The 70,039-nt window shown below is 48.9% G+C and overlaps 1 protein-coding gene across 10 annotated transcripts; it reads left to right on the top strand.

The window, feature by feature from the left end:
* Positions 1-11,255: 11,255 nt before the first annotated feature.
* LOC140691477 (uncharacterized) lies at positions 11,256-69,664 on the top strand. 10 transcript variants are annotated; one of them, XR_012067120.1, is made up of 33 exons: positions 11,256-11,425; positions 19,713-19,837; positions 20,435-20,519; positions 20,988-21,121; positions 37,218-37,349; positions 38,712-38,733; positions 40,249-40,337; positions 40,812-40,886; positions 40,975-41,079; positions 42,743-42,815; positions 44,896-45,034; positions 46,409-46,507; positions 47,193-47,253; positions 47,366-47,401; positions 47,477-47,607; positions 47,725-47,819; positions 49,004-49,074; positions 49,444-49,597; positions 50,574-50,632; positions 51,509-51,641; positions 51,927-52,000; positions 53,663-53,816; positions 54,793-54,851; positions 55,732-55,864; positions 56,150-56,223; positions 57,886-58,039; positions 59,015-59,073; positions 59,954-60,086; positions 61,991-62,153; positions 64,373-64,554; positions 66,520-66,632; positions 67,677-67,807; positions 68,431-69,664. XR_012067120.1 is itself a non-coding variant. In XM_072955112.1 (28 exons), the coding sequence occupies exons 1-28, from the start codon at positions 32,874-32,876 to the stop codon at positions 67,682-67,684; spliced, it is 2,730 nt and encodes a 909-aa protein (XP_072811213.1). In that variant the 5' UTR covers positions 32,839-32,873; the 3' UTR covers positions 67,685-67,808. The 10 variants fall into 10 exon arrangements, 5 of the variants coding, with proteins under 5 accessions (XP_072811213.1, XP_072811212.1, XP_072811211.1 ...); XR_012067119.1 differs by having other exon boundaries at positions 19,708-19,837; XR_012067122.1 differs by lacking the exons at positions 11,256-11,425; positions 19,713-19,837; positions 20,435-20,519; positions 20,988-21,121; positions 66,520-66,632 and adding an exon at positions 32,839-32,936.
* Positions 69,665-70,039: the final 375 nt, after the last annotated feature.

Below are 70,039 nucleotides of genomic sequence, written 5' to 3'. Positions count from 1 at the left end.
TTCCAAACACATTCAAAAGAAAAAAAGTACAGCACAGACACAACCATAATAAAACTCTTAATCGGGAAACAAGATGGCAGACAAACAGCAAACACTGTGAAGGCTCTGACCCTGGGAGTGGGGGAGATGTTTTATTAATCCATAGTTCTGCTCTCTAGGAACATTTTTGTCCATAGTTTTCCTAAGCTCCTAGATTCTCTTCTGGAATGTTTTTTTTTTCCCTTTCCATTATTTTACTTGACTTCATCCGAAAGTGAGAGTTTGGGAAATAGACAATTTTCTATTTTCAGCTTGAAAAAGATTAAATCTTGAGGGTTGCTTTAAGTGACTAATAGATAGATTTAGCAAGAAAGTCACTTGTACACAGAGGAAGTGAAAAGCTCATGTACCTCCTTCATCTCACTCTTTCTCTGCTGTGGTGAATTCAGAGCTGTCATACTCCAGAATGCATAACTCTAAGATGGACTCACATAATGACTCACATTAGATCATGAGGCAAGAAAGAGAAAAAAACCTTTTTTATTTTAAGCTACCAAAATTTTACGGTTTATTTGTTCTTGCAGTGCAGCCTATCCTATCCTTGCTAACTTAAAGTCTGCCCTATTTTTTTTTTTTAAGTGCGTGGCGGAGGAGGGAGAGGGCGGAGGTGGGCTGCAGGTGCCTGTTCTGCTCTGTGCAAGTCGAGTGCAGTGAGGTGCTAGGGGTGTCAGGGAGCTGACAGAGAGGAACCATGGGTGTATGAGCATGAAGCATCTCTGTACTGTACAGTGTTGCACCACCATTGCCTGCATTCCCCAAGTCATGGGCCTTGTGACTGATTCGGGTGTGAGAGAAACACTTAACAAGAATGATCAAGTATGGTCTTCCCTCCCTTGAAACAAATTTCAGTGTTGATTCTGAAAAAGCCTTTAGGTATTTGACTCTATTCATTACTTTTATATTCTTTTTTTTATTTTATTGATTTATAATCATTTTACAATGTTGTGTCAAATTCCAGTGTAGAGCACAATTTTTCAGTTATACATGAACATATATATATATTCATTGTCACATTTTTACTTTTATATTCTTGAGAGCATATAATGTACAATTTTATACTCTGCTTTTATTCACTTTAATATAACATCGTGTTTTAACCGAATTCTGCAAGGCTCAGTGATGTGGCTTTATCAGCATGAACCTGAGTGATCAAGCAGCAGGAATTTTAAATCCTGCCTCAAGTTGCCCTTCCTTTGAGCAGAACTGGGCTAGAAGCCCAAGTGGAATCTCTTCTTGACCCATGCGATGTCTGGCTCTTGATGAAGATGCCTGCCTGCAGGATGGATATTCTGGGAGGGCTAGCAAGTCAGTAGTTAACTAGTTCTCTGTTGAGTAGGTGTAGCCATCAGTTTTGGATGGAACTGCAACATCTTCTGCTTCAGGGAAGGCAGATCTGCAGCAGTGGTGCCCTGGCCCCTTACAGACATTTAATTGCATATTGTGGCTTCACCAGATCCAGATCTAAAAGCAAAGCTGTCAGGTCTCCAGCCACCAGTTGAAGGGAGAGCACCTGAGGCCAATGCAAACTCAGATCATCTTTTAAGTAACTGGTTATGGTTCATATGCACAGACAGACAAATACATCTTTTCATTCTTCCTTGAAAGTCCTACTAATGGTAGCCTGGCATCTGTCTGTGTGCTTTGGGGACAAAATAAGGATTAATATCTAATCAACAGGCATTTCACAGGGTTTCTCAAAATTCTGCAGTAGTGCTGAATGGCTTTTTGTTGGCCTCCCAGTTTCATTTCTCTCTCCTTTAGCTGATTTGAGTAAACTGCAGGAGTGCCATGTAGAAAGACAATCTTCACGTGACCCCAGACTTAATTTTGTTTCCACCAACTATCTTGTTTTGGTAAGGCACCAACAGGGCCCAGTTTAAAACACAGTCACTCTGTCCTCAGCTGCCGTCTGAGTCCTTTATGCAACCTGCATATTTAGATGTTGAGGTGATGAGGATGTCTTACCCAACTGTTCGTGACAAGGTTAATAACGTCTAGTTAGGGCATATTTAAAGAAAAAATGGATTAAATTCCTGAATAAAGTAATGTAAAAATGATATGCATGTGCTAAATCATGGGATTTATGTACTTAATGATCGACACGGAAGGGGAATGCCAATCCACAGCGGCACGTGGGGGGAGCCCGTGTGAAAGGAGCAGCAGGCCTGCGGAGCTTCATGGGGAATCTGGAAGCAGGGCTGCTCTTACTTCCCAGCGGGTGCTTCTAAAGCTGGAGAGCTGGAGGGACTGCTCCGGCAGGAGCGTGGGGCGGCAGGATAGCAAGTGGACCTGAGTTACGGTAGCTCTGCTGCACACACTAACGTGAGCGCCACGTGACTTAAATTGGATAAAGTATTTGCCAAACAGTAGGTGACAACATAAAGGAAAAGCTTGACAAATTTACATTTGATACTGGATGCACAAAGTGAAACAGAAAACATATCAAGAAGTCTTTGCATCAAGTGTAAGAGTTAATACTATGAAATATTTTTAAAATTCATCCAGATTTTAGGGGAAATGTCAAAACACGAGCAAATACATAGGCCAAGGAAATGAGAAACAGTTCATACAAGGAAGAAGGAATATAAACCATCTGATGGAAAATTGTTCTTCATTAAGATATTCTTAAGGACTTACAGAGAACATTTAAAAAATCATACTATCCATTATTTGGTTATTTGGATGGTAATTTAAATGAATCTTTTAGAGTGCCATGAGTACTCCTCATTCTTCAGAGCTGAGCTGGAGAGGCGATGCTGGAAAATGCGAGGGCAGGTGTTGACTGAAGCCTCCCCTGGGAGGGCGGGAAGCCAGGGTGCTGCGGACGCAGGCTGGCAAGCCCCACCTGTCAGCGCCAGGAGGCTGAGCCGGGCCGGCGGTGGGGTTCACGGCTGTGCGCTGTGTGCCAGGTGTGGCATGAGCTCTTACACACATTTTCTCGTTGGACCTTTACTGCAACACTAGGATGTAGGTTCTACCAGTATTCTTGCTTTTCAGGTAAGAAAACCAAGGCTTGGGGATCGGAGTAGAGTCAGCTACCAGCCCGCACATCAGTAAGGAAGTGTGCGGCATTCAGACACGATTGTCAAGGCTCTGTGGAAGTGCAAGGACACGCATAGCGCCCAGTGGGAACAGCGAAAAACCAAGTGTGTGCAGCAGGGTAGTGTTATCTGTGGAAATACGTGTCATTGTGGAGGATCACGTGCAAACAGCAAGGGCGGTCGCGGCCTGATGTGTGTCAGAGACGGCCCTGGGTGAGGTGTGTGCCTCCCACATAAGTCAGAGGAGGAGCGTCAGCTACTTACTAAAACACGTTTTTTTATCAATGACCCTAAGTTTTGTTCCAGTGGCACTGTCAGTGGTTAATCCCTCTTGCTTTGTCGCTCAAGGTGGAGCTGGTATTCCCCAACAATGACCCCGCAGCCTCCATGGTGGCTTTCTATGGCTGCCTGCTGGCTGAAGTTGTTCCCTTGCCCATCGAAGTGCCCCTCACGTGAAAGGTAAAGAACTGGATGTCAGCTCGGCTGTGCCGGAACGTTCTGTTGTGGGGTCAGACACCTAGGGTGTCTCACTGGTTCTCAGCAGAGGGGCAGCACTGACACCATGGCGTAGCTCAGCTGCCAGGCGAGCAGAGGTGGGCCTTCCTTGCCTGAGCTAAGTGATCCGCCAGTGAGCAGTTTCCAGGATCTCGTTCCTCCATGTCACTCCATTGAAACCTGGGTAAACGAGGGATTTTTCACTTACTTTTATTTCAGGGGTCATGGTTGTTGCATTTGTTCAGGTGTTCGGACATTGTCAAGTCCCAGGCTCACCTATGATTTGTCAGATCTTATTCTGTAACTAGAATAAATCACTAATCTTGCTGTTACAGAGTAGGCCAGTGTCAGGAATGAACTTTGTGCACATCCTGCACAACAGTGTTTGTGTCTTTGTCCTTGTGAACAGCACGTCTCCCACTGCCACTTTCCTGTAGAAAATGGTTGTGGAATGGCTGCTGTATCAGTTTCTTGGGTACAAAATCTGCACATTCCCTGCTTGGCCTTCTGGGCGTGTGCAAGTATCAAGCGGGGCTGCGGGTGGCCCTGAAGGGGGGAGAGTGAGCCCTGCAGCCCTGGACCCCAGAACCCCTCCAGTGCCCTGAGGAGGAAGCACTGGTATCTGCGAGGTTTGCCTCCAGCACCTCACCTGCCTGGCGTCCTGGGGGCAGGCCCAGTGTGTCTCACCGGCACTTCCTAGTCTTCTGAGACTTGCCTGCCAGCCGTCTCTGGCATCCCAGGCTGTGACTTGCCAGCTGGCTCTGTCTCATTCTCCTCCCACGTCCACTCACACCTTCATTGTGTCACTCTGGACCTCAGGACCGAAAAACCCCTCTTGGAAGAAACAGTGGTTCCCCCCCGGCCCCCTCTCCCTAACGTTGTGCTGGGACAGAGCAAGAGGCGCCAGATTCTCATGGAGCTGGAAGCTGTGCATTGGGCCTCGGTCTGTGACATCAGAGATGACATTCATTCTTAGAAATCTTCATATTTTTAAATAAAAGAATCCGTGGTGTGGGTGCCGTTCAGCCTGGGCCAAGGTGTGCATGTGAGCATAGGTGATGAAGTTTATGGCTCCTCTGTCCACCTGTCCTGTGCCCAGCAGGCCTGTCTCAAAATAAAGGACCTAAAGATAACCAAATTTTCCAAATCCTAACTGTTGCTTAATGACCCTCACCGAAGTCTCCAGCCCCATGTACGTGTATTTCTTCCCTGTTCTGATTCTTGGGGTGAGAGGAGAGGAGTTCATAGCAGGAGAAGTCAGGGTTCCTCCAACAGTTGAGCCGTGTAGTGGACAGGCTGAGAGAGGCACCTGCAGATGTCTGTGCCGTGATGGGCAGATCTGGACAGGGCTGGCCAGTCCTCTTGAGCTGGCCAAGCAGATTTCCCTCTGCCCTCACCCCGCTCCGGGGAGAAGCAAGGCCATCAGGGGCTGCGGTTGTGCGTATTCTGAGTGCAGTAGGACCGTAGACACAGGGGACCCTGAGGCCACAGTTGACCAGCCGGGCAGGGCCTGGCCCTTCAGCACCGGCCTCTGTGTAGCTGGAGCAGCAGGACGCCTCTGCTCGGGGGAGTCTCCTGTGAGAGGCACCACCTCCGGGAGGCTCACCGTCCTGCACCGATGGAGAACATCTTCCCTAGATTCTAGCACATGGCCCACTTGTTTGCTTTAATAAGGGTTTCACATATCCTGTTAGAGTGGAACATCTCTGGAGGGAGGAACAGTGATGTCTTGTCCCATACTTACAACCTTACGAGAAGCAGCCCATGAGCCCTCCCCCAGGAGCGCGTTTTCCTACAGGAAATCAGAGGGAGTTGGTGGGGAGGGAAGGAAACAGGGCAGCCAGAGGGGAAGGTCCACCCAGCTGATGCGTTTGTGGGATCTGTCTTAGAATTCTCCGGTCTGCATGTGTGCCTGTGTTTAGGGTAAGAGAGGAGACCAGATGTGCCAGATGTTGATCACTGTTGAAGCCAATGATGGGTACATAGGATTCTTTCTCCTTTTCTCTACCTTTGTGTGTGCTTGGAAATTTCTATTATAAATAAAAAGTTCAAAATTAATTGGCAAAAAATACATTAATGACATATTTGTGTTGGTATTGATAAGAAAAATTCCTGGTGTCAGATTTCTTTGATCCACTTGGTTATGTGACTGTAATAATCTTCAGACTGACTGGTCTCCAGCCCGCCCTGTGCGGACCCTGCAGAGCAGTGCGTCTAGAGTTCAGCACTCCGTTTCGTCTCTGTCTTGCTGTCTTCCCCCATCCCCTGAGGCTGCCAGCTGATAGGTCAGGGATTTGGGTGGACAGGTGTCAAAACTGAGCGAGCACCAGTTGGTCGTTGTGGGGCCACAAGTTCTTGACTGAGACTTTCCGTGAACTCACCTCACATTTATTAGGGAGAGAATCCTTTTCAGGGTAGGATTGATGCTTTCTGTCTGGGAGACTGAGACGGAGCCGGGGGCAGGGGTGACAATGGAGTGCCCCAGAAGTTACCTGCAGAGCCTGCGGGTGCAGAGAGACTGCCTGGCGAGGGACCTAAAGATGCAGCTCCTGTACTGGAGAAAGATTGGAAGAGAAAGAAGGCTTTTAATTCAGGTGTGGTCCAGCTCTTTGTGATTAACAAAAGAGTCCTTTGTGAGAACTTGTGGTCCTTGACGGCTCAGCTCTTCAGAGGAAGGGCCGGCCCCCAGCCCAGGCCAGAAACAAGCCATTCCCGGGAAAGGCGCACAGGAAACGCAGGGGGAAGTGTCAGGGCCTGAGAGTTCCAGCCGGGAGGGGCGGTTCCTGTTCTTCCCAAGAGGGAGTCTTTCCGACGGTGGCATGGGCCCTCACGTATCGTGGCTCAGGACCCTGTCCCCAGGTCCCTTTTGGGACAGGGGGCTGTGCTCCAGGTTCTGGGGTCAAGCTGGGTTGAATTTCAGGGACCCCAGCACAGGCAGGAGATGCTCCAGCCACTCTGAGAGCCGGTGCGGGATCTCATCTCAGCCTGACAGGGTGGGTGCGTGGGGCTGTTTCTGCAAAGCTGGTGACTGACTGGGGCTCCAAGTGGGAGTTTCCAGACCAAGAGGACGGGGAGGAGCAGGCGTGGAAGATGAGGTTCCCAGAACCTGCGGATCTGGGTGCCGCTGCTCTCATCCCTTCCTCTGTAATTGAGGGTCTTTGGGGCAGACATTAGGAAGACAGGCCAGGGGACAGCAGGCCTCCACGTGAGCCCTGGCAGCCGCCCCTGTGCTCCCTCTCCTGAGCCACTCCGAGTGGTCTCTCCTTGACTGTCCGGAAATTCACACTCACGGAGGAGCGCCCTCCTGCCGCTGACCCTGGCTTCAGAACTTGTCTCCCTGCCCCTTTTTGAGGTCATGGTGTTTGGCGATGTGATTTCCAAATTCACGCTGAAGTGACTGAAAAAGCACTGCTTGAAGGAAAAGTGCTCCAGGGGCCCCGGAAGTGGCACAGTCCCCGCCCGCCGAGTGCCAGGGCTGCAAGGGTGTGGGGGGCTGGCTGTGATAATTCCACGTGGAGAGACGTGGCTTTTAAATGGTCGGTGAGACTGGTGTGAAGCTGCCCCTTGGACGAGCGGTTGTTGAGGCTGCCGGTTTCACGCAGGTGAGAACCACCGTCTCACGTGAGAGGGAAGACGGTGTCAGCTCAGAGTCCTGATGCCTCTGTTCTAGGAGTGCTGGCTGCTTCCTGCTTCATCTTATTCTCTGACTCGTAGCCGCTGGGAGTGCTGGGAGCGAGGAGAGTGCGTTGAGCTGGCTTGTGGGCGGCTGGGCTCCTTCAGCCCCAGCACACTTGGTTCCCACAGCACCCGCCCCAAGCCATGCTGGCCACGCAGAGGCCCCAGGGCTCGTGCCCCAGAGCCCTCACTCCACAGGATGGGTATGCTCTTCATGTCTGTGGTCCACGTGGGTGTCCAGCCCACCAGGCCAGACGTGGTCAAAGACCTTCTGGGGTGCAGAGGTGTGTTCTTGGACCCTCTCTGTCCCACAGTCATAGTCTCGCACAGATGGAGGGAGCACCAGCCCGTACTGTGCACCTTGTGGGCTCTCCTGGCGTGTCCCTCCCAGCAGGCTCAGGAGATGGCTGTGCTTTACCCTCACGGCACAGACGAGGAGCCAGGGCCAAGCTAGTGCTCTGTTCATGCAGGTCACACAGCTGGCAGGCGTGTCCCTGTCGTCAGGGAGGTTTGTGTCATCCCAGGGCCCAAGAGCAAGCCAGGTTTGCTGGGAGAGCTTGTGGGGTGAAGGTAGCCTTGATGAATGACGCCTGCCACAAAAGGCTGCCAAAAAGCCCGACCGGGGAGATCCCACAGTTCAAAGGTGAGCCTCAGCCCTGCGCCCCCTGCCCCTGCACCCGCACGAGTTCTCTGCCCGCATCCTGCGTGCGTTCAACCCGAGCCCTGTGATCCCGCTGCTGGGGCTGCGGCCCGTGGGCATGGTCTTAGACTCAGTGGAAACCCCGGGGGTCAGCCTGGCTATGCATTGTAAAGCGGGCAGCCAGCAGGAAGTTGGTGGTCACACCTGTCTTCTGGAGATGCTTGTCTAAAAGGAGATTGTCCTTTATTCTCAAGGTTGGCCAAAGCTCTTATGGTTTGTCACAGAGTCAAAACATCCCTCTAAACCGCCTCGAGATTGGTTCCCGCACATTAAGGATGCAAATAATGACACTGCACATATAAAGGTGAATCGCTGGGTCTGGATGAGGTCTGTCACGTCCAGGGGAGGGGTCGCCCTGCCCACTGAGGAAGTGGGGATGACCTTGTCGAAGGGTCCTGACACAGAATGGGTGACTGACGCCAGCTTCCCCTCCTGGGTTCCCAGGGAAGGAGGATTGGTTAAATCGCAACGCAAACACCCTGGGAGAGGGAGGGCAGCTGGCAGCGACCGATCTGAGTCACCAGGACCATCTCCAGGCGCTGGGAGTGCGCCCACTGCTGGGAGGGGCACTCCCTCGTCTCACCCCAGTGGAAAGGACTGCGGGCCATCAGGGTCTGCAGTGCGGCCCCCTGAGGAGACTTTAGGGCAGCTCTAGGAGGTCCAGTGCCGGGCAGGCCTTAGGCCGCGTTAGAAGGATTTTCTCACTGCCTCAGCCCCTGGAAGGAGGGAGTTCCCTGTCACTGGGGGAATTCAAGCATGGTTTAATCCCTATGTGATAAAGAAGGAGATGTGTAGCCCCCATAGTGTTCTGATTCCATGATTCTCAGATGCTGAGAGTCTGTGCTCTCAGTCTAGGGTTCCCTTCCTCGTGGGGGCTAGGCCCAGACACTGAGGCCTCCTTAGACAGCCTGGGTCAAGCTGCAGGGACGGGAGGCCCTTGGCCTGGTGCCATGGGGCTGGATGGGGGCTGCTCTCAGAAGAAGGGGGAGCCCGGGGGTGGGCAGCCCACAGCCAGGAGGCCCCAGCCCCAGCTGTCTCCCTCTGTGCCTCCCTTCCCCTTCTGACCCCAGCTGGGCTCTGGCCTCAGGGTCCCTGTGGGTCTGTCCCATTGAGGCTGGTGGGTTTTGACTCAAGTGCCCCCTGAGGGGTGCCCCTTGTCCTCTCCAGGTGTGGGAAGGCAGCCAGAGGCTCCTGGGAACTCAGCGGCCCCTAGCTGACCACCAGGCCTAGGTGCTTCTCCCCAGAGGCCCGGCCTCCGCCTGCAGTAACCGTGTGAGCAGGAAGGATGAATGGCAGTCCAGCCGAGGGCCGGAAGGCTTGTGGCGGGGCCTGTTTGGCCACTGCCCACTGTCCAGGCAGCCTGGCATCAGGCAGAACCGCTGATCAAACAGCCCCTGCCTGCCTGGGCACCCACGGAGCCTGGCCCCAAACCCAGGTCTCAGCAGAGGGGCCACCAGGCAGGCTTTTGGAGCCTTCCAGGCTCTTTGGATACATTAGAATAAATACCATGTTTTCCCTTCATACAAATGTCCCTTCAGGAAGGAACGAGCCTGTGATGCGAGGTGGGGGCTTGAGGCCTGGCCGGCAGGCCCCCCCCCCACCCAACCCGTGGCCCTCACTCCCTCGCTCAGAAGCTCTGCGTGGGGCTGGCTCCCGGTCGCACCCTGTCCAATCCTCTGCTCCTTTTCACCTCGACAGGTATGACCCCGACAAACCTCTCCCGCCAACCCCACCTCACAAGGACCTTTCTGGTTGAGGGTCAAGTCAGGTCCATTCCACAAATACGCATTGAGTACCAACTGCATGCCCAGCCCTGTGCTGGGCTCTGATTGTGTTCTAGGGTCCACCTCCTCACCCACCAGTTGGCTGAAGGGGGCTCACCTTGATGGAGTCCCCATTCCCTGGGGTTGAGGGCTGGGGAGGGTCTTGGCGACCATCCTGTGTCACCCTACTAGGAGTCTGAGGCCCAGAGAGGGACAGCATGCTGCCTAAGGTCACACAGCAGCCCAGAAGTGGGGGAGCCCAGGCCTGACATTCTGAAATGATTGACGTGAGATCATAGGTCTGGGGGCCACACACAGTCCCAGAGATGGGGCTCAGAGACTGAGACCAAGTCAAGTCCAGACTCTAAAACTGGCCAGTGGGGTGACCTTGGACCAGTCAAGGGGACTTTCCGTGTCTCAGTGTCCCCACTTTGCAAAATGAGGATAATTGCTCTGATATGGCCATGCTCCTGGGAGGCAGGCCTGGCCCCAGTACACGGGGTCGCTGAACTGTGCTTTACGCCCACATGTGTGACACACACCACACACAGGCTCTTTGCGGGTGTACGCAGGTTTGGTCATCCATGAGTCCCTATGCCTGTGTCCCTGGGCATGTACCTGGACTTATGTAGAAATGCGGTTCCCATGAGTGTGAGCATGTGTGTGCACCTCTGTGTGTGTCCGGACTTGTGGCTAACGCAGCTCATGCTTTCAAACCTGCCTCTCTACCAACCTGGACTTGCCCCTCTTTTAAAAAATACAGTTTTTCCTACAATTCATCAGTAAAAATTAAAATTGGGCAGAGGATCTGTACAGACGTTTCTCTGAAGAAGGTATAAAAATGGCCCCTGAGCACACCAAAAGATGCTCAACATCACTGACCCCCAAGAAAACGCAGATCAAAACCACGATGAGACAGCACTTCATTCCCACTAAAATGGTGGCTAAACTAAAAACGGACAATAGCAAGTAAACTGTTTCATAAAGTTCTTTAGGACAAAATGTCTAAATGTGTTAGAAGAGAAGGGAGAGAAGAACTAGGTGTTTCAGCCATTAATCTGTGCTCTGCCCTCTGCTACAGCACTCTATTTCATTCAGAGGAGATTTCAAATCCCCTCTTTTCAGCTGCATCCTCCAGGCCTCAAGTTCCTCGCTGTCTCCGCGCGTGATCCGCCGCTCCCCGAGCAACAGTTAGTGGGCCGGCAGGTGCGCGCGCTGCCCGAGTCGTGCCTGCCGAGCTGGGTGGACTGCCAAGGTCAAGGAGCCAGCCCGGGGTCGCGGATCCGAGGCCCAGTGCTCCCCTAGGCGCCAGCCCCGCCTCTCTCCAGCTGCCCCAACGCACTAGCCTCCCCCACTGTGCACGGTTCGCGGCGCCTCCCCGGGCGCGCAGTGCGCAGGCGCCTCCCCAGGCGCGCAGTGCGCAGGCGCGTCACCGGGAGCCCAGTGCGCAGGCGCCTTCCCCACGGGAGCCCAGTGCGCAGGCGCCTTCCCCACGGGAGCCCAGTGCGCAGGCGCCTTCCCCCCCTGGAGCCCAGTGCGCAGGCGCCAGCCATAAAGTCTGCGGTTGCAAGCGGTCAGAACTGGTTTTCGGAGCTGTGGCAGCGGCGAGGAACCCTGGGCTGAAGGAGTGAGTCGCGGACTGAGGAGCGGACGGACCAAGTCACCGGGTGTCTGCTGAACTGGAGGGCCGAAGGATGCCTGCAGTGAAGAAGGTGCGAGCCGCCGGGGCCAGAGCCACGCGGGGACCCGGCGCGGGGCGCGGGAGCCCTTGGGGGCTGGGGGCGCGAGGGCTGCGCGGCGGGACGGACAGCTGGGGCCCGCGAGGGCGGCTGGGTGGGGGGCGGGGACGCCGGGGCAGCCTCGCGCGGGGTCCCGGCACCCGGGGCTGCCGGCGGGTGGGGAGCGAGCGGGTCTTCGCGGGGAGGTGAGATTCTCTGCTCGGCCATGCAAGCTGGGGACCCGAGAAGAGCCGGCAGGTGATTCGGGCCGGCGAGGAGCTGCCCGCCGCGCTCAGGCTAGTTACCGCGAGGGGATGGAGGCGGCAGCAGACCGCCCCCCTCCCCCCAGCTTGGTCAGCGGGCTGGGACGCCGACCGACCTTAGGAATGGATGGAAGGCGCCGGGAGTCTGGGCTGCGCACGGGTGATGCGGGGTGCACGGAGGTGGGGGAGGCGCGGCTGGGAGGCGGGAGCAGTCGCTCTTGCTGGGCGTGGCTTCCGCGGCGACCAGGGGGCTGGCGGACCGCACCGTGAGGGTGGCCAGGGGCTTTCCAAGTGGAAGAGGAGCGCGGAGGCTTTTTAGGGGCGGTTGCTGTTGCTGAGGGAGGCTCAGGATTCTGTAAGGAGCCTCCCCAGGCAGCAGCGACTGTTGCCGTTCTGGTGTCGCTGGCTTAGAGTAGCAGGAAGGTGTAGTTACTGCGGTCTTCCCAGCGACGTGTGGGGGTGGCAGGCATGGTGGGTGCCTGCCGGGCCAGGTGGGTGCTCGGTCCCCTCCCGCCGGTCGCCGGTGGCGCGTGCTGCGCGGAGAGACGTAGGGCGGAGTGCAGGCGATCCGGCGGGGTCCAGGGAGAGAATCGGGTGAAGACGGGCGGCAGGGCGCAGAGCCCCGGGCCCGCGGGTTTTAAGGGGGAGAGCGTCCAGAACCGGAGGTGGGGTGGGGGGCGGGCGCCACCTGCGTCGGAAACTCAAGAGCGGCTCCCCTGGCGCTCGCTCTCCTCCGGAAAGTTTTCCTGCAGCCTGCGTGTCGCTTTCCCCATGAATGGCGACTAGGCCGGTCTCAGGATTTGAAATTTGGGATTTATCGGTGCCACTGCCCCCCCCCCCGCCTTCAGTTTTATTATACAGAATTATTATAGTTTGCGCATACACAGTATATTGCGGTAAATACATATATATAGTTCATTGCACATTTTTTTAGTTTACATATATGTGCTAATTATTGTTTCTAAGAACAGACTAGATCTTTAGCTTTTTAAACTTACATAGTTAGCAAAGGAATAAAACCAACTGTAAAATAAGAATCAACAGACTGCGGTCATCAGTCATAAAGGACGGTCAACTGTGCTTACATGTATTCCAGAAATCAAAATAATTAGTTCATTTGTGTCCTTTTTATTGCTATTCTTTTTGAGATTCTTCATATAAGTGATGTCCTATGGCATTTTTCTGTCTCTTTCCAGTCCACTTTACTTAGACTGACAATCTTCAGGTCCATCCATATTGCTGCAAATGGCATTATTTAATTATTTTGTATGGCTTGAGTAGTGTTCCACTGTACATATGTATCCTATCTACTTTATCCAGTCATCTGTTGATGGATATTTGGGTTATTTCCATGTCTTGGCCGTTATAAATAGTGTTCTGTAAACATTGGGGTGCATGTATCTTTTTGAATTTTATTTTTCTCCGGATATATGCCCAGGAGTGGAATTGCTGGATCACCTGGTAAGTCTATTTTCAGTTTTTTAAGGAACTTCTATACTGTCCTCTGTAGTGACTGCACCAATTTACACTCCCACCAACAGTGTAGGAGAGTTCCCTTTTCTCCACACCCTCTCCAGCATCTGTGTGTTTGTAGACTCTTCAGTGATGGCCATTCTGGTTGGTGTGAGGTGATACGTCACTGTAGTTTTGATCTGCATTTCTCTGACAATTAGGGATGCTGAGCATTTTTTGATGTGCCTGTTGGCCATTTGTATGTCTTCATTGGAGAATTGCTTGTTTAGGTCTTCTGCCCAGTTTTGGATTGGATTGCTTGTTTCTTTGATACTAAGGTGTGTGAGCTGTTTGTATATTTTGGAAGTTAGTCCCCTGTCAGTCACATGATTTGCAAATATTTTCTCCCATTCTGTAGGTTGTCTTTTCATTTTGTTGATGGTATCATTAGCTGTGCAAAAGCTTTTAAGTTTAATTAGATCCCATTTATTTATTTTTGCTTTTATTTCTAATAGTCCCGGAGCTGGTTTAAGAAATACGCTGCTGTAATGTACGTCCACGAGTGTTCTGCCTATGTTTTCTCCTAGGAGTCTTAAGGTATCTGTTACGTTTAGGTCTTTAACCCAGTTTGAATTTATTTTTGTATATGGTGTTACAGAATGTTCCAATTTCATTCTTTTACATGTAGTTGTCCAGTTTTCCCAGCACCACTTATTGAAGAGACTGTCTTTTCTCCCTTGTGCATTCTTGCCTCGTTTGTCATAGATTAATTGGCCATAGGTGTCATACGGTGCCACTGGCTTTTATGGAGCAATAATAAAGTGATGGGCACTGATTCCTTCCTGTGATGAATCCTGCCAGCGGAGACTGTGGGTGGTTTTGAAGCCGGAAATGTAAAGCTCACTTGTTTCTCTAGTGCTGAGTTGTAAAAGGTGCTCTCATGGTAGACTTAGTGTAAAAGGCTCTGTTTACGTAACATACATCAGTTGTAGAAATACAGTTTTTTTTTGTGGTTGTATGTTACAGCCGACTTGAAAGAAAACCAAAAGCGAAACGTGTGTAGACAGCCCACGAGAAGGTATAATGACCTTTTCCTCGTACTTCGGGGATGTCTGCAGGACCAGATGGGAAACTGTGTTCAGGAGCCAGTCTTTGGACTCTGGCTCCCCCCCAGTCTCCTTCAGCTTAGTGTTTGTGTGTGTCCAGTGGACAACTCGAATTTCTGGGTCTTGTGTTCCTTCTTATTTCCCACGGTGCTTTCAGAGAGGTGCCCTGGAACGTGTCTCAGCCGGAGACGGGGCCTCTTGTCCTGAGTGTGACTGTTGTCCCCCCGCTGCTGCTTCCTCCCAGTCCCCCCACCCCACACCTTCGGGAGGGCGGTCCCGGTCCCCGCTCCCCTGCGATGGTGCCTGGCTGCTGTGAGCCCTTTGCCTGTCTTCCCCTTCAGGAAGGATGGTTGGAGGCAGGGTGCCTGACTGTGTCATCCCTGGGACTCCCTAACCGTCCTTGGCTGAGAAGGAACCGTGAGCCAGGGAAAGGTGGGCTCCTCCATGTGGGCTCCACGTCCCACACTGACCACTGTCTCTCCTCGCTGGTCCCTGCTGCCCCTGCCCGGTGGGAAGACTCCCTGTGTCCTGATTCGGACATGCATTGGCGGGACCCTGTGCGTTCACTCACTTGTCACCATTTCTCTTTTCTGTGTTTTCCCTCCCAGACCTGGTTGAAGGGCAAGTTCCCTGTGGCATGAGAATGGATGCTTCAGCTTGGTCACCCCGGGGTCCTTTGTGCCTCTGAAGGACACTTTTGGGGAGATCCTGCTCCTGCTCTTTCCATGGAGAAACAGGGAACCGGACAGACTTGCCAACCTCCCCCCCCCCCCCGTTTCCCCCAGAGTGTTTTTAGATCCTATCACTGGATAGTGTTTGAGTGAATAAGCAAATCCCAAACCAGCTGACCCTCCACCCCCCTCCAGAGGTTCCTCAGCCACATGCCTTTCCTTTTGCTTCTCTGACTTGTGTGAGTCTCAGCGAGATAGGAGACCAAGGAGCACACGAATGGATTTGCCTGTTTTATGAAGCTTTGGGCTCTTTAAGGATAATTTCTATTTTCTTGTGTACTTTGTAATATTTTCACAGTTTCTGAACAACTTTCTAATACCTGTTTGTTGATTCTATGAAAAACTTAATATAGAACGTAAGTTACAGCTAATGTAGAAATTTCCATAAGTAGCCAAGTGGTGTACCTTGGAACTTCTGTTGTGGCCCCTGTATCGCATTCCTGAGTCTCTTGCTTAATTGTCTAGAAATTTGCATGGTTAGGCTTGAAGTTTTATTCTGGCTGTGAAAGGTGGGTCTGCAGCTCTTTAAAGCAGCTGAACAGCTCATCTAAGTCTTCAGTTCATCTGCTTGCTTGTTTCTCTAATGCTGTTTTATTAAGAGTCATGACAGGCACTCAATTTGAAAAAAAAATGCCGTCTTCTTTTGTATATAACCAGTCCCAGCGATTTCACTCCTGGAAATGTATCCTAAGGAAATTATCATGAATTTACAGGAAGTTAGCTAAGCAGATGTTCACTCCAGCTTTATTTTAGAGTAAACTGTTGGAAACCAGCAGTAACTGAAGATTGGATAAATTCGTTATGATAGAGCAGTTTGTAAAAGAAATACACATCCATTAAATTCTTTATGATACAACAGTTTGTAAAAAAAATAACATCTGTTAGAAAGATGATAGTTGAATATTTAATGCTATAGAAAGGTGTTCCTATTATGTCAGATGGAGGGAGCAGGTTGTAAGACAGGACCCACAGTGTGGTCCTTGTTCCCTGAAGCTGCTGAGCAGAGGGCAGTCTGGAAAGACCCTGAGCAGCCAGGGAGGAACAGGCTGTTCACCCAGCGGCATCTGTACCTCACTGGGGCAGGGGGGAGCCTCTTTTTAGGGGCTCCCTCTGGGCCGTTCCCTGAGCTGCCTCCTTGAAGGCCCGGTGTCAGGGCCTTTGTTCGGGCCTTGCCGGGTCCACGGACATCGAGGGTCACTCCCCACGCAGCACTTCCTCAGTGACTGGGCTCCATCACTCCCCTACCGCCCTACCTTCCTGTTGCCAGATAGTGTATCACAGGGTTTACTCCTTACATGTGGGTGTCTGGCCCCTACTTGTGCTGGCGTGACTGGCATTTCCTGGGGTCTTACTCTGTGCCGTATGGCCTGCGGAGTGTGGTATGTATGCTGGCTTGTTCATGGCACCAGCCCTGTGAGGCCAGCCCCTTGGAAGAGGGGCCAGACTAGCAGGAGGGTCAGTCCTGCGTGGGGTCTGGCCGAGCCGGGTGTGTCCCCGCTGCCCCTAGGGCCTCTGGCTGCAGAGTGGTGTGTCTGGGTCAGGGCAGTGCGGGCCCGGGAACCCGGGTGCAGTGTTTGCTGAGCTAGAGGAGGTGATGAGAGTGCTAACACTCTTACCTGGGGATGCTAAGCCTGGAGGTGGTTTTGGTTTCTTTTTCCTTTTTTTTCTGTTTGCATCAGAAAGTGGTCTTAGGTCATGGAAAGTCTTGCACAGAGTGGGTTAAGGAAGACTGTTGGCTCTTAGTGAGGCTGGGGCAGAGCTTGCCAGGAACCCTGGTTCTGCTCACCTTCCTGCTCTGTGTCCTTTGTTGTGGTGGCTTGACCCCCCATGTTACAGAGGGACGTCACCATTCAGGACCACCACTGTCAGGTGTGACATAGCCTATGGAATAGGGGGACTTGTCCCTCCCTGAGGTCCCCGAGCTGCCATATCCAAGACCCTCTGCAGCTCATGTGCGGAAACAGGGCACAAGTTTTTCTCGAGCTCAGGTGAAGTCGGGAGGTTTTCTTGGTCCCCCGAGTGGTGGTTCTGTAAGCAGGCTCTTCCTGCCTTGTGTCTTCGCCACTGTCACCCTCATCCACCCGGAGGGGAACCAGCTGGGGGCCACGTGGGCTCTTCTGCTCCAGCTCCCTTGGCGTCTGTCAGGTGCTCGCTGGCCTCAAGGCCTCAAGAGGCGGGCAAGAAGCGGAAGGGGGTTGTGATCAGCTGTTTCTGTGAAGCCTTCCTGGTTTCATATTTGGAGTGATGATACTTCTTGGAAGTTCTTCAGAAGGCTTTCCCTCCTGTCCCATCATGCCGGACCAGGTGTAGCAGAAAGGACGGGACACTTGTTGGGGTTTAGATTACTTGTAAGGCACCTTTGGGCTGAGCTGTGCCTGGTGCCCCCAGGCCACGCAGAGGAGGCCCAGCCGGGGGCCAAGCCCACTCCTCTTAGAAATCAGGAGTGGGTGGCTGTTTGGTTTTTTACCAACAGCGTCTAGTACGCAGCTGTTCTGGTTTTATAAATTGCCTAGTGCATGTAACACTTGTGTAATTGGATGTCTTGAAGGAACCTTTATGCATCCGTCTCAAGAAGACTTCAAAGATACTGTAAAGTGAATAGGGCAGAGAAACACTTTCTGAGGACCCACTGAACCCAGGGTTGGGAGTCCCCCTTTGATCCGTCAGTCACAAGGTCGTCGTCCGATGGATAGACGTTCACGTATGTGTCCGTCAGGGTTCTTCATTCACAAGTCCCAGAAAGTCTGGCTAATGCTAGCACCACGGATCCACAAAATCCACTGGAAGGAGCTGGACCAGCCTCCTTCCTGAGGGAAGGTGGGAGCCCTGTGGCAGGTCCTGCGTGAGCCTCTCCACACTCAGTCCCAGCTTTGTTCTGCCAGGTCGAGCATCCACGGGCTGCTCGTTTCTACCCTGAGGTGTGCAGGGCACCTGGGTTGGGGTGGCGCTGGGCCAAGCAGACCTACCCAGTCTTGTTCTGTGGGTCCCGGGGTCAACCCATACCTGGCCTTGCCCCAGGAGAACACTGGTGTGCAGCCTGGGGGGAGGGCGAGAGTCACCACATCTACAGCGTGTCTCATTCTGTTAAGATAGATGCCACCTAGGCAGGCAGGTGAGACCAGGGTCTGTGGTGCTGAAGTGCAGCGGTGTCCCCAGAAACCACTCGGATTGTGACTGTGGGTGTGCACACGACGTTCTCGGGTGCTTCCTTTCAGCCGCTGTCCCTCCTTCACAGTTTTCCTCTGTTCTGGGTTAGGGTGTGCATTGCAGAGTATTCAGTGTTTTCCCAGGGAGCCAGAATAGGCAGAACTCAGAGGTCAGTGTTTTATTGTGGGGCTTGCTAAGGCATTTCCTTGGCTCTCAGATCTCCTCTTTGTCATGTTTATCCCACTTTCGGAAGCTCGTTACTATGTTGGAGGTATTAGCAGAGGTGGATGCTGGCAGTGGTTACAGGTCTCTGTGCTGCACAGTAAGTGCGTTTAGCTCAATCAGTGACCCTTCTGTCCCCAGTGTGACTTGTGAGTTGCCCTGTTGCGTGTCCCATAGAAGTAGACTTAGGTAGTGTGATATACTTGGATTGAGAATTTGTCTTGTAGGTTATCAGTAATAAACTAATTGCCAACAGTGATCAACTCACTTTTATATAAGGGAAGATGGATTTGATGGATTGATATTTTTATGACAGAAACAGAACTTTGGCCTGTGTCAGGCCAGGTTTAGACAAAGCCTGTCCTCAGCATCTCTGTTGCTGGTGATACTGAGCCTCCACCTGCTGTCCTGAGTCCCTCTTACTGTCTCTGAGATGTTTAACATAATTAAAAGGCGTCTCATAAACTTACTGCATGTGGCACGTTAGCTGATACTCCCTTAAGATTTGTTATTCTTCGGCATAGTTGCATTTTAATGCTAGTCCAAGGAATAAAGTGACTCCCTGTTGGTGGGATGATTTTGGAGAGTGGGATGGGAGAAGTAGGCACACACCCTTCTGCTTCCTTGTGAAGCTGGTTCTACAGACTGGATGGTCTCAGATGTACTAAATTTACTTTCAGCAGGATAGCCTTAAGGATGGCCAACAGGATGGCCTTAAGCAGTGAACTGAAAAAGCACCTTCAAACTCTGTAACCGGAGGGTATTGAAGGTGCTTCACACCAGCAGGCTGGAGTCAGGGAGAGGACTGGGAAGCCCTGCCTGAGTGCGGCCTGGCAGGGGGTCCCGCCACACAGTCTGCACAGCTAATGTTGGTCCTGGGGCAGTTTTGGAGGGGGGAACCAAAAAGCTTTAGATCCTTTGCTGAATCATTTTAATGTGCTTCTAAAGCAAGTAGAAACCATCTGTGAAAAGGTGAGAATAATGCTGAGTGGCCTGTACTGTTATGCAGTTCTTTGGTGTCTTCAGGTTCCTTGGCAGCTCACTTAGGATTAATGCCTTTTTGTAGAAGAGAACTGTGAGACGTGTTTTGGATGAAATTTCACAGTGCTGGCCGCTTGCCAGTTGAAATACCTTTTTAAGGTCACCTAGTTTAAGGTTTAGAACCCTTTTTATGACTTAAGGTGCATAATTTATATTTAGGATGATACCGTAAGATATATTTTAAACTTCCATGGCAGGACGTGTTTCCAGATCTTGGCAAAGGTCTCAAACAGCTCCCCTGTAGGAAGAGCTTTTTCTAACAGATGAGTGAGCTGGAGAGAGCAAAGCTGACACTTATCCTTGTTTGCCGCCAGACCAGGCTAGGCGGACAACAGAACCGTGTGGTCCTGCAGAAGCTGAAGCCTGATGCTCCTTACACCATCACCGTGTCTTCCCTGTATCCTGATGGGAAAGGAGGTCAGATGTTGGGAAGAGGCGAGACCAGTAAGTGAACCCAGGCTCCTGTGGCCTTTTTAGTAACTGTCATGGGGATGGAGTCACAACTTCCACTAGAAACACTGGGGTGACAGAGTTTTGCTAATCTTTTAAAATGCATGTTAATAATGACCTTCATTGTTTTCAGGTTTTGTTGTTGTTGTTGTTGTTGTTGTTTTTGGTCTTTTTTGGGGGTGGGAGTAATTAGGTTTTATTTATGTGTTTTGTAAATGGAAGTACTGGGGATTGAACCCAGGACCTCACGCACACTAAGCACACGCTCTACCCCTGAGCTATACCTTTCCCCCAAGGTCTTAATTGTTTTCAGTATCCTTCCGGGAGTTATCTGTCTCTGGTCTTGTGTTCTAGGATAACACAAAGAAACAGACTGCTCTGGGGCCAAAATACCTTGTGGAGGGATGAGACATGACCCAGATGATCACAGACATATTTTTTCCTTTATTCACTACTTTAGCGGACATTTGTGGGGGGCCTACTACAGGGGTCCTGCTGTGTTCTAGGGTTCCTGGGACCCCTCAGTAAACCTGGGCTTCACGTGTGCTGGGTTGTTAGGATCACGCATGCTGTGCTTTCTGTGCATTTCAGGACCTTTGAATACCGTGAGGAGCGTCACTGAGCCTTCCACCAGCACTTTGCACGAAAGTGCTGGACCACGCAGAGGGAAATCCTGGTCAGTACAAGCTTCTCTATGGACCAGCAGCAGGTGGTCCAGAGGAACTGGTCATTATTTCCAGTGGGGAAGAGTGCATGTTAGTTTCAGCTGTAGATTGCAAAGTGAAGGTCAAGAGTTAGCCAACTTACCACAGCGCTGAAGGAGTTCATGTTCCTTTAGTAGCAGCTGACGGAGGGTAGTAGCTTGGTGCCTCAGAGCCTGGGTCATGGGGGCTTTTGGGGGATTGGGGCTTGGGGGATTGAATTATTCCAGAGACTTTTCGAGAAGGAGTGAGGTTGCGGGCAGACAAGTCTTCATCAGCGGTTACAACAGTTCATATGGGGGCACAACCTTTGGTCCCAGTATTGCAGAACTTGCTTCTTGACTTCGTCTTGAGTTCGTATTTTTAGTATGTTATTGTTCAGAGTATTATTTCTTATATAAGATTTTCAAATCATGTACTTTATATTTTATTAAAATGTTCAGGTGCCAACCCCTGGGAATACCAATGATGCCGTTCTTAGGAATCTCCAGCTGGATACCCCGAACAACGTTTCAGTGGTTCCTGTTTATCCTCAGGGCAATGGAGGGTGGACACCAGACACTGGAAGGACATGGAAGTAAGAATGGAAAAATTTAGCTTTTTCATGATGCATTTGCTTGTGTAGTATAGTACAAAGTTAAAATATAAAGAAAATTTGGGAAATTTGGAATGATGGGATAAAAATGGAACAGTTACCCATAGTTTACCTCCCAACCTCCACCAACTTAATATTTCAGTGGATGAGATAAAAAATGTATAATGTCATTTTTCTGGAATGGTAACTTCAGGATTTATAAATGTGTATACAGTTATCAGTATTCTCTGTCACTGACAGAAATTCATGAGCTTTGCTTTGTGCTTGTGAATCTGTGTGAGGCAGTGCTTCGTCATTGGCTTTCAGTGTCAGTTGTTGAAGTCTGTTCATCATGTTACTTGATAGTGCATTTCTCTGCTGGTGAGGTGCTTTTCTCTCTCTTTTAGTTTTCAACTTTTTTTTTATTGAGTTATAGTCATTTTGCAATGTTGTGTTAAATTCCAGTGTAGAGCACAATTTTTGAGTTATACATGAACATGCATGTGTTCATTGTCACATTTGTTTTTCACTGTGAACTACCACAAGATTTTGTATGTATTTCCCTGTGCTATACAATATAATCTTATTTATCTATTCTACATATGCTTGTCAGTATCTACAAATTTTGAACTCCCAGTGTATCCCTCCCCACCCCCTCCCCCCTTGGCAACCATGAGTTTGTAATCTATGTCTGTGATTCTGTTTCTGTTTTGTATTTATGTGTTTGTTTTTTTTTTTAAGATTCCACATATTATGAGCGATTTCATATGGTATTTTGCTTTCTCTTTCTGGCTTACTTCACTTAGAATGACATTCTCCAGGAACATTCGTGTTGCTGCAAATGGCCTTATGTTGTTGCTTTCTATGGCTGAATAGTATTCCATTGTGTAAATAATACCACATCTTTATCCAGTCATTTGTTGATGGACATTTAGGCTGTTTCCATGTCCTGTCTATTGTAAATAGTGCTGCTATGAACATTTGGGTGCAGGTGTCATTTTGAAGTAGGATTCCTTCTGGATATATGCCCAGGAGCAGGATTCCTGGGTCGTATGGTAAGTCTATTCGTAGTGTTTTGAGGAAATCTCCATACTATTTTCCACAGTGGCTGTACCAAACTGCATTCCCACCAGCAGTGCAGGAGGGTTCCCTTTTCTCCACAGCCTCTCCAGTGTTTGTCATTTGTGGACTTTTGAATGATGGCCATTCTCACTGGTGTGAGGTGATACCTCATTGTAGTTTTGATTTGCATTTCTCTGATAATTAGTGATACTGAGCATTTTTTCATGTGCCTGTTGATCATTTGTATGTCTTCCTTAGAGAATTGCTTGTTTAAGGTCTTCTGCCCATTTTTGCATTGGGTTGTTTGTTTTCTTCGTATGAAGTCATATGAGGTGCTTATATATTCTGGAGATCAAGCCTTTGTTGGTTTCATTTGCAAAAATTTTCCCCCATTCCATAGGTTGTCATTTTGTTTTACTTATGGTTTCCTTTGCTGTGCAGAAGCTCCTAAGTTTCGTTAGGTCCCATTTGTTTATTCTTTTATTTCTGTTGCTTGGGTAGAGTGACCTAGGAGGACATTTTTGAGATGTATGTGAGATAATGTTTGCCTATATTTTCTTCTAGGAGGTTTATTGTTATCTTGTCTTATGTTTAAGTCTTTGATCCATTTTGAGTTTATTCTTGTGTATGGTGTAAGGGAGTGTTCTAGCTTCATTGTTTTACATGCTGCTGTCCAGTTTTCCCAACACCATTTGTTGAAGAGACTGTCTTTATTCCATTGTATATGCTTGCCTCCGTTGTCGAAGATTAGTTGACCAGAAGTTTGTGGGTTCATTTCTGGGCTCTCTGTTCTGTTCCATTGGTCTGTATGTCTGTTTCTGTACCAATACCATGCTGTTTTGATGACTGTAGCTCTGTAGTATTGTGTGAAACCTGGGAGAGTTGTTCGTCCAGCCTCTTTCGTTTTCTTCAGTAATGTTTTGGCAATTCTAGGTCTTCTGTAAGGTCAGTTTAGGCTTGATCAACTCTTAGTTTTTGCTCATCTGAGAAGCTCTTTAACTCTCTTCCAATTGTGATTATTAACTTTGCTGAGTGGGTAGCCTGGGTTCTAGGTTTTTCCCTTTGAGGTCTTGAAACACCTCATGCCTGTTCCTTCTGGCCTGCATTGCCTCTGCTGAAAAATGGCTGATAGGTCTCCATGAGCTCACCTTGCCATGGATAACAGTGAACCGCAGCTGACTGCCAAACAACCATTGGAAAAAAACTGGAACTTGGTGAAAAAGATCTTCAACTGGAAACGTAAAGAGGGAACGACAGCAAGACGGTAGGAGGGGTGTGCTCATGATATAATGGGGCCCCATAACTCCCCAGGGTGGGCGACCCCCAAACTGAAGAATGAGTCACAAAGGCCCTCCCGCATGAGTGAGAGTTCTAAGCCTCACGTCAGGCTCCCCAGCCTGGGGTTCTGGCATTAGGAGGAGGAGACTGCAGGACATCTGGTTTTAAGGGCCAACAAGGCTTAGTTCTAGGAGCCCCTCTGGACCAGGGAAAACAGAGACTTCATTCTCTTGGGAAGCATACACAGAATCTCACAGGCGCCAGGTTCAAGGGCAGATGCAGTGATTCCATAGGAACCTGGGTGACACATGCCTGCTGGTTTTGGAAGGTCTCCTGGGGACATGCGGAAGGGCTGCGGCTCACCCTGGGGATAGAACAGCTGGTGGCTAACATTTGGGGAGAATTCATCTGCATGAGGTTTCCTGGAGGCTGACATCTTGATCAAGTCATCAGCACCAAGACCCAGACCCACCCAGCAGCCTGTAGGCTTAAGTGCTGGGAAGCCTCAGGCCAAGCAGCATACTGGGTATGAACACAGGCCCACCCATCAGTAGACTTTCTGAGCCAAAAAGACCTCTGCATGGGGCCCTACCCAGCAGAGGCCCGGGAGCAAGCTTCCCCCAGCAGTGGACAGGCATCAACTTTTGCCAGGGAAGCTGCAGCCTCATGCACCAGGGAGCAGATACCAGAAAGAAGAGAACAACAATCCCAAAGCCTGTGGATGGAGCGCACACACACAGGCCAGAGTCCACACTGGGACCAGCTGGACCTTGGCCCTTGGTTGACAAGAGAGGAGCGTACTGCTGGGACACAAAGAATATCTACCAGAGGGGACCACTTCTTCAAGGTTGAGAAATGCAGTGTACCTACCTAAAAATACAAAGAATGAGGCAGCTGAGGAATATCTCCCAGGCCAAGGCACAAGATAATCCCAGAAGAAGAAGTAAGTGATGAGATAGATAGTTTATCTGAGAGTTTGAAGTAATAATGGCAAAAATGTTCAGGGAACTCAAGAGGAGTATAGATGCACAGAATGAAGTTTTTAGCAAAGAGTTGGAAAACATAAAAATACCCAGAGTTTAAGAATAAAATCACTGAAATGAATAGCACACTGGAAGGAACCAAGAATACACTGAATGAAGCAGAACGGATCAGTTAGCTAGAAGACAGATTAGTGGAAATCACTACCGCAGAAACAAGAATGAAAAGAAATGAGAATGTTTTAAGAGAACTCTGGGACACCATGAAGCGCACTAGCATTGGCATTATAGCAGTCCCAGAAAGAGAAGAGAGAGGACCTGAGAAAATTTTTGGAGAGAGAATGATGGAGAACTTACCCAGCTTGGGAAAGGAGTCAGTCACCCAAGTGCAGGAAGTGCAGAGTTGTACACAAGGTCAACCCAAAGAGGAACACACAAAGGAATAGAGCAAGTAATCTAATCAACAAAATTTAAGGATAAGGAGAAATATTAAAATTAACAAGAGAAAAGCAACCGATGACATATAAGGGAACTTCCATAAGGTTATCAGCTGATTTTTCAACAGAAACTCTCCAGGCCAGAAGGGACTGGCATGATATATTTAAAGTGATGAAAGGGGGAAACTTACAACCAAGAATACTCTATCCAGCAAGGTTCTTGTTCAGACTTGATGGAGAAATCGAAAGCTTCACAGGTAAACAAAAGCTAAAAGATTTCAGCACCACCAAACCAGCTTTACAGCAAATGTTAAATGAACTTCACTAGTCATCAAATCATTAGAAAAGAGACCAAGAAGAAGAAGTGGAGGAAAAAAAAAACCTACAAAAGATTACTTTGACAGTTTGGGGTCTTTTATGGTTCTATATAAATTCTGGAACTGTTTGCTCTGGTTCTGTGAAAAACCTGAGTATTTTGACAGGGGTTGCGTTGGATCTGTGGATTGCTTTGGGTAGTGGGGCCATTTTGGTAATGCTGATTCTTCCAATCCAAGAGCACAAGATATCTTTCATTTCTTTGTATCATCTTCAGTTTCCTCCATCAGTGTTTTACAGTTTTCAGAGTATGGGTAACTTCCTTGATTAGGTTTATTTCTAGGTATTTTGTTGTTTTTAATGCAGTGGAGATGTTTATACCAGTCATAAAATTCTGCTTTTTGAAGTGGAAAAAAAAGTGAATGAAAGGTTGCAAATGGCAAAATATCCTTCTTTCTTGTGAGTGGCTTGCAGTCCACTGCATATATATGGTGCATCTCCTTTGTCCATTCATCTGTTGATGTGCACTTGGGATGCTTTCATGTCTTGGCAATTGTAATTAGTGTTGCTGTTGATAACGGGGTGTATGTATACTTTTGAATTAATTCTTATTTCGTGGTTGGCTTTATTCCTAATAACTCCGTAAGTTTAAAAAGCTAAAGGTCTAAATGTTCTTAGAGACAGTGAACAGTGCATATATGTAAAATTTAAAATATGTGAAGTACAAACAGCTGATAAGCTTACGAGAGATTTTCTTTTATGTGAGGTTTTTCTTTTTTCTTGCTGTCTTTAGAATTCTGTCATTTTCTTTAAATTTTCCCTTTTGAATGATGCTGTGACTTGATATGGGTCTGTCTCAGCTGATACTGTTTGGGATTCTCTGTGATTCCTGTGGCTGGATATCTGTTTCCTTTTTTAGATTAGGCATGTTTTCAGCCATAATTTTATCAAGCGGTTGCCCACCCTTTCTCTTCCTTCAGGGACCCCTATAATGTGAGTGCTAGTATGCTTGGTGCTGTCTCAGAAGTCCCTTAAAGTCCTGTAACATGCTCTCTGCTTGCTTTTCTGGTTGGGTGTTTTTCATTCTGTCTTCCAGATTGCTGGTGGATCATCTGTATTGCCTGATCTTCTGTATTACCTACACTTCTGCTCTGACTGGGTCTTTTTTCTATTTTCTAGTTCTTTTTTTAAAATTCTCCCTGTGTTCATCTGTTCTTTTTCCCAGTTCAGCTGTCATTCTTAATATTGCTGCTTTGACCTCTTTGTCATGTAAATTACTTCTCTCTCTTCATTATGGTTATTTCCATTTAACACATGTTCCTGTGTCTTCTCATTTTAACTTTCTGTATTTCTGTGAAATTAGGTGAAAGTTATTTGCCCCAGAATGAAAGGTGTCCTTGTGTGAGAGCACTCCTGTGCAGTCTTCTGTGCCCAGCGGGTTTGTTGGGAAGAGATGGACCTGAAGTCATCCTGGGCTGCCCTCTTCCCCTGGGACATGCTGGCAGCCACTGCAATGGGGGCGGCAGGGCTGGAGTCAGAGGGACTGGAGCCAGTTCCACGTTCAAGCAGGGGCTTCTCTGCTTAGTGACTGTTCCAGCCCTATCAGGTGGAAAAGTCACCTGTTCTGTGGGGCTGGAGCAAGATCTCTGTGGGAGTGGGGTTCTCCTGGGTGTGGTGGCAGTCTCTGCTTTGGTTTGGGATGTGGCTGAGGCCTGAGGGCTTGCAGCGGCCCTTCTGTACTGGTTTTACCTTTTCCCCAGTGTGCAGACGTTGGCTAGAGGGTGGGTTGGGGCCAGAGAGATTGCAGCCACACCACTGAGCCGGTCCCACTGCCCGTCAGGTGCGCACAGGAAAGTGAGTTCTGGGGGTGAGAGGCCCTTCCCTGGTGCTGGTGCTGTTCCCTGCAGAGGGTGTGCAGGGACACTCTAGCTGGCCGTGACTGCTGGCCGTCTTTTCAGAGGCAGGGCCACTCCCAGGCCAGCACCACTTTCTCCCACTGTGTGCACGCTCACTGGCAATGGAAGCCTCCGCCTGAGAGGGGAGCAGCACCAGAACACGGAGGGCGGGAGCAGGAGTCTGGGGGGCCCGCCTGAGCCAGCCCTGCCAGCCGGCCAGAGCCCCAGGCAGTGTTCAGCCTGCTGTTTCCTTGCCGTGACGGGGAGTCAGCGGGTCTCTGCACAGGCTCTTCAAGAGCAGTGGCTCCGTGTCTTACAGCGCCCCTGCAAGCTCGCTGGTTTTCACCCCAGCTGAGGGGACTCCTCTTCCCGGTGCTGAACCCCGTTCCTGGGTGCCTGACACGTGTTTCAGACCATGATATAAGGTGTGGGTGGTTGTGAGGGCTGGAGCACCACTGTGACATCATGCTGTCTGAGCATGGATACCCACAGCTCCTACTGTGTGTGGCTGGTGGGGAGCCCTGCCGGGAGCAGCTATACGTCTGTCTGGCACAGATGGGGCTCGTTATAATCATTCTTTGTAAAGGTAGTTTAAGGACAGGATATGCCGTCTGGTTTTTCCAAGGGATTGAGTGTTATGTGTCATGTGCCCCAGCTGCCTAGTGTGAGCAGCATGACTGCAGGTGCTCTGGGTCCAGGAATGCAAACTCCAGTTAAGCCCTTGGGAACCAAAGGAGCAGGTCCTAAAGGGGTCTGCTTACTCTAAATGCTCTTACATATGTCATTCATAGGGAAACACCAGATTAAGAAATGGATGCTGTCTGAGTTTAGTGTTGAATTATTATAAAATGTAAGGAACCTACAAGATTCTGGGTAAAAATTTGTGCAGTGACAAGTGGAAATGATCCAAGGAGTACATACAGTAAGAAACAGAGTCCTGAGTTTAATCATCTTGCCTGATTTTCTCAGTGGGTAGTAAATAATTAGAGTTTTGACTAATGTTGTTTTGATTAAACTTTAGAATGTGGTCAGTTGTGAAGTGTGAAAGTTTAAGGATGTTTGTAGTAAGGATATTTGTGATGATACAGTTTTGGGGGTTAATGATTGCTGGGATGAATGAAATCGGCTGGCTGTGTGTGCTGGTGGAAGAAGAGATGTTGTTGATGCAAGTGGAGGCACTAACAGAGAGGAGGCTAGTGAAAAGTGAAGGCTGTGTCAGTTGATTCAGGAAGAGTGAGCTGATAAGGCTGGTTAATAGGCTATAAGGTTTAGTGTTAATTCAGAGGATATAATTTTTGATAATCATGTTAATTGTATTACTATAATGTTTGGAATAATGAGTTTTAGCCTTGAAGAAGGTTAACATTTTGTACATAATCAGTACCATAGGCGTTGGATCCCACAGCTATTAGTGACGGTCCCGGTGCAGCTGCACAGGCGGGGAGCACTGATAGTAGGTGTTACGCCAGCTCATGTAGAATGGATGCTGAGCATGGTGACAGCGGCTGTAATGAAAACTGATGATATTGTGCCATCTAAGCATAGTAATGGGGATATTAAGTGTGATTTGTATATTAGTATCCATATAGGATACTGTAAATGCAAAGAGGATAGTAATATAGACTAATGCCATTTGATAATTATGGAGTTACTTATAATTTTATGAGTCAAAATGTTTTTGTTTAAGGTAATTGCCATACGTTCATTCTAATCCTTTTAAATTCATTCAAAGGCTAACCTTAATGACTACTAGTAATGCGATTACAGTTTGTGCCATGAAGAGTTTAGTTTTTAGGTTACTCTTGAAATGCTCAGAGTAGGGGTAGTTGGAGGGCAACTTCTAGGTCAAATATAGGAAAGTAGTGACAACTGAGAGTAAGTAAATGGAGAAGGTGGGCATGCTGGCCCTATAGAGTCACATCCACACATATGTGGGCTTGATTTTTCTGGGCACTGACTAGAGGAGGTCAGAGTGCAGTCAGGACAAGCTGTAAGTCTGGTAGTGTATTGGTGAGTGACATCAGTATAAGCTTTATTGTTTCTCCAGTTACAGGAAAAGCTGTAGATTGGAAGTCAGTTGCTGTATTTAATACTAAAAGAATAAAATGCTCATCAATAGATAGCAATCTATAGGAACAATCAAACTATCTTCAAAATGCACTATCAGGCCACAGACTGAAATCCAAAATAACGAGATGTATAGGGAAATTTTAGTTGGGACAGAAAGCACAGAATGAGAAAAGTAGAGCCAATAATTTTGTGTAGTCAGTGGAAGCTTTTAACCATGAAAACTACTGAGCCAAAAACTCCATCTGAAATTGAATGTTATATTCTTCTGACACTTGCAATAATATAAGTTCTTAGAGGAACCGTAATGAATCAAACTTGAAGTATTGTTTATGATTTCTTTGTTAGATGATGGTGAGCGCAAGTGAGGGGAACTTCAGAGGCTCATAGAACTGAAGTATTAAGAAGTTATGGGAACTGTGTGTGTGGTCAGTGTGTTGTTAGGTGGTGTGAGGACATATCTTTATCTTTTTTCTGATCAGAAGGTAGATGGTCATTTTAGGATCTATGTGCATTTACTTGTGTGTGTGTGTGTGTGTGTGTGTGTGTGTGTGTGGTGAGAGTTTGGTCGTGGGGAGAAGCACTGTGAACTTACCCACCCTGTACTGAGAGCTGTAGGACCTCCTTCCCTGCTAAAAATGACCCTGCTCTTGTCACCACATCCCCACCCATGACAGCACTTCTTTGTAATGAATGTACGTAATGTCCTGTTTGTCATGGACCAATGCAATGCATCCATTTATAGTTCATAAAGTTACTTATATTTTAAATTAAAAGTACTTATATGTATGATGGATTTTATGTTTTTACTCTTATTTACCTTGGTGCCCGAATTAATGATAATAGAAGACCCATTTCCTGAGACAAAGTTGACTTGCCGTTAAGAGTCAGGATCCCTCGTGAACACATCCTCACCGTTTGTCCTGACTGATGCATGACTTAATGTCATTGCAAGAGGAATTTCCCAAGGGGAAGCCAACGGTCTTCCTCAGAACTTTAGGGAGCAGGTCACAGGACGGGCTCCAGGTGGAATTGCTTTCCAAGGTAGATCTTGGTTCAGGGTAAAGTTACAGCACTCGCTGCCCTGAGACCCTTCGGTGATTCACATCCCCTCTGTCTTCTCACCCATAAAATGGGTTATTGAGAATGTTGTGTAATTGGAACACTGCATTTTGAATTTGGTCAGTTGGCACATTTTATTGCTTAGTGTGAGACCTCAATACCTTTGACCTGATGCTAATTGGTGATTTACAGGGGGTCCCGACTCCTGAGGGTTGGAAGGAATTCTGATTGACAGTAGGAGGAGACCCAGGATCCCTGAAGCCTGTTCACCCTGGATGGGACTCAGTCCCTCCAGGCCAGGGGATCCTGGAGCCAGCACAGCGCCTGAAGCCTGGCTGTGGGACCAGGAAGGCCCAGCAGTGCAGTTGGAAACACAGCCCCACTGGGTCTGTGAGGAGTCAGGGTCAACTCCCCACAGGGCAGGCTCTGGAGTTTCCTCCCCAGGGGCAGCCCATTCTCCTGGAATTCAGCCCCAACAGAGACAGACACAGAGGCTGGTACCAGCAGTCCCAAGGAAAATGGGAGGTACCAGTCTTTGCAAGTACAGTGGCCCCTGGGGAGCTCAGCTCCAGGGAGGTGAGAGTCTTAGAGCGGGAGGGACTGTGATGCCAGGATTCCTGCCTTCTCTGCCCCCTCCACTCTGGGCCCCTTCCCAGAGTCAGGCCACCCTGGCCCTTCATCCTCCACCATGCACTGTGGGCTGGCTCCCTCTTTCTTGCCTCGTCTTTTATCTGCTCTCCCTACCCTGTTCCCCCGTTACTGTCTGTCACTCTCTAGGACCTGACTCCCATCTCTCTCAGTCACTCATGCACTGTCCCTCTCCCTGCCCATCTCTCTCTGTCTCTCCCCCCAGGCCCTCAGGCCCTGGGCTCTGGTCCAGCCCTGTCCAGGGCCACAGGGCTGCACCTCTCCCAGCCCTCCCACCCTCACTGATACGTTTTGGCCCTGGCCCTGCTCACAGTGGAGGAGTCCAGTTACAGAGGCTGCTCCTGCTGGTACTTACTGCTTCACTGCTGTTCCCCCTCTTCCTGGGCAGCACAGTCATACCTTGACCTGTTGGTGGCCCCTGACCAGTTGGTGGCCTAGCCTGGACCCCAGAGCTGCTGCAGGGCTGGCCACCTGCCCCAGCTGGAAGGAGGGAGGGCCCTGTGGGCTTAAGGGGCTCCTGGGGGATTGGATTGAGGGACGTGTAAGGAGCCAGGTATTTTCACCCAACTCCTCTTTGTCAATGGCAGAGCGTCCCAAACCACTGACTGCCCCCTGCCCATTTCTCACTAAGAGCACTGGGCAGACTGTGGGAGCTCCTGAGACTTAGGAGAGAGCTGCTGCCCTCAGCCTCCCTTAGAGTTTGCCTGGAATTGGGGCTCCTGGGGGAAGCGGGCAGGGCTGGGGCCCAAAGCCTGGATGAGTATGGGGCCCTCTCACTGGACTCTGGTGGCCACTCCAGGCACCTCATCCCTTCCTCACTGTCAGCAGTTGGCCACTTCACGGGGACAGATATGAGGGTCTCCCTGACTCGAGACTGGCAGGCCCCATGTGCTCAGTATTTCTTGATTGAGTGAACACAACCACCCCCCATATCTAGACACCAAGTCTTCCCACCACCCCAAAAGGGTTTCTCAGGCCCCCTCACAGCCAGTACTGCCCCAAAACACAACTTTGCTTCTGTCCCACCCAGGTAGTTTCTGCCTCCTTGAACCTGGGTGTAAGTGAATCACCCAAGTGCAGTGTAGGGGGGGGTGACAATATAAAATTATTTTTTATAGTTTTATATATTTTTGGCAAAAATCATAGGGCTTATTTTTATGCATGTAACATATGTACTTAAAATTAATGTGTCACCTACAGGTGTACTACAGATAAGGACAGCCACATGGGTGTGGCGATGTGATTAAGATGGTGTGCTATTAAGATGGTGTGCTGTTAAGAGCTTCTCGGTCTTGTGGACGTTCTCTCTGCATTTTGTGTGCAGTGCTGAGTGAAGGGGAATGAGGACCTCCCACCCTGCCTGTATATTTGATTCCTCTTGGTTCTGTCATTGTCTACCTAATGTTTTTCAGCCACTGCCTAAGGGAAATCCTGGGAATTTGGAAAAGGAGGAGGGAGCACCCCAAAAGTAGGGGGCAGGGGACATCGGTTGGGCAGGACCAGAAAGCATAAGGTCAGAAAAGTTTGCAGAGAGGACCCAGGGATGGATGGCAGTTGGTGGTGGGGGATTAGGCGGGGCACATCCTAAAAGTGAGGTCACTCAGAATGTCCACTGTGAGGTGCCAGGGGCAAAGGCAGGTGATTGGTCGAGAGAGAGCATAAAGCATCAGGTGTTGCTAAGGCAGCTTTCAGACAGGAGAAGGCTTGGAGGGAGACATCTTGTCCCCTCCAGCTGCTCCTGAGAGTCCGCTTGCCTGCTGTTTGTTTTCCTGACCTGCTGACCTCCTGACCTCCTGACCCGACTGAACCCTTCTTCTCCTCTCAAGAGCTTGATTGGCCCTCATCCTTTCTGTGACCCCCTTCTTCTCCTTCCAAGTGCCCAACCCCTCTTCCTGTCACACTCCCTCCCTCCATCCCCCACCTCTCCCCTCCCCTCCCCTCCCCAACCCTCCCCTCCCCTCCCCTCCCCCCCTCCTGCCTGGGGACCTCAGGGCCCTGAGAGGACCAGGACATGGAGGTGATGGAGATGGTTTGGTCCCACGTGCTGGGGTGTACTGGATATGAAATTACAAATGTGAGTAAACATCGGGCATCAGGTGTCCTCCTTTTTCCTGGGCTCTTTCACACTGTGGTTAAATAGCTGCTTTCTCATGGGGTCCTTGATGGGAACACATTGTTGGTGAAGCCCGAGGCTCTCAGGACAGGTTTCTTGACCAGCCGAGAGCGGCCCTGGCCACCGGCGTCCTCAAGATCTGAGTCCTATCAGGACCTCTTGGACCAAACAGCAGGTTGACAGGATGAAACCTGAAATAGTTACTTTATTGCATCAAAGAAGGAAGTGTGAACATCCTAAAAGCCATTGAGTTGTATGTCTAAAATGGGGGAATGGGTGAATTATATCTCAGTAAAGCAGTTTTTTAAAAAGCGAGAAACTCTTATTTACTAGAAGTCATAGTGAGACTGGCTCCCGGAAAGCTTGTCAGGATCCTGCTTCAAGTTGTGCGTGTTCCGGTCCCGTCCCCGTGTGGTGCGCTCTCCTGTGCATGCACCCTTCCTGGTAGTGACGTCTGGCAGTCCTGGGAGCAGTGGGGTCTCAGCACTGGGTTGGTGCTGGTCTGTTAAACAGGGAAATGTCATCTGTGCTCTGTGCTTTCTGGTTTGTTAATTTACAGCAACTGTTTTTTCTTTGAAGTGTGTTCTTTTCAGAAATTTTAATGTAACAAAAATATTCAATAGCCCTATAAATCTTAAAATATTTTTATTGAAGTATAGTCAGTTTACCATGTTGTCCATTTCTCGTGTACAACAGAATGCTTCAGTCATATAGGAAAATACATATATTCATTTTCATATTCTTTTTTTTTTTACCATAAATTACTACAAGATGTTAAATAGAGTTCCCTGTGCTGTACAGTGTAAACTAGTTGTTGTCTACTTATATAGATTAGTATCCATGAATCTCAAACTTCCAATTTTTCCCTTCCCACTCCCTTCCCCTCTGGTGACCATAAGTTTGTTTTCTATGCTGTAAGTCTGTTTCTGTTTTGTAAATAAGTTTGTGTTTTTTTTTTTTTTTGATTCCACATGTAAGTGATATCATATGATATTTTTCTTTTCCTTTCTGACTACTGCACTTAGAATGACATTCTCCAGGTCCATCCATTCCCTGTTGCTGCAAATGGCATCATTTAATCATTTTTATGGCTGAGTAGTAGTCCATTGTATAAAATACACCACAGCTTCTTTTTTTTTTACATTTTTTATTGAGTTATAGTCATTTTACAAGTGTGTCAAATTCTAGTGTAGAGCACAGTTTTTCAGTTATATATGAACATACATATATTCACTGTCAGAATTTTTTTTCTCTGAACTACCACAAGATCTTGTATATATTTCCCTGTGCTATACATTATAATCTTGTTTATCTATTCTGCATATGCCTGTCAGTATCTACAAATTTCAAACTCCCAATCTGTCCCTTCCCACCCCTCAGCCACTTGGCAACTGCAGGTTTGTATTCTGTGTCTGTGAGTCTGTTTCTGTTTTGTATTTATGGTCTTTTTTTTTTTTTTTTTGGATTCCACATATGAGCAATCTCATATGGTATTTTTCTTTCTCTTTTTGGCTTACTTCACTTAGAGTGACATTCTCTAGGGACATCCATGTTCCTGCAAATGGCATATTGTTTTTTTATGGCCAAATAGTATTGCATTGTATAAATATACCACCTCCTCTTTATCCAGTCATCTGTTGATGGACATTTAGGCAGTTTCCATGTCTTGGCTATTGTAAATAGTGCAGGTATGAACATTGGGGTGCAGGTGTCTTTTTGAAATAGGGTTCCTTCTGGACATATGCCCAGGAGTGGGATTATTAGGTCATATGGTAAGTCTATTCCTAGTCTTTTGAGGAATCTCCAAACTGTTTTGCACAGTGGCTGCACCAACCTGCATTCCCTCCAGCGGTGTAGGAGAGTTCCCTTTTCTCCACAGCCTCTCCAACATTTGTCTTTTGTGGACTTTTGAATGATGGCCATTCTGACTTGTGTGAGGTGATACCTCATTGTAGTTTTGATTTGCATTTCTCTGATAATCAGTGATAATGAGCATTTTTTCATGTGCCTGTTAGCCATTTGTATGTCTTCACTGGACAATTGCTTGTTTAGGTCTTCTGCCCATTTTTGGATTGAGGTTTTTTTTTTTTTTCTTATTTAGTTGTATGATTTGTTTATATATTCTGGCAATTAAGCCCTTGTCAGTTTCATGTTTTGCAAAAATTTTCTCCCGTTCTGTAGGTTGTCTTTTTTGCTTATGGTTTCCATTGCTATGCAAAAGCTTCCAAGTTTAATTAGGTCCCATTTCTTTATTTTTGCTTTTATTTTTATTGGACTTCTAGCAAATTCTTAGTTATCCCTTTCCTTTTCATCTTGGAGGCTGCCCCCAGGGACTGTGTCCAGCTAGGTCGATGGGGGAGCCCCGAGAGCCGAGAGCCGAGCTGATGTGAAAATCAGTGGCTGCAACCTGCTGTGATGTTTACAATGAGGAAATGCTCAGGAGGGATGTGACCAGGAGGTGGACGAGTTGTCTTTTTAGTGACGTGTCCTTGTAAAGAATGTTGATTTCCCCAAAGCAGAAAGTGTCCTTCATGTCCTTAGAATTGTCCAAATATAAAGAAAATTCAGATACATGCTGTGAAACTTACTGTGTCAGGAAAAATCACCTCCACACCCTAAAAGAGAAAGACTGAGAACACCTCATGGATTTAAGTGGGTTTGTTCTGATAGGCTTCCACCAGATTCTTACGGACCTGGAAAAACTGAGTGTCAGGAACAATCCTTGCACTGAAGCAGAATCAATGCCACATGAACACTCCACCCAAAGAAGAGTCTGTTCTGTGTCTTTGAGCCTACTAAGGAGGGCGCTTCTAGGTCATCTTTGTTGGGATTTTTTTCCCTCAAAGGGAATGAGGCTGAGTTCTCACAGATTAGTCAGCCCTCTTTCCCTACCACATCTTTGAGCATTTGGATAAACTAACTTGTCCTTCTCCACTGTTGCTCATGGCCGCTGACAGAACCTGAGTCCATCGGCCCTGATGGATAGACTCTAGGTAGGAGGCAGCTGCTGACGTCAGCGCTCAGACAGTGCCGTGTGTAACAAGCATGCCCACGGCAGAGGGGGTTTTACCAGTTAGCGACTAGATGGTGTTTGTTTTTGTGCCTTTGATCTGCGTGTCTCTCCTTTGTGCTGAGACCCACTGCTCTCTCAGACGGCAGCTATGCAAAGACAGTGCATGTTTTCCACCAGCACACATTTTACTGACCCCAACTGTGAGAGCTGACAATGACAGTGTTACTGATTTCAGAGGCTGCTTTCTAGAGAGGTTTTATTTGCACAAGATTGAAACTTGGTGTCTAGATAAAGTACAAATTACATTGTGCATTTATTCCCTCCTATAATACTTATGAATCTAGTTTTTACAAAACTGTGTTTGGCTTTTGTTTTGGTGACTGTACATTCCAGAAATACAAATTAATTTTCTTGGTGCTGTTAATGGACATAGGTGCAGTACTGTGAAATATGCATGTAAATTATTTGTACTGATTATTTTGAGTTCTCTTTTCATGTAACTTCATTTTTTGAGTAATCTTGTATAATATGATTAAAACTGTTATACAAATCCTTATTTATTTCAGAAGTCTGACATTACATGCTCTGGTTCAGAACCAAAGTGAATATTGAAGAATACCTCCATGGTTTTTAGATAGTTGGGCTGAAATATATCATTAATTTTTGTTGGAATAGTAATTTTGACATTATTCTAAGAGCTGGTCTGCTTACTCATGTCCAGTCTATAAATGTAGAAATACATCTCTGTACATCTCTCTGTATTTTAACATATCTTCATTGCTCTTTCCCCATACATGTTGGGTGTATTTTTGGAGACATTTCATAGGGGTTTGTCCAGGTACTTCATGAACATACAATAGAAGATGGAGGCGTCCCATGCCCTGTAGGTTTGTGTTTGCTTATTTTCAATTTCAAGTTGGCTTCTACATTCATAAGTTAAGTTTTGCTAACTATTTTAAAAATATTTGCAATGTGCCTGTCAGCAAAGTCAAATCTCTAATATTTTGGGTATCAGGTATTTGACGCATGTGTGCAGCAGTGAAACTATTACCAAATGAAGGCAGTAAACATGCCCACACTCCCAAGAGCTCCTTTGAACTCAAGTGTCCCTTCTCGCCTCTCTGTGGAGCTATTTGAGGATGTGGTTGAGGGTTTCTAAAGATGATTCTCTGTGACATATACACTGTGAATGTCTTTGAGGTTCCTCATTATATCCAATATCTTTTCAGATCCTTCACACTTTCGTTCTCCTTTTCCACCCTGGGTCTGATGTTTATGAACTTCTGTGGAAGCTTATTCTTCTTGCTGCCTCCTGGGGAGTTTCTAGTTTCCTCTTATTCATCTGGAGGACCGTCTTTGCTGTGAGTATTACTAAAGTACCTGACACTGTCTTTTTAATCACACCTAATAGGAATTTTTATAGTCACTGGACATTTTATTTGCCTGCCTGGGCCAGAATCCAGGAGTCTTTTCTTTGTTTCCTTTTAGATTACTAACTTGAACACAAATTAGTTTTGAAATGGAGATTTGTTGCAAAATCTTTATACTAAGAACTCATTGAGCAAGACAACAGTATATTCTCAATGAGATAATGGCAATTTATAAACTCTTCTCTTCAATAACAAAACAGGAAGGTTAAGTATTTGGTGAGCCCATCTATCTCTCCACCTGCCCCTGCCTGTGTGTTGGGTGACAGGGGACAGGGAAGCTCAGTGTTCCCGAGCAAGTGTGAAGTTAAGGGAACATCTGTGGTTTTCTGTTTGCCCTCCGTGGATGCATTCTTCTATTGCCATATTATTGCCACTGGAGCTTCGACACTGTGATGATATTCCAATATCTTGGCAAGGTTAGGGGCTGGCCTTAGTCTCTGATCATCACTTAAAGTTTTGAATGAAGAAATAATGTGTTAAGGGTCAGGGAAATGTGTCTTTACACGGTATTAAAGTGGAGTCCTGCCTGGGTTTTACTGAACTATTACTCCTCAGACGATGACTTGTCTCTGAGTCAAGAAGCACGTTCGCTTCTTGAAAATGGTCGCTGTCTGTCCTGCTGCTACGTGTGCTTTTACTACAGCCATTGCTCACTTTCGTTCTCGTCTGATGTCTCATTTGATGTCCATTTGTTTTTAGTGGTCTTGACAAATCTTACGACATATGTTACAATTGCTTATCAATTCAACAGTCAACTCTATAAGATTTCAGAAAACCTTTCATTGAATGAAAGGGGTGCATTTTAATCTTAGTATAAAGATTTTGCCTTTATTTTTCTTTTAGTTTTCTCCTCTCTGTCTCTGTCTCTCTTTTGAAGGTTACACAACAATCCAGGTTCTGGACTTAAGTGGATGTTTGGTCTGACCAAAAAAAAAAAATTAGATAAATGATGCATTACAACAACACATCATGAAAATAATATAGTTCAGTGTTGTTAAATATGAATATGCATTATGAAAATTGAATACAGTGATGTTTATTTAATAGAATGTAAGCAGATCTTTTGTTCTAAAATAAATTATTTACCAGTGTACTATCAGAAATGGTGAGTGAAAGATCATGCCTTAAGTAGGAAATTCTGATTTTTCCTGATTTTTAATCATATTAATTGTTATGCTGAACCAAAGTGATAATTGTGATTTCAATGGATTACTGTTTTGATAGTTTATTAGAAATTATAGATTTACTAATTACATGTTTTGACTTCAAATTTAATGTTTCTTCCTCTCCTAGGTAAAGCCTCCAGTGTGTCAAGGTAAGATATTAGGGCTTAGTTTCCTTTGTAATATTTTCTCAATACCAGGATTCGATGTGGATTTTAATTCAACTAAGAGTAAACACAATGACTTCTGATGTCTAACTGACTTCTCAACTCTTGAAAATTTTACTCCTGCGATGGTGTCTAAATGACATCATAGAGGAAGTTGGCATCTATTGAGCCAAGAGGCCAGGAGAGTCACAGGAGTAGGGAGACTAGGATGAGTTTAATTTTGCATAGCAACCTTTAGGAAGCAGGTGATGAGAAGAGTGTAATGTTCAGAGTGAGTCCATAACATGAGCTGGCTCTTGGTGAAAAGTAAAGATGCTGAAACACTACTTGAGCCTGTCAGGACTCTCCAGGCTGAGGGAGGGATGCAGATGTAGCCAGGCAGTGTGTGTCACAGCAGAGGGGAAACCATAGGCTGTGACTCAAGTGAAGGGAGCCATTCATGGCAGTGGGGACTTAATGGAAGTGATTCAGCCTGAGGATGATGCTTTCTGTGCAGGCTTCACACTCTGCTGACTGAGTGGGGCTGTGCGTGGTGGGCAGGGTGGCTGCCCGGCGCTCAGTAGGCCCTCAAGGGCTGCTGTTGGTGACTGATGATGCAGAAGGGCTGGTGCTGAGAAGAGGGATCTCAGCATCAGAGCGTCCCCGCTGGGCAGAGAGAAGATGCTTGTGCACTGTGTGGTCAGATGAGGGACTTAGATGCCTGAGAGAGGAGTCTGGTTCTGAGGGCTGTGTTCTAGAACTTCACATGTGGAGTCGCCTGTGACTGGCTGTTTTACGTGTGCTGCTTTCCTGAAGCAGTGATGGTAACATTCTCATCCTGGCGATGGAAAAGCTTGTCATTTAGGGCCTGTGTGTTATCCAGGTCCTCCAGTGACTAGGTGGGGAAGCCCACATGGTACCAAAGTGTTTAATTCCAGCGACCTTGTCCTTCAGGGCCCCCAGCATGGTTTTCATGAAAGATGATCTGCCAGGCAGCAGGAAGACACTGGAGGCCTGTGCAGGCCCAGTCAGGCGATGTTTTGAACTTGCCTTCTGTGGTGCTGCAGATAGGGCCTGGCTGTGGGGTGAACCTGCGTGGGATAAGGGTTCTATTTTTTTTTCTTTTTTTTTAAGCAGGGGCATGTTTACTTACCTTAGTAATTGGAGGAGAGAATGTTAAGGGGACAGGATGCTTGGTTTTTCTTTTTCATCTCTGGTGATGTCAGAAGTATTTGAATGATTGAATTTTCTAAGAATGGTGCTTATAGCTGGGAGAGAATTTAAGGGAAGACTTTTTATTGTGTTTCTGCATCTTTGAAAAAAACTAATAAACTAGGAATCTCAATGATCTAACATTTAGAATGCCACTAAGATTTGCTTCCTTTAGGCACAGTAGTAAAGCTAAAAAGTTAATTATACTCATAGTGCCAGCCAGACATGTCTCTACTGCTAATAAATCATGATAATTCTATTCTACTGGGTTTTCTTGCCAATATGAGAAATTACTTCATCTCCTTTTAGTTAATTTAAAGCAGATGACTGAGCAGATCAAGAATTTGGAGAACGAAAACAGAGAACTTGCAGAAAATATATCTGCTTGGGTGCAGAAGGTATCCTTGTCTTTTTGCTATTTTTTTTTTGTGTGTGTGAGATTTCACCTTCAGTTCAGTTATTTGGCTCTCTTTTTCTTTCATCCTACTGTCCTGTTCCATGTGTTCCATAAGAGGTCTAGGTTCAAAGCAAGTGTCCTAGATAAAAAAAAAAAAAAAAAAACCTCAAAAAAAACCCCAGAAAACAAATTTCTTCTGTAGAGCACAGGGAACTCTACTTGATATCTTGTAATCTATAATGAAAAAGAATGTGAAGACAAACATAGGTGTATATATGTATGTGACTGAAACATGCTGTACACCAGAAAATTGACACATTGTAACTGACTGTATCTCAGTAAAAAAATAAAGCAAGTGTCATAGATGTAAAGCACCACTTTCTGTATTAGTGGAAGGGGTCACACACAAGATAGGTTCAGCTAGCAGTGTAATTAGTATTTGTAATTCGGTTTCCTTCATTGTATTGTTGCATAGACCAACAACGCAAAGAAATGCTTAAAGGAGACCATCAGGCAAAAGATGCTCTCTGAGAAATCATTGAAGTTTAAGGTACGAACCTCTTCTCTTGTTAGATTACATTCTGAAAACAGAAGTGAAAGTAATGAGTAATTGTTACTAATTCAATGTTTCATTGAAGGAGAACTTGAAAACCATTGAGAGGGTGGATGAACGTTTGAATGACATCATTCAGATTGCTCAAGCTAAGCTGCAGGCAGTAAGGGATGCCAAGAGTCCACACTTGGTAAGAGTTGCCACGTTGACCATAGCCGGGCTTCTGAGGCTTTTTGTGCCCTGGGCGAGCTGCGCGCTCCCGCTCCTCCTGCTTTTGGCCACAGCAGAGTGTGAGAGCCCAGGAGCGGAACCTCCCTGTGAACAATGACCCAGAATTTCATGGACTAAAACCTCTGTGACTTTTTCTATTTCAGAGACTAGGAAATATGTCTTATTTTCACAACCTAGAGGGTTTTCTCACCACTCACACTGCCCTCCAAGATACACAGAAGATGCCAGGAAATACCTGAGAGGTGAAGGAAGTTACTAGACTAGGTGCACAGCTCCTTGCCCTGTTGATGTTAAACAGAGAATTTTTCATGTGAATTTGGGTAAACTTTGTTTATATTTCACCAGGGACACTCATTTGTGAGCTCTTTGACATTAGCAGTTTACCACCCTTGCTTCCCCTTGTCGTCCAGTCATGCCCTCCATTGTCCAGTGAGGAGGAAGCCTGTGGAGGCGAGGAAATATCTGTGCCTGGAGGTCTCTTTTTTCCACATTTCTTTATGGGCTTGACATTTGTCCTTGGCTCAACCTGGATCAGCTGCCATCACAGGAAACTTAAGGGTAGTTGTGGATACTGGCTGAGAAGGGACAGGATTCCAAAAGGGTTGAAGAGAAGCAACTGCCCATCAGAACAAACCAAGACTTTCTGGAAGAGATTGGCAGGCTGGCAGTGGAAGAGGACCAGCTGAAGAAGGAAATGCAAAATGCAAAGGGTCAGAACGAGCTGCTAGGACGCCCAGTGCTAGAACTTGAAAGAAGAGGCCCTGTCTGCTGTAAACTCTCAAATGGAGCACTGTCTTCAGCCCCAAACTGAAATTCAGGGAAAGTCCCAGATGCTTTCAAGCATGTGTAAGGGAACATATAACACTTGCTTTCCTTTCTTTATAAGATTTGTATGTTGAGATTCATTTCACTGCCTTAATATCTTCTGGAGAGAATGCTCACCAAAGTCTTTGGACATGTACCAGGGCTAATATATTTATTTTCTATGGTTTGTTTTGCAGTTAACAAAATACTTTGTTTCTGGAAAAAAAATTACACTTTTTAAGCATATCACCCTGAGTTTTCATTGAAATCTTAGTGCATACTTTATTTCTGTCCTGTGTGGAGATACTGGAAAAAGGAACATGTCCAGAGAACTTGAAAGGTGCTGTTTCAATGAACACTTCAGGAATTTGAGGTAAATGCCTCCAGTTGCAGCAGGATTTCCACTGTACACATTAGCTTTCACAAGGAACAACAATCTCATGTTTTATAAGATTAAATGTTGATATCTACTCAAATTATTTTTCTTGGGAATTTAGTCATCAGTGAGAATGTTTTAAGTTGAAATTGCTCTTAATAAATCTCATGTCTGTGAAGCCACAGTGAAATCTGAAGAAATGCATGTGCAGGAGGACGTTCAGCTCAGCAGCAAGAAGAGAGTAAGGAATGTTACTCACCCCCAGAGATGCTTACCTCAGAGAACCGAGCATCACTGTGTCAGTGTTTAATTGTGCTGTAATGCACGTAAAGCAGATGGCCTGTCTTAGCTGATTCCAAGCGTACGATTCCTCTCGTGTTAGGTATGTTCACATTGCTGTGGATCAGTACTTCTTGAATGTCTTCTCACGTCTATCTTACAGCCAGGTGTTTCGAAGACCAGATCTGAGGGTTCGATGCAGCAAGCTGTGACAACTGAGGACTGCAGCCTGGAAGGTATGTTGCTTGTCGGGAAGAAAACTTTACATACAGGCTTCCTGGGAGATGTTGTGGCTTCAGTTCTAGACCCCTAGAGTAAAATAAATATAATAAATAGAGTCAAATAATTTATTGGGGTTTTTTTTTGGTTTTCCAGTGCAAATAACAGTTAAGTTTATACTATACTGTAGTCTATTAAGTGAGCAATACCACTGTGTCTAAAAACCCCAATGTTCATAACTTAATGAAAATACTCTTTATTACTAAAAACTGCTAGCCATCATTGGAGCCTTTAGTGAGGTGCAATCTTTTTGTTGGTGGATGGTCTTTTTTTTTTTTTTACTTTTTTTTATTGAGTTACAGTCATTTTGGTGGATGGTCTTGAATTAATGTTGGTGGCTGCTGACTGGTCATTGTGGCAGTTGCTGAAGATCGGTGTGGCTTTTGCAATTTCTTAACATAAGACCACAATGAAGTTTGTGACAGGATTGTCTCTTCCTTTCAGGAACAAGTCCTCTGTCGCAGGCAATTTGACACATTTTACATACAGTAGAACTTCTTTCCAAATTGGAGTCAGTCCTCTCACACTCTGTGGTAATTTATCAGCTAAGTTCATATGCTCTTCTAAGTCTTTTGTTATTTCAACCTTCTTCACAGCATCTTCATCAGTAGATTCCATCTCAAGAAACCAATTTCTTTGCTTGTCCATAAGAAGCAGCTCCTCATTCATGCACATTTTATCATGAGGTTGCAGCCAATCAGTCATATCCTCAGGCTCCAATTGTAACTCTAGTTCTCCTGCTATTTTCAGCACATCTGCAGCTCCTTCCTGCACTGAAGTCTTGAGCCCCTCAAAGTTACACATCAGGATTGAAATCAATTCCTTCCAAACCCCAGTTCATGTTGATATTTTGACTTCTTCCCATGAATCACGAATGTTCTTAATGGCCTGTAAAATGGTGAATCCTTTCCAGAAAATTTTCCATTCATTTGCCCAGACCCATCAGTGGTATCACTGTCTATGGCAGCTAAAGCCTTCCAAAATGTATTTCTTAAATAATAAGACTTGAAAGTCATAATTACTCCTGATCCATGGGCTGCAGAATAGATGTCGTGTTAAGCATGGAAACAGCATTCATCTCATGCATCGCCATCAGAGCCCCTGGATGACTTGTGCATTGTCCATGAGCAGTAATATTTTGAAAGAAATTTTTTTTTGTGTTTTGTTTTGTTTTCTGAGCAGTAGTTCTCAACAATGGGCTAAAATATTCATGTTGTAAATAGATGTGCTGTCATTCAGGCTTTGTTCTATATATAGAGCACAGAGTAGATTTCACTTGATACTCATGGGACATAGGATTTTCATAATGTTAAATGAATATTGGCTTTGTTAGCCGCTAACAGGAAAATCAGCCTATCCATTGAAGCCTTGATGCCAGGCGCTGACTCCTCTCCAGCTGTGACAGTGCTGGGTGGCCTCCCCTTGCAGTTCTCTGCATTGAAAACCTGTTGTTTAGTGCAGCCACCTTCATTAGCTGTCTTAGCTTCATCTCCTGGAGCACTTGCAGCAGCCTCTGGGTCAGCTCTTCCTGCCTTACCTTGCACAAGTATGCAGTGGAGATGGAATCTTGCCTTAAACTTCATGGGCCAACCCCCTGCTGGCTTCACACTTTTCTTCTGAAGCCTCTTCACCTCTCTCAGGGTTTATAGAATTGCTGAGAATTAGGGACTTCCGCTGAATTAGGCTTTGCCTTAAAGGAATGTCATGCCTGTTTTAATTAAAATGATAAAGAACGAAATATTTCAGGAACTACCAAAATGTGACACAGAGATAAGAAATGAGCAAATGCTGCCAGGAAAAAATGTCACCAATGGAATTGCTGTACTCAGGGTTGTTACAAATCTTCAATTGTTTAAAAATATGCATTACCAGGGAGGGCAGTAAAATGAAACATGCCTGTAATAGCAATGAATTTGCACTGGGAAGGTAAAAAGTGGATTCCTGCCTTCAGAATTCTCTCCTTTCTCCACTCCCCGGCACAGCCAAGCTCTTGAGTGCACATGTGCACACACAAAGCCAGTTGTTTTATGTTTATAGAGAGTAAAAAGAAAATGCAAGACCACCATGCTGCATCGGGATCTCTGAAAGAACGTGAGGAAGACAGTTTCCAAGAGGAGGTGAAGAAAGTACGTGTCCTTGATGAAATCAGTAGACAGAGAACTATGGACACTGAAGGGTAAGATGTTCCCGTGTTAATTATGACAATGTGTGAATGAATGTGTGGAGTTATGTGGATATTGTAATACATTTCAGAATACTTAACACCATATTTCTTTACCATATTCAATCAGTACAGATGTGCATTTATTTTTCGACCTTGATTTCTGTAATCTGCTGCTTCTGTTCATTCTAACTGGTTACCAGAGTCTTGTTTGTATTAGGTTGAGAGTTTAGCGGGTTCTTGGACCAGATTTAGTCACTTCATTATCTGGATCCCCCTAGGTCCATTTTTATTGTCCTTAGGTTTCAGCCACATCAAAGTGTCATGACCTGCTATGTGTCTATCATTTTTAATAAACTCTAGACATTGGGTAGAAAATAGAGAAAATTTGAGGCCTCGTGTGAGGTTAACTTGCTGCAGAGAAGGTGGGCGTTACAGCTGGCAGGTGGTCAGGGTGCCAGCAGGGCTGCATCCTGTTAACCCAGTTAGCAGCTGAGATCAGTCAGTGCAGCCAGCCCTCGTGAGGCCCGTGTGTCTCCTGTCCACCTTTGTTTCTGGCATGTAGCTCTCGTGAGATCCCAGCTAAGGCCTGTGGGTCTTTCTAGGGATCACCTTCGCTGACAGACCGTGAGCTCCAGCTGCCTGACTGCGGTGCCCGTGCGTAGGGGGCACTGGCTGCCAGGCTGCTCTGCATCTCAGTGGTTTCCTCTGCAGTTACCGGGTGATCCCCGGGGAAGGTGGGCCCAGTCCTGGGCTTTATTCTTCTCCACCTTGGCCTCATGTCCCTTCCTGGCTTGTTAGCAATTTGGTACATTCGATCATGGATTTCATAATTTGTCCAGAGTTTCCTGTCATTCTCAGGGAGAGGTCATGGACGTCACACCCATTAACCTGCTTTCAAAAACAAACATTTCCTTATATTTCCTAAAGGATCAGGTTTTGCTCCAGGTTTTGACTGAAATCTGGGCTCTCTGTGGGAGAAATCAAACAAGTCATGAATGCTTGCTTTACCCTAATGTGTTTGGTTGTGATGACTTGGTCAGACCCTGATCCCACGTTGAAACACAGTGAGCTCGCGCTGCCCCAGGCACAGGATCCTGAGCCTGGGGGGGGGGGGGCAGAGCACACCTCACATGGGCTTTTCCTGTGTGTTTACTTTATGCACAAATGAGTAGGGGTGGGGACACTGAAAGGAAGCCCAGATACCAAGCACTTGCCAGAGGACTGAGTGTAGTTTTTTCATATTTATTAGTGAGGGTACTTTAATTCTTTCCTGTGTATTTATCAGCCTGAACATTTATGGGGAAGGGCGAAAGGAACATGGAATTCTTCCCTTCCAGTTTCTGGGAGAGAAACTGGCAGAATTTCAGAGTTTCTTTCCCCTTTCAGGAAGGTGGACATGAACGGATGTGAGCTGGTGGGAAAGCAACGGCTTCTGGCATCAGAGGAGAAGGCAAAATTGGCTGAAGAGGAGACAAGAGAGTACAAGTGAGTTCAGCTCCTCCGCACCTGTGGCTCTGAAAACACCTGTTGGATTTTTTGAAAACTTTTCTAAAATGTTTAGATACAATATCATAAACCGACCCAAACAAAAGACATTTGTATACATGGCTTTACACAGGAGGAAAAGTGTTAAGTTTTACACATGTTAAGTTAAATGTTTAACTTTAAAAAGTATTAACTTACTAAGAATTTCCTGGCCCCCAGTGCTGGCCAGACTGAGAGGAGAGAAGGTTCACAGAGATGTTTCTGAAGGTGCTATAAACCGTTCTCACCCTGAGGACAGCAGTTTACTGTAGCGTCAGTCAGACCAATAAACATGCCCGTGCTGCTGGGGAGACCCAGGTGTAAGAAGTAGGGTCAGGATGTAAGGAAAGGAAGAATCAAGCTTTGTGATGAAAGATGCTCAGCACAGGACATGTGAGGGAAATGCTGAGAACGGGAGGAGGAATTGTGTCAGCTCAGAACCCGGCAGGCGTTCAGTAACGGTGACGGAAGGAGTGGCTGCAGCGACAGCTTTCCCCTGCTGTGCTTCTGCAGCCGTGTGCAGTGTGTCTTGAGCGGTGAGATGATGTGTGTGAGTGTGCAGTGCAGATAACGTGGACTGGGGCAGGTTACTTAACAGCATACCCAGCATTGTGTCTTCTCTGATGGAACAATTTGTAACTCATAGGATAAAGCTTGAAGAATGTCACGTTCAAATGCGGGAAGCAGAGATCACTTGGAGACACCAGGTAACCTGCCTTCCTCCTGACACACCGAGTCCTGAGAACCTGATGCAGACGGTTACTGTGGCCCTGAGAACCCCTCACCATGGGGTGTTTCTTGATGTGTTGACTTTTTCAGGTCGCTCTTGCCGAGAAGAAGGCCCAAGACAGCTCGGTAAGAATTTGTTTCCTTCCTTCCCTTTGTGCACAGTTGACCACAACTGAACGTGGATGTGTTTTTCTCCCACAGCTCAGGGCTCAGGAGCTGGAGAGGGACAACTCTGACCTGCGAAGGGATAACTCGGACCTGCGAAGGGACAACTCGGACCTGCGAAGGGACAACTCGGACCAGCGAAGGGAAGTTGCCCACCTGAAACAGAGGTACAGAATTTTGACACATTTTTACGGGTGTTTTGAGATTTTTAAGGACTGGTTGTTTTGTGCCTAGTAGAAGAATTGGTGGTGTAATTCGTATTGAAGCCATTCTTTATCTTTAAGATTGGATGCAATCTGCAGACGGAGGCAGGCAGAGGAATACATGAGGCAGGAGCCCACCCCAGAAGGACCGTACAGGCTGCACCCTCCCCTGAGAGGTAAGGAGCGCACTGTGAAGTGCGGCAGCTCCATTTCTGCAGCAGGAGTCACCCAGTGGGCTGCTTTTCCAGGTAGTTGTCGGGTTTCCTGGATACCACACCACACACTCACTGTGGGGAACAGGTTCACAGCTGGGTGACAAGATGCTGTTTTCTTCACGGGCCACCAGCCAGCAGGGCTCTGTCCCTGTGAGCGGTGGAGCTCACTCCCCTCCAGGGACTGCAGGCCGCCCCCCAGGCCCTTGCTTGGCTGGCGTGGCTGGCATGGCTGGTTTCTGTGCACTAGAAGACGTGAGCGTCAGCCCCCTCTTTCCGCCTTGACACGGTGTTGAAGGCTGAATTTCCTTCTCATTTCAGGAAAATAACATGGATGACGTTTTAGAATGAAGGCAGTATGTCATAACAAGAAAAACATTTTTCTTTATTTGCCTTGGTGGATAAATATTCTATTCAAGATCTGCTTTAAGGCAGCAGGCATTTCTTCACTAATTTTGCAGGTCCCTTCATTCTTATAAAAAAGCTTGCACAGTGACCTAAAGTAGCCAGTTAGTGAGTGACATGACTGCGTAACCTCACTCTCCCAGAGTTAACATGTAACTCTAAAAAGTCTCCCACCAGCTTCTCCATGTAATTCACCATTCTTTTGCCGGTGATTACAACATGAGTCATTGAGGCCACTTCTTTCATAAATGTTTACATGACATCTGGTCACTTATACAAGACATATCCTGTCAGACAGAAGGCTTTTAACAGTTTACCAACAGGCTGAGGAGGAAGAGGTGGAGCTCACAGTCAAGGGTTTTTGGATACTCTTCCTATGAAAGACTCTTCTTACTTTAATGTATAACCTGTGTACAGACTGATTTGCCCTGAAGTGTGCTGTGAGTCCCCTGTGTCAGTGCTGGTTGCCAGGGATCTGAGCCCTGAGCCCCCGTCCAGGGTGATTAGCTATGAAAACACCTGAATCAAGGCTCTGTGGTGTCCTCGTCATGGATCAGGGGTCCAGTCTCCCCTCATCCTCGGGGTCACCTGAGGCGTGAGGGAGACCTGCGGCCTCTGTGAAGAGCCTGGGGCGCGGGCGGCAGTGAGAGCTACTAGAGGAGGGCACGAGGGCTCGGCTCATGTTTCCCCCGCAAGGCCTCTGTCAGAGAGAATCCGCATTAAGCACTCCTCTCCCTTTACAGCTTCAGGGCCGGGTGGCACCTCTGTTAGGAATGGCAACGCCTTCCCGGCTCATGAGGGAGAGGAAGCCCAGGTAAGTAATTTTTTCCACTTGTGTTCCAGTGATCATTTTCTATTGAAATTATCTCTTGAAATACCATTTTCCTTTCGAAAAATCCTTTCCTGCCTGCCCTTCCCTATGGATTTGGTATTCCGAGATAAGGATGCCCTGTGATCACTGTGACATGTGACAACAGTGTTTTGTCCCCAAGTCCTCCTGTGCAGACTGGGCTGCAGGCAGACACCAGGGCTGATGGAGAGCATGGCGCTTGGCTGCCGCCTGGGCACCCAGTGGAGGGGAGGGTGCCCGGTGCCGACAGCTGCTGCTGCGTTGGGTTTCGGCTCCTGTCGGCGTTGGCGCTTTTGTCTGTCATCCAACCCAGCTCTCCCTTCTGTCCTGCAGGCCACCCCGTGGGCCGGAGGGCCCCAACCTTTCCCAGGACCAGTCTGCGTGGCCTGCCCCGCGTGCGGCCCGTCGTCGCCCAGCTGGGCACCTGCACCTGTTCCCCCTTGGTGCCCCGTGCCGCCTCGCCCCCCACCGCCAGCTGCTCCGCTCGGTAAGAGGAAAGCATAGTCCTCTGTTTCTTCCTTGAGTCACTGCAGAAGAAGGGCAGGTCGCTCTCCGGGGCTTCCCCGTGCACGGGCGGCCCTGACTGGGCTCACGGCCGCGTCCCTCTGGTCCCTTAGCAGACGCACTTGATGGGCCGCGTCTTCCCCGTCCTGCCCTGGGGAGGGAGGTGTCTCTTGTAGAGGGAAAGAGGGTCCTCTGACGGAGGGCAGACGTGTCGGTTCTGCACACGGGCCTTCAACAGAGACCACGTTCCGGGCTCCCTGGAGGAGAAGCCCGCCCCTGTCACTGTCGGCAGCGAGTGGAGCCCTGACCTTCCACAGCCGATGATCGGTTATGGAAGAAACACCCGAACCCGTGGCCTGTGGTCTCTTCAGTCAAGGGTCCCTGAGACCTGTCTCCCACTCGGTCTGATGTGAGACTTAGTGTGATACGGGGAAGAAAGCCTCAAAGGTCTTCCGCGCTTCAGCAAAGTAACATGTTTTGTAAGGTAGTGAACGGTGAAGGAGTTTTTTTGTATTTTATTTTATCTATGCCGAGAAGCTAGTTTACTCGGGGAAGGATATAGGTTAGTGGTAAACAGAATGCTTGCTTAGCATGCCGAATTCCGTGTGCTCATTCCCGGTACCTCCACTTAAAAAAGGAAGAAAAGAAAAAACAAAAACAGGAACGAACTTCAAATGTTGGAAGTACATAGTGCGCAAACCCGACTTGGATATCCATTCTTTTTACGTGTTTTCCTCTTACTGCTTGGTTTGAAATCTATCCCAACCGTGACTTAAGCTTTTGGGTTTTGGGGGGGTTGTTTTTTTTTTTCCCCCCCCAGAAAAATGCTCTTAACTCTTTGAAATTCTTTTCTGCCACTTTTGTTTTGACATATCCACGGACGGAGATAGACGCACGTGGTGGTTGTAATTTGCATTCGTGAATATTCTCACTAATGTACCTGTAACTACATTTTACAGGTGGTATGTCAGTGCACCACTTTGCAGAAGAAGGAGGAGGAGAGTCTTCCTCTGAGGAGGTACCGTCTCTTGTTGTTAATGTCCTTGTGTGACTGTGTAAGTATCAGGGGATTCTGAAACATAAGCCGGGGGTTGGTGTGAGTGTGCATTTTCACGTTTGCATCTGCTGATGAGAATTTTTGACTTACATTTTTAACTTACAGTTTAGGATGTGATTCTGTGCTTAATGCCGTAGGACTGGATAGTGCACTTGTGTTAATTTTCCAGACTCACCTAGTGAAACCAGTGTCTCTGTATGTGAATTCTTTTTTTCAGGGTCTTTCCGTTACAGTTTATTAGAGGGTATTGAAAAGAAATTCATCCCTGGGAAAGTTAGGTGTATCTTGGAGTTGGTTCTTGTTTTAGCCGTCCTCACTTGAAATTAATTCAGTGGTGGTTCATTTTGAAGGCAGCATGTTTTGTCTTCCCATTCCACCGCCAGTAACAGTGTTCTAGTTTCCTTAATGCCTTATGCTGTTTCCCACCTGCTCCTTTTACTCAGGCTGCCCTTCCCCAGAGCCCCTCCACATCCCCCCTCTGCACTGGATCTCTCTTTTACGAAACAGTGCGGTCTTCCCAGCATTCCCTGAGCTATCCACGTGCAGCGGACTCTCCTGTCCTTTGTGGCGTTACTGTACCCGTTCACCTCAGTTGTAGAGCTGTTGAAACTTTTCTGTGCTGACTTGTTTTCATGGATCCTGTGCCTCTGGCAGAACAGAGAGGAGAATCTGCCTTTTATTTGTACCGCCAGCTTCTCCCAGGATAGGGCTTGTGTTCTGATAGGTACGGTAAATAACTGTTGTCTACCTGACCGACCGACCGACCGACCGACCAAGCGTATGAACATGATGGTTTCTGAAGTTCGTTTCTTGTTTTATCTTGTTTTGTGTTCCTAGGAAGGGGCGACTGAGCCCGAACTTAAGAAACCGGAAGACGCTACTGGGACTGTAGAAACGGCTCCATGGGAGCTAACAGATCATACCACGCCGACCTCTTCTGCTGGAGCACACGGAGCTTATTATACACCGGGTAAGTTAGTGAACGTGGATGGCATTCCTTGTTCCTCTGTGCCTAGAAACTAGTGTGCTCTGGGGGGTGGGGGGAGGGTATATGTAGCTCAGCAGTAGACAGAATGCAGGCTTAGCATGCAGGAGTTCCTGGGGACAGTATCCAGTTCCTCCAAGAAACGAGTGTGATGCGGGGCAGGCAGGCAGGCAGGCAGGCAGGCAGGCAGGCAGGCGCAAAGGTTTCGTTTCGCTTCAGCAGTGTCTTCACAGGAAAGCCTAATGCTCCATCCTTTTCTGTGGTTTTCAGCCCACGCGAGACCTGGCGCGGCTCCGATGTGGCCCGACAGCGCCTGGCCACCTGCGGCGGCCCCGGAGGCCCAGGTAAGTGGGGTGATCATGCTCTGTTGGACCTCGTCCTGGGAAAGGTGATCTTCCCGTTTTCCCGGCAGCCGTTCCTGGCCTCCAGTCTCCAGACTGTGTGTCCTGTGACGGGTCTGGCGTGGCGTGGCGTGTCGCTGCCTTTTCCGACTGAAAGCTCTTGCCCAGGAGCCAGCGGGCTGCTTGTCCCTGGAGCCCGTCGCCTTGGCTGGTGCCTGCAGGAGCCATGAGGGAGTGCTTAGAAGCCGGGGCCCGCAGACTTTGACTGTGGGTTTCTCGAAGCAGCGTGAGGAGGGTGAGCCCGCGCTCCACACTGACTTCTCCCGGCTCTGCTGACTCCTTCCTGTCCTCCTGCACCTGGGGTTGCTCCTGGGTCACTGAGACGGATTTCTGTGTCGTCGTCCTTTTGACTGGTTTCCCGGCTCAGGCCAGGTGATTCTCCTGTTTGGAACATCCATTCAGATCCTGGTAACTGAAAAAGGGGCAAAGCCCCCCCCCCCACCCCGCCCGCCTCCAGCTCTGTACCGTGTGCTTTGTGCAACTCTGAGTCTTCCTGGGTGTGGTAAATGTCACAGCCCGTCACTGTCTTTTCTCGGGAGGCAGGTGTGTCTTGGCCGCTGCCTCCAGTTGTACTCTGGGCAGAAAAGCCTGGCTCTCGGAGATGGTGCGTTTGTAGTAGGGAATAGAGGCTGGAAGGGGAAGAGCCCGCCGTGAAAAATGGCTCCTTCCCTGCGGGGGAATTCCCATGCGCACCGGCGTGCGTACGTTGTGTTCCCCACCCTGCGCCGGGTCGGGCCTGGCCTGGAAGCTGTCAGAGCTGCTCGTTGGTCTCATGGCACACCGTGGGGTTTTGCGCACGAGCTAGTACAGTCCCTTGGGTGTCAGGTGTGGGGTTGAGACTCCCCACGTCACTCTCCCATAGCACGCAGGTGTAGGGTGCGTTCCGTAGGGACCGTAAAATCCAGACGTCCCTGAGGATAGGGATGATGGTAGCGGAGCCTGGCTCCCTTCTGAGGACAGCCTTGTCCCCTCAGGAGCCCTTGGCCAGCTCCGCCGCAGGACTCCGGGATGCCCAGCTCCCCAGGGCTCTTTGCGCCCAGGGGCAGCCCCTGCGGGGGGCGGAGGAGGGCCCTTTGTGAGGAGGGGGCAGAGAGGGCCTGGCAGGGTCCTGCAGGCAGAGCCCTGCAGGCAGAGCGGTGACCCAGGTGCGGCTCTGCTTGCTCGTGTGGAGAATGGGCTCTTCACGTCCGTCCCGTCTCCGTGTTCCTGGTCCGCGCCGGGCAAGCTTCCGTGGAGCTGGGGAAGGTGGCGGGGAGGGCCGTCCCGCCCAGAGCGGCTGGCTGTTGGGGAAGGCGCTACTTTGTCCGTGTGCTGGCAGCTGCGTGTGCAGCCTCTCGGGCAGGAGGACCCTTGGCTTCCTCCACTTGGAGACAGCGGCGGCGACGTGCGGCGTCAGTGTCGTATCCCCGTGTCCTCCTGTGCGGCCCAGGCTGCAGGCAGGCCCCAGAGGGCTGGGTGGAGCGTGTGGCGCCGTGCTGCTCTCTGGGCACCCGGTGGAGGGGAGGGTGCCCGGTGCCGACAGCTGCTGCTGCGTTGGGTTTCGGCTCCTGTCGGCGTTGGCGCTTTTGTCTGTCATCCAACCCAGCTCTCCCTTCTGTCCTGCAGGCCACCCCGTGGGCCGGAGGGCCCCAACCTTTCCCAGGACCAGTCTGCGTGGCCTGCCCCGCGTGCGGCCCGTCGTCGCCCAGCTGGGCACCTGCACCTGTTCCCCCTTGGTGCCCCGTGCCGCCTCGCCCCCCACCGCCAGCTGCTCCGCTCGGTAAGAGGAAAGCATAGTCCTCTGTTTCTTCCTTGAGTCACTGCAGAAGAAGGGCAGGTCGCTCTCCGGGGCTTCCCCGTGCACGGGCGGCCCTGACTGGGCTCACGGCCGCGTCCCTCTGGTCCCTTAGCAGACGCACTTGATGGGCCGCGTCTTCCCCGTCCTGCCCTGGGGAGGGAGGTGTCTCTTGTAGAGGGAAAGAGGGTCCTCTGACGGAGGGCAGACGTGTCGGTTCTGCACACGGGCCTTCAACAGAGACCACGTTCCGGGCTCCCTGGAGGAGAAGCCCGCCCCTGTCACTGTCGGCAGCGAGTGGAGCCCTGACCTTCCACAGCCGATGATCGGTTATGGAAGAAACACCCGAACCCGTGGCCTGTGGTCTCTTCAGTCAAGGGTCCCTGAGACCTGTCTCCCACTCGGTCTGATGTGAGACTTAGTGTGATACGGGGAAGAAAGCCTCAAAGGTCTTCCGCGCTTCAGCAAAGTAACATGTTTTGTAAGGTAGTGAACGGTGAAGGAGTTTTTTTGTATTTTATTTTATCTATGCCGAGAAGCTAGTTTACTCGGGGAAGGATATAGGTTAGTGGTAAACAGAATGCTTGCTTAGCATGCCGAATTCCGTGTGCTCATTCCCGGTACCTCCACTTAAAAAAGGAAGAAAAGAAAAAACAAAAACAGGAACGAACTTCAAATGTTGGAAGTACATAGTGCGCAAACCCGACTTGGATATCCATTCTTTTTACGTGTTTTCCTCTTACTGCTTGGTTTGAAATCTATCCCAACCGTGACTTAAGCTTTTGGGTTTTGGGGGGGTTGTTTTTTTTTTTCCCCCCCCAGAAAAATGCTCTTAACTCTTTGAAATTCTTTTCTGCCACTTTTGTTTTGACATATCCACGGACGGAGATAGACGCACGTGGTGGTTGTAATTTGCATTCGTGAATATTCTCACTAATGTACCTGTAACTACATTTTACAGGTGGTATGTCAGTGCACCACTTTGCAGAAGAAGGAGGAGGAGAGTCTTCCTCTGAGGAGGTACCGTCTCTTGTTGTTAATGTCCTTGTGTGACTGTGTAAGTATCAGGGGATTCTGAAACATAAGCCGGGGGTTGGTGTGAGTGTGCATTTTCACGTTTGCATCTGCTGATGAGAATTTTTGACTTACATTTTTAACTTACAGTTTAGGATGTGATTCTGTGCTTAATGCCGTAGGACTGGATAGTGCACTTGTGTTAATTTTCCAGACTCACCTAGTGAAACCAGTGTCTCTGTATGTGAATTCTTTTTTTCAGGGTCTTTCCGTTACAGTTTATTAGAGGGTATTGAAAAGAAATTCATCCCTGGGAAAGTTAGGTGTATCTTGGAGTTGGTTCTTGTTTTAGCCGTCCTCACTTGAAATTAATTCAGTGGTGGTTCATTTTGAAGGCAGCATGTTTTGTCTTCCCATTCCACCGCCAGTAACAGTGTTCTAGTTTCCTTAATGCCTTATGCTGTTTCCCACCTGCTCCTTTTACTCAGGCTGCCCTTCCCCAGAGCCCCTCCACATCCCCCCTCTGCACTGGATCTCTCTTTTACGAAACAGTGCGGTCTTCCCAGCATTCCCTGAGCTATCCACGTGCAGCGGACTCTCCTGTCCTTTGTGGCGTTACTGTACCCGTTCACCTCAGTTGTAGAGCTGTTGAAACTTTTCTGTGCTGACTTGTTTTCATGGATCCTGTGCCTCTGGCAGAACAGAGAGGAGAATCTGCCTTTTATTTGTACCGCCAGCTTCTCCCAGGATAGGGCTTGTGTTCTGATAGGTACGGTAAATAACTGTTGTCTACCTGACCGACCGACCGACCGACCGACCGACCAAGCGTATGAACATGATGGTTTCTGAAGTTCGTTTCTTGTTTTATCTTGTTTTGTGTTCCTAGGAAGGGGCGACTGAGCCCGAACTTAAGAAACCGGAAGACGCTACTGGGACTGTAGAAACGGCTCCATGGGAGCTAACAGATCATACCACGCCGACCTCTTCTGCTGGAGCACACGGAGCTTATTATACACCGGGTAAGTTAGTGAACGTGGATGGCATTCCTTGTTCCTCTGTGCCTAGAAACTAGTGTGCTCTGGGGGGTGGGGGGAGGGTATATGTAGCTCAGCAGTAGACAGAATGCAGGCTTAGCATGCAGGAGTTCCTGGGGACAGTATCCAGTTCCTCCAAGAAACGAGTGTGATGCGGGGCAGGCAGGCAGGCAGGCAGGCAGGCAGGCAGGCAGGCGCAAAGGTTTCGTTTCGCTTCAGCAGTGTCTTCACAGGAAAGCCTAATGCTCCATCCTTTTCTGTGGTTTTCAGCCCACGCGAGACCTGGCGCGGCTCCGATGTGGCCCGACAGCGCCTGGCCACCTGCGGCGGCCCCGGAGGCCCAGGTAAGTGGGGTGATCATGCTCTGTTGGACCTCGTCCTGGGAAAGGTGATCTTCCCGTTTTCCCGGCAGCCGTTCCTGGCCTCCAGTCTCCAGACTGTGTGTCCTGTGACGGGTCTGGCGTGGCGTGGCGTGTCGCTGCCTTTTCCGACTGAAAGCTCTTGCCCAGGAGCCAGCGGGCTGCTTGTCCCTGGAGCCCGTCGCCTTGGCTGGTGCCTGCAGGAGCCATGAGGGAGTGCTTAGAAGCCGGGGCCCGCAGACTTTGACTGTGGGTTTCTCGAAGCAGCGTGAGGAGGGTGAGCCCGCGCTCCACACTGACTTCTCCCGGCTCTGCTGACTCCTTCCTGTCCTCCTGCACCTGGGGTTGCTCCTGGGTCACTGAGACGGATTTCTGTGTCGTCGTCCTTTTGACTGGTTTCCCGGCTCAGGCCAGGTGATTCTCCTGTTTGGAACATCCATTCAGATCCTGGTAACTGAAAAAGGGGCAAAGCCCCCCCCCCCACCCCGCCCGCCTCCAGCTCTGTACCGTGTGCTTTGTGCAACTCTGAGTCTTCCTGGGTGTGGTAAATGTCACAGCCCGTCACTGTCTTTTCTCGGGAGGCAGGTGTGTCTTGGCCGCTGCCTCCAGTTGTACTCTGGGCAGAAAAGCCTGGCTCTCGGAGATGGTGCGTTTGTAGTAGGGAATAGAGGCTGGAAGGGGAAGAGCCCGCCGTGAAAAATGGCTCCTTCCCTGCGGGGGAATTCCCATGCGCACCGGCGTGCGTACGTTGTGTTCCCCACCCTGCGCCGGGTCGGGCCTGGCCTGGAAGCTGTCAGAGCTGCTCGTTGGTCTCATGGCACACCGTGGGGTTTTGCGCACGAGCTAGTACAGTCCCTTGGGTGTCAGGTGTGGGGTTGAGACTCCCCACGTCACTCTCCCATAGCACGCAGGTGTAGGGTGCGTTCCGTAGGGACCGTAAAATCCAGACGTCCCTGAGGATAGGGATGATGGTAGCGGAGCCTGGCTCCCTTCTGAGGACAGCCTTGTCCCCTCAGGAGCCCTTGGCCAGCTCCGCCGCAGGACTCCGGGATGCCCAGCTCCCCAGGGCTCTTTGCGCCCAGGGGCAGCCCCTGCGGGGGGCGGAGGAGGGCCCTTTGTGAGGAGGGGGCAGAGAGGGCCTGGCAGGGTCCTGCAGGCAGAGCCCTGCAGGCAGAGCGGTGACCCAGGTGCGGCTCTGCTTGCTCGTGTGGAGAATGGGCTCTTCACGTCCGTCCCGTCTCCGTGTTCCTGGTCCGCGCCGGGCAAGCTTCCGTGGAGCTGGGGAAGGTGGCGGGGAGGGCCGTCCCGCCCAGAGCGGCTGGCTGTTGGGGAAGGCGCTACTTTGTCCGTGTGCTGGCAGCTGCGTGTGCAGCCTCTCGGGCAGGAGGACCCTTGGCTTCCTCCACTTGGAGACAGCGGCGGCGACGTGCGGCGTCAGTGTCGTATCCCCGTGTCCTCCTGTGCGGCCCAGGCTGCAGGCAGGCCCCAGAGGGCTGGGTGGAGCGTGTGGCGCCGTGCTGCTCTCTGGGCACCCGGTGGAGGGGAGGGTGCCCGGTGCCGACAGCTGCTGCTGCGTTGGGTTTCGGCTCCTGTCGGCGTTGGCGCTTTTGTCTGTCATCCAACCCAGCTCTCCCTTCTGTCCTGCAGGCCACCCCGTGGGCCGGAGGGCCCCAACCTTTCCCAGGACCAGTCTGCGTGGCCTGCCCCGCGTGCGGCCCGTCGTCGCCCAGCTGGGCACCTGCACCTGTTCCCCCTTGGTGCCCCGTGCCGCCTCGCCCCCCACCGCCAGCTGCTCCGCTCGGTAAGAGGAAAGCATAGTCCTCTGTTTCTTCCTTGAGTCACTGCAGAAGAAGGGCAGGTCGCTCTCCGGGGCTTCCCCGTGCACGGGCGGCCCTGACTGGGCTCACGGCCGCGTCCCTCTGGTCCCTTAGCAGACGCACTTGATGGGCCGCGTCTTCCCCGTCCTGCCCTGGGGAGGGAGGTGTCTCTTGTAGAGGGAAAGAGGGTCCTCTGACGGAGGGCAGACGTGTCGGTTCTGCACACGGGCCTTCAACAGAGACCACGTTCCGGGCTCCCTGGAGGAGAAGCCCGCCCCTGTCACTGTCGGCAGCGAGTGGAGCCCTGACCTTCCACAGCCGATGATCGGTTATGGAAGAAACACCCGAACCCGTGGCCTGTGGTCTCTTCAGTCAAGGGTCCCTGAGACCTGTCTCCCACTCGGTCTGATGTGAGACTTAGTGTGATACGGGGAAGAAAGCCTCAAAGGTCTTCCGCGCTTCAGCAAAGTAACATGTTTTGTAAGGTAGTGAACGGTGAAGGAGTTTTTTTGTATTTTATTTTATCTATGCCGAGAAGCTAGTTTACTCGGGGAAGGATATAGGTTAGTGGTAAACAGAATGCTTGCTTAGCATGCCGAATTCCGTGTGCTCATTCCCGGTACCTCCACTTAAAAAAGGAAGAAAAGAAAAAACAAAAACAGGAACGAACTTCAAATGTTGGAAGTACATAGTGCGCAAACCCGACTTGGATATCCATTCTTTTTACGTGTTTTCCTCTTACTGCTTGGTTTGAAATCTATCCCAACCGTGACTTAAGCTTTTGGGTTTTGGGGGGGTTGTTTTTTTTTTCCCCCCCCAGAAAAATGCTCTTAACTCTTTGAAATTCTTTTCTGCCACTTTTGTTTTGACATATCCACGGACGGAGATAGACGCACGTGGTGGTTGTAATTTGCATTCGTGAATATTCTCACTAATGTACCTGTAACTACATTTTACAGGTGGTATGTCAGTGCACCACTTTGCAGAAGAAGGAGGAGGAGAGTCTTCCTCTGAGGAGGTACCGTCTCTTGTTGTTAATGTCCTTGTGTGACTGTGTAAGTATCAGGGGATTCTGAAACATAAGCCGGGGGTTGGTGTGAGTGTGCATTTTCACGTTTGCATCTGCTGATGAGAATTTTTGACTTACATTTTTAACTTACAGTTTAGGATGTGATTCTGTGCTTAATGCCGTAGGACTGGATAGTGCACTTGTGTTAATTTTCCAGACTCACCTAGTGAAACCAGTGTCTCTGTATGTGAATTCTTTTTTTCAGGGTCTTTCCGTTACAGTTTATTAGAGGGTATTGAAAAGAAATTCATCCCTGGGAAAGTTAGGTGTATCTTGGAGTTGGTTCTTGTTTTAGCCGTCCTCACTTGAAATTAATTCAGTGGTGGTTCATTTTGAAGGCAGCATGTTTTGTCTTCCCATTCCACCGCCAGTAACAGTGTTCTAGTTTCCTTAATGCCTTATGCTGTTTCCCACCTGCTCCTTTTACTCAGGCTGCCCTTCCCCAGAGCCCCTCCACATCCCCCCTCTGCACTGGATCTCTCTTTTACGAAACAGTGCGGTCTTCCCAGCATTCCCTGAGCTATCCACGTGCAGCGGACTCTCCTGTCCTTTGTGGCGTTACTGTACCCGTTCACCTCAGTTGTAGAGCTGTTGAAACTTTTCTGTGCTGACTTGTTTTCATGGATCCTGTGCCTCTGGCAGAACAGAGAGGAGAATCTGCCTTTTATTTGTACCGCCAGCTTCTCCCAGGATAGGGCTTGTGTTCTGATAGGTACGGTAAATAACTGTTGTCTACCTGACCGACCGACCGACCGACCGACCGACCAAGCGTATGAACATGATGGTTTCTGAAGTTCGTTTCTTGTTTTATCTTGTTTTGTGTTCCTAGGAAGGGGCGACTGAGCCCGAACTTAAGAAACCGGAAGACGCTACTGGGACTGTAGAAACGGCTCCATGGGAGCTAACAGATCATACCACGCCGACCTCTTCTGCTGGAGCACACGGAGCTTATTATACACCGGGTAAGTTAGTGAACGTGGATGGCATTCCTTGTTCCTCTGTGCCTAGAAACTAGTGTGCTCTGGGGGGTGGGGGGAGGGTATATGTAGCTCAGCAGTAGACAGAATGCAGGCTTAGCATGCAGGAGTTCCTGGGGACAGTATCCAGTTCCTCCAAGAAACGAGTGTGATGCGGGGCAGGCAGGCAGGCAGGCAGGCAGGCAGGCAGGCAGGCGCAAAGGTTTCGTTTCGCTTCAGCAGTGTCTTCACAGGAAAGCCTAATGCTCCATCCTTTTCTGTGGTTTTTTTCCAATGCAGAACCTCGTACTGCTCTGGTGTCCCCGGTAGCTCCCGGCCACCTGAGGCCACCATGGAGTCCCAGATAAATTGAGATGTGTTGTTTGGTGGAAGTCTTTCTCGGATATGTATTCTTTTTGTTTTCGCAGCATCCTCTTTGGCCTCGTTTGCAGGCTGTGTGTTATGTTTCTGATCTGGCATGTCATTTTGTTTTCAAAGTCAAACTCTTGTGCAGGGTACATTGGCTTTCCTCTCAGCCAGTCACCTTGAGTGTTGCTTGTAGAAGCCTTTAGCAAGGGACTGCATGAGTGCTTAGGACCTCAAGCTTTGACTGTGTGTTTCTTAGAATAGCATAAGAATTGTGGGCCCTTGCTCCATACTGACTCCTCCTGGCTCGGCTGACTCCTTTTTACCTCCTTCACTTGGGATTGCTCCTGGGTCACTGAGACCGGTTCCTGTTGTCATTCTTTGAATGGTTTCCTGGCTCAGGCTGGGGATTCTCCTTTGTAGAAAGCCCATTCAATTCCTTGTAACTGAAAACTGAGCAAAGCCACTCCTCCAGCCTTACACTGTGTGGTTTGTGCAACTTTGAGTCTTCCTGGGTGTGGTAAATATCACAGCCCATCACTGTCTCTTCTGGGGAGGTAAAGGTGCCTTCCCCGCTGCCTCCAGTTGTATTCTTGGGCAGAAAAGCCTGACTCTCAGAGATGGTGCATTTGTAGTAGGGAATAGAGGCTGGAAGGGAAAGAGCCCGCAGTGAAAATGCCTAGTTCCCTGCAGGACCAATTTGCACCACAGTCCTGGCATCATGTCCTCCATCCCGCGCTGGGTCGGTTCTGCCCTGGAAACTGTCAGAGTTGCTTCTCTGTCTCATAACACACCATTGGATTTTCCACATGAGCTAAAATCCCGTTGGTGTTATTTGCAGGATTGAGACTTCCCCGTTCCCTTTCCCATAGGACAAACATAGTGTGCTTTTCCTAGCAAACTTAAATCCAGATATCCCTGAGAATAAGGATGATTGTAGCAGAGCCTGACTCCCTTCTGAGGACAGCCTTGTCCCCTCAGAAGCACTTTGCCAGCTCCCCCACAGGACTCCGGGATGCCCAGCTCCTCAGAGCTCATTGCGCCCAGGGGCAGCTCCTGCGGGGCGGAGGAGGGCCCTTTGTGTGCAGGGAGTAGAAAGGGTCTGGCAGGGTCCTGCAGACAGTGCAAGTACTCAGGTGCGGCTCTGATTCTATGTGTGGAAAACCAGGCCTTCACTTCCTTTCTTTCTCTGTGTTTCTGGTTCATGCAGACCATGCTTCTGTGGAGCTGGGGAAGGTATCAGGGTGGGTTGTCCTGCACAGAGAGGCTTCCTGTTTGGGAGGTCCTACTATATCAATTTGCTGGAACCTCTGTGCATCGTCTCAGTCGTAGGACTCTCGCCTTCCTCCACTTACAGACACCGGCGGTATCATGTGGCAACAGTGTTTTATCCCCAAGGTCGAGTGTGTGGCCCTGTGCTGCTGTCTGGGCACCCGGTGGAGGGGAGGGTGCCCGGTGCTGACAGCTGCTGCATTGGGTTTCAGGTTCTGTAGGTGTTTTTCCTTTTGTCTGTCATCCAACACAGCTCTCTCTTCTGTCTGCAGGTCACAGTGAATTCCAGACGTCCCGGTGCTTGTCCAGGACCACCTGGTGTACCTTGCCCCCTGGGACACCCATCACCGATTGTCAGATGCTATTCATCACCGCCACCCCCACCTCCCTTGTGGCCTCTGTGGTCTCAGTCACCGGCACAAGTTACTTCGCTCGGTAAGATGAGAGCATGTGCTTCTGCTCCCTTGTCGAGTCTTTGCAGAAGGGGAGATGGCACTCCAGGGCCTTGCGATGCCTGAGGAAATCTGACTTGGGACATTGTGACATCTGTCTAGCTTCCCAGCACACACATCTGATGGACGGTGTCATTTCCCTGTCCTGACCTGGGAAGCAGGTGTCTCTTGTATAGAACAAAAGAGACTTTTGGCAGAATATCAAATGAATTTGAAGTCCCAGTTTGGCAGATGTGCCTCTTGCATGGACCATGTGATGTGCTCTGTGAGGGGTGAAGCACACCCCTAACTTCAGGGGCTCATGGGGTTGCCTCGAGGGGTGAGGGAGGGAGCGAGTGAGGGAGAGAGACATTCACAACAGACAGCTTGTCACCATAGCAGATGTGCCCGTGCAGGGCCTCAGAGTGCAGAAGAGGGACACGTGAGCCACCCAGGAGTGAATAGGAGGGTGTGGAGGGGAAGAAAGAAATTGAGGGGCTGCCCAGTGGGCGTTTGTTGGGTTCACTCAGATGGAGCTGGAACGTCACTCCCGGCAGGGCGGGCAGTTCAGGCGGGCCGTGTGAATGCAGCGTGAGGTCCACTCAGAGCCACGTGTGTGTGCAGGGGACTCAGTGCAGCCATGCACGTATCCCCTTCAGAACCCAGTGCCTCCAGAAAGCCTCAGTTCACAACCTCATAAAAAGATGATTGTTCTCTTGGGTTTCTGAAAGTTCTGGGTCTGGATGAAATCTCTGGATATCAGAGAAACTGAAATTTAGCTTGTTTTTTTCATGATATTTTGTGTGGCTGAAGTTTTCTTTTGCCCCAGTTATTTGAAAAGTGCAGGCAGGATTTAGATCAGCTGAACAGGTGCCTTGCCCTTCAGCATGAGGCAGGTTCTTTGGGGGAAGTCAGGGGTGAACAGGAGACCCCCTGTAGGACCCCTGTCCTCACACCCCTGCTCCCTCCTGTCACCATGCCCACTGTCAGCTTGGCATCTCTACGTTTATGTCACAAGATCCGATTCCTGATTCTTTGAGTTCTTGCAGTTCATCCCCTAACACCAAGACTCAGTGGGGCCCCCACAGGGTCTCAGCGTTGTCTGTGAGCCGGGGGTAATGCTGGTCCCTGACGTCATTGTGAGGAGGGTCGGGTCAAGCACACACATTGTTTTGCAAAATGACTGGGACATATTTCTCACTCAGCATTCTCATAGTTTAAAAGAAAGTGTCTGCACACAGTATCATCAAAAGAGACCTCAGGAAGTCCATTAAATTTAAACTGAAGATGTAAGAGCTCAGGCCCAGAGCTTACCATTCTCTGCTTTAAAGATAAGGTGAAAGATCCCTTTCTTCTATTAAATCTTAGGTCCTACTAGTTAAAGAAGGAAATATAACAATGAGAATGTGCACATTTTGAGATCTGTGTCTGAGATGTGAAAGTAATTATTTTCATTCTGTATAGACACGGACATGCACACACAGACTACAGTGTCTGTCAGAGGCCATACGTACATTAGAGAAGACAAAATCAGGAAAAAATAAGGTCCTATTAAAATAACTCTTTTTGCCTTACAGCACAGTCTATTTGACACCTGAAGAGGCCTCTCAACTGTGGCAATGATGTGTTAAGAGATGTCAGAGGTGCATTAAGGCCCAAAAGTTTTCCTACTCCATCCTGCTGCCCCCTCTGGTCTCTCCTGTTGTCACCCCTAATGAATCTGTCACCGTTCTCTCTGTGTCAGTGTCTGCTTCCTGGAGGATCAGTGGTCACACCCTCTTGAGGGCACGTAGTGATTCACGGGCACACAACTCACAAACCAGCAGGAACTAAGATGACAGGGCAGATGAAAGATTACCCCTTCAGGGCAGCAGTGACCACAGGGGCCCCAGGGCTCCTCCTGGTTGTTGGGTACAGCCTGTGTCTAGATCTAGTGATGGCTGTGCTGCTTCAGTCTGTAAACACTCACTGGGCATGTGGGGCCTGTCAGTCACAGGGGTGTCTGGTCGTGAGACCAGAATGAAGTGGCCGTGTCTCATGGTGAGGAATGGATGAGGTGCAGGGGGGGCCATGGGCGTCCAGCAAGAGGCCCTGCACTGACCAGGCCCGTGCCCCCGCCCCGCGTCAGCTGCCTGGCAGCCCCGGCTCCAGGCAGACCCTGAGGGGTGCTGAGGGCGACAGTGCTCTCAGTGAGCCCTGTGAGCGCCATTCATCCTCCCACAGCCTCCTGACTCTGAGGTGGGCGGGGCGCCACCACTGCCAGGGAGAAGGTGTTGGGTATAGAAAGAGTCCACTCCACTCTGCGCCAGCTGTCCCTGGAGCCCACGGAGCCCTCCTTCCAGGTGGGGGAGGCAGCCAGCCCTGCAGCAGCTCTGGGGTCCAGGCTGGGCCACAAACAGGTCAAGGTGAGACTGTTGCGCTGCCCGGGAGGTGGGGGGAACAGCGATGCAGCAGTAAATGCCAGCAGGAGCAGCTCCGTAACCGGGCTCCTCCACTGTGAGCAGGGCTGGGGCTGGAACTTCGCTGTGAGGGTGGGAGGGCTGGGAGAGATGTGGCCCTGTGGCCCTGTGGCCCTGGACAGGGCTAGACCTGAGCTCAGGGCCTGAGGGTCTGGGGGGAGAGGCAGAGAAAGACACACGCAGGGAGAGACAGCGTGTGAGTGAGAGAAGGGTGGAGGTCAAGTCCTAGAGAGGGACAGGAGGTGACAAGAGAGGGACACCGGGTAGGGGGAAGCAGAGACAAGAGGAGGCAGGAAGGAAAGAGGGAGCCAGCCCAGGGTGCGTGGTGGGGGGCGATGGGCCAGGGTGACTGGGAAGGGGAGTTGGCCCATCCTTCACCAAGCCGTGTAGCTGCCACTGTCAGGGCCGCAGGGACCAGCAGCCTGCCCAGCTAGACAGGCACCATCGGCCCTCAGGATGGGGCTAAGAGCCGCGCCCAGGGCCCTCCGGCCACTTCCCAGGTAAGGAGGACCAGGAGGGCTCTCCCCAGCACCACAGCAGCACCATCTCTAGCTTCACAGAGACCCTGTGAGCAGGCGCCGTCCCATCCCCTGTTCCACAGAAGGGAAACTGAGGCTCGGCCAGCCAGCCAACTTGGCCCTGTCTGCAGGGTTATTCACTTTCCCGATGCTTCTTACCAGGCAGGCCTATGCCCCTGTCCTAAGAAGGGGGCCTGTGACAAGCCCGAAGCCCTGGGTCCCACCCGACTGCCCTCCTGTGCTGGGTGACCTGGGCAGGTCTCTTCCCCTCCTTGATCCTCGACTGTATGACCAGCGGCCCTTCTCCCCATCTTCCTGGGTAGTGGGACCCCAGCAGGGCCATCGCTCCAGGACTCCCAGACCCCTGGGTGGGTGGGATGAGCTCTGGCTCTCGGGGGAATTCCTTTCTGGGCGGGGCGATGGCTCACGTGCGCTCACCACTTTTTATGGGGTCACATCCTGCTATTTCCGTCTGGAATGGGACTTACCTACCATGGAGCCTGAAACTTGGTTTTCCACATTTTTCTAAATTGGCCCTTGTGCAGAAAAGCGACTCCCCTGGCCGGGGTGACAAACTCAGTCCTGGTGAGGAGGCCCTTCCTACTCCCCTCACCTCGCTGCTGCTGGTCACCCCCAAACTCCAGAGCCGTGCTCACCCCCTTGGATTCCCTGCTTCCCCCTCCCCATGCCAAGCCCAGCCTCCTCCTCCTGCCCCAGAGACCCCTCCTGAGCGAAGTTGTGGGGCCCTCAGGGTCAGGACTCCAAGTCCTGTGTCACGGCAGAGAACACCCCAGCTGATTGGTGACAGGCCTGGAAGCAAGGGTGGGGCCCTGAGCCCCAAGAGGGGCTGTGTGGCCTTGGTCAGGTCACAGCCTCGCAGCCCAGCATCACGGCCTCTCACACCCCTCCAGGCCCACGTGCCTGAGATGTCACTCAGTCACACACACAGGCTCCAGCCCCACTCCCCACCCCCATGCAGGCACATGGAGGGCACACATGTACACACATACAGGAACATACACACATGCATGGGGACACACACACAGGCTCATCCCCCAGCCACCAGGATGCCACTTTTTCATTATCCTACATGTCGCTTCTGCAATAAAATAATTAAAACATGAATATTCAAATGGTAAATGCTGGAGAGGGTGTGGAAAACAGTGAACCCTTGTACACTGTTGGTGGGAATGTAGTTTGGTACAGCAATTATGGAAAATGGTATGGAGATTCCTCAAAAAACTAAAAATACACTTACTATATGATACAATAATCCCACTCCTGGGCATATATCCAAAGGGAGCCTTAATACAGATAGACACCTTCACCCCAATGTTCATAGCACTATTTACAATAGCCAAGACATGGAGACAGCTTAAATGTCCACCAGCAGATGACTGGATACAGAAGCCGTGTCATATGTATACAGTGGAATACTACTCAGCCATAAAAAATATACCATTTGCAGCAACATGGATGGCCCTGGAAAACAACATTCTAAGTGAAGTAAGCCAGAAAGAAAGAAAAACACCATATGACAACACTCATGTGGAATCTAAAATTAAACAAACAGAAAACAAACTCATGGTTACCAGAGGGGAACAGGGTGGGAAGGGATACACTGGAAGTTCGAGATTTGCAGATAGTGACTGGTAAATATAAAATAGAGCAACAAGTTTATACTACACAGCACAGGGAACCATAGTATCTTGTAGTAGCTCATGGTGAGAAAGGACATGAAAATGAATATACGTATGTTCATGTATGACTGAAGCATTGTGCTGTACATCAGAAATTGACACAACATTGTAAACTGACTATACTTCAATAAAATAAAAATTTAAAAACCTGAACATTTAAAACGACCCCTTGAGAGAAATGGCCCCATCTCACCAACTTTGGGCAGGAAAACGCTGAGACACTACGGGGAGGAGGAGGGGAGATGATGCTGAGAGGCCGGGGGAGCGGGAGGGCAGCTATAGAGGGGCACCAGGCAGGGGGTGAACGCGGAGAAGAGGGGATAGATGCTCTAGCCCAAGGAACGCTTGCCGGCCAGATGTGTGACATGGCCCTGTGGCATTTGGACAGGCCAGGGTGGGGCAGGGCTGAAAATGGGCCACGGGCTGACCTGGGCCTCTTTCTGGCTTTCAGCTGGGCTGGGGATGGAGGGACACGTGTGACCCAGCCTCCCCTAGCCAGTGTGAGCTGCAGACCTCCCTGGGCACAGGCTGAGCCGGGAAGGTTTGAAGCTTGGCCCCTGCCTGGGTCAGCTGTGTGCTTTCTGAATGACTGCTGGACCTCTGGTCTACGTGCCACCCCACACTGACAGACGTGCGTACACACACACACACACACCCTCCCAGTAGAGTGCCTTGTAGGAGATGCTCCATGTGGGGCCACCAGGTGACATAAGCTGGCAGTTGGGAAGAGGTACACACAGTGTGTTTGTTCCATTTGTACTTTTTGTTTCTTTGGTCAGGTCGGATATATTAACATTTGTTATGCTCCTCTTCATTTTTATGTACTGAAATTTATTTACTTTTTGAATAGAAAAATGACAATTAGGCAAGTTAAATGGCTGAGAAGTGACACACACACACTGGGGTGCATCATGAACCTCCTGGATCTTGGCTAATGATGGAAGTGGACACATGAAGGATTCCCTGCTGTGACAAGTGAATGTGAGCATCTTGAAGCCCAGTCATGTGATGTTTCTACCTTAATGTTCTTTGAAATAAATGATTGCCTCCCCATGTTCCTGCTTTACTGAATTACCCACCGTGTTGGTGAGTCAGCCTCAGATACCAAAACCTGCAAAGTAATATACCACATCATATGCTTTCACTCATGAAAAATAAATGCATTAGCTTCCTTTTTTTGAAGTAAATCATTTTAAATTTGCATCTTATATTTAGTTATCAAGAGGCACGCAGAACCCTCCAATTTTAATGAGAACAGTGCTTTTGTGTCTTTTTATCACATATCTGCTTAATGTTAGGTGTGGTGTTGCTAAGTCATATCCACACCTAGTTTTTTTTTTTTTTTCAGCATAATAGGAAAATCCTGCTTCACACAGGTGCATAGTAGTAAACGAAGCAGTACACAACCTGCATGCCTTGCAACGCTTGTCTACTCCTGACTCAGGCTGCTCCAAAAATCATTTCATGAAAGTTCAGTGAAATTTTGCTTCACCTGGGAATCAGATGTTAAATCAATCAGGCTCATAGTCCCATGACACTAATGAGGTTGGGTTAAGTTACTGTAAATAAATTTCTAACCCAAGCATTATTACCCTTTGTTACAGGAAAATATTAACAGATTTCAAACCCCTGTGGTGCTGCACATCGGCCCTGAAAGTATCTCCATCAACCATAGGATTAATTTCAGTCAAGTCACTGAGTGTAGGAAACAAAGTTTTCGTTTGATGACATTTTATCAAGTACTGTAAAAACTGTCACATTTTCCCCTTGCATTGACAGATTAACCTCATTTAATTTAGTAAAAATATCTGCAAGATATACAAGTCTTAGCAGCCACGGTGAAGTTGTTAAACAATCAGATCTTCAAAAAGCAGAATCCATGAAAACCAATCGTTCACGACGAAGCTCAAAAAGTCTTACAAGATCTTTACGTCGGGAAAGCCGCCTCACCTCCGTATTTAGAAGTGCTGTGTGCTGGGCACCCAATTTTTCACATAAAATTTTTAGTAGTCTGGGCTGATGTGGCCAAGCTTCAATATAATTGATGACTTGGACTGCCTGATCGAGCATGTTTTCCAGAGATGCAGGCATTATTTTAACTGCAAGTGCATGTCTAAGTAATAGGCAGTGACTCCTGGTGCTTTCAGGAGCCACATATTTTATCCAGGTGACAGCCCCAGCAATTTTCCCATCAACCCCCCCGAAGCATCACAACAAACACCAGCACATTTTCCCCATTCAATTTCACAGTTTTGCATAAAGCTGTGGATGCAGTTGAAAATGTCCTCACCAATGGCATTCTCTGCAAAGATTCACATAAGAGCAGGTCGTCCTCAGTGGACTTGTTAAACTTGCAACAAGCAAACACGAGCAGCACAGCGAGTCCTGAGACGTCGGCTGGATCTGGCAGCTGCAGTGAGAACCTGCCACAAGTTTCCCATCTACAAACAGGCCCTTCTTCAGTGGCAGCAGCTAGAGCCTCAATTCGACCAGCAGCCGTACTGACAGCTGCACTGCGTCTATTTGTCTTTACTATACTGTTCGTCACACATCCGCATCACGACGTCTTTTGCACAAGGCTTGGTGAGCAATTCTCTGATGTATGAGCCTCCACTCAGGGCTGCGTGGTAACTTATACTGCATGATGCTTCTCTAGCGCTTCCATGATCTGTGTTGACAATTTTAGGTGCTGGGGGTTTATTGTTTTCAGGTGAATCAAGATGTTGCTTGAAAAAGATAATGTCTTTGTCTTTGTATGCAGCATGTTTTGTTTCCAAATGTCTTCAAAACTTACTAGGGACCAAAGAGCTTTTCAATAAAATTTTCTTACATAACACACACTGAGCATGAGGTGCAAATCTATTTCCAAAGGAAGTAAATCCAAAAAACAAATAACTTTCCTCATATTTTCTTCTTAGTGGTTTCTTACTAAATGTTGTTATTTTGTTGGAATTGGACATAAACTTGACCATGGAAAGCTCACTTCCTGAATTTCTAGAAACGAAAGGCTGCAAGTGCTCATCTTTACTTTGTAATATTCCTACTTGATTCAGACACAATTTGATAAGAAAAAAGATTCTACTACTTGTTTAAGTCTTCCTTGTTTCAGCAACAGATCCACAGGCAATGTGTTTGTGGTACAAAACATGGCTAATTTAGAATAAACATTAAGAATCACAAATGTGTTGAAATTATAAGACAGGACACAGAAGA

The sequence above is a fragment of the Vicugna pacos genome, chromosome 35 (genome assembly GCF_048564905.1).
Source record: "Vicugna pacos chromosome 35, VicPac4, whole genome shotgun sequence".
Taxonomy (NCBI): domain Eukaryota; kingdom Metazoa; phylum Chordata; class Mammalia; order Artiodactyla; family Camelidae; genus Vicugna; species Vicugna pacos.
This window is presented reverse-complemented; position numbering and strand designations above follow the sequence as displayed.

What these genes read in the sequence shown, in the direction of transcription:
- LOC140691477 (XM_072955110.1), top strand. Translation starts at nt 32,874, where the DNA reads ATGGAGGTGATGGAGATGGTTTGGTCCCACGTGCTGGGGTGTACTGGA. An exon ending in GAGGAGACAAGAGAGTACAA is followed by an intron (nt 46,508 to 47,192) that starts GTGAGTTCAGCT and finishes TGTAACTCATAG; the next exon opens with GATAAAGCTTGAAGAATGTC. An exon ending in ACCGCCAGCTGCTCCGCTCG is followed by an intron (nt 49,598 to 50,573) that starts GTAAGAGGAAAG and finishes TACATTTTACAG; the next exon opens with GTGGTATGTCAGTGCACCAC.